The sequence below is a fragment of the Castanea sativa genome, chromosome 3 (assembly GCF_040712315.1).
Source record: "Castanea sativa cultivar Marrone di Chiusa Pesio chromosome 3, ASM4071231v1".
In the NCBI taxonomy this organism is placed as follows: Eukaryota; Viridiplantae; Streptophyta; class Magnoliopsida; order Fagales; family Fagaceae; genus Castanea; species Castanea sativa.
In genome coordinates, this window is record NC_134015.1 from 43,655,799 (window position 1) to 43,727,887 (window position 72,089).

At 36.6% G+C, this 72,089-nt stretch overlaps 4 protein-coding genes across 4 annotated transcripts; 3 read left to right on the forward strand and 1 right to left on the reverse strand.

Moving 5' to 3' along the window:
* The first annotated feature begins 14,951 nt into the window (after positions 1 to 14,951).
* LOC142629692 (very-long-chain 3-oxoacyl-CoA reductase-like protein At1g24470) lies at positions 14,952 to 20,283 on the forward strand. The gene is made up of 3 exons (XM_075803732.1): positions 14,952 to 15,723; positions 18,907 to 18,976; positions 19,875 to 20,283. The coding sequence occupies exons 1-3, from the start codon at positions 15,086 to 15,088 to the stop codon at positions 20,118 to 20,120; spliced, it is 954 nt and encodes a 317-aa protein (XP_075659847.1). The 5' UTR covers positions 14,952 to 15,085; the 3' UTR covers positions 20,121 to 20,283.
* Positions 20,284 to 35,976: 15,693 nt separating this feature from the next.
* On the forward strand, positions 35,977 to 40,059 carry LOC142630030 (very-long-chain 3-oxoacyl-CoA reductase 1-like). The gene is made up of 3 exons (XM_075804083.1): positions 35,977 to 37,036; positions 37,156 to 37,225; positions 39,550 to 40,059. The coding sequence occupies exons 1-3, from the start codon at positions 36,396 to 36,398 to the stop codon at positions 39,802 to 39,804; spliced, it is 966 nt and encodes a 321-aa protein (XP_075660198.1). The 5' UTR covers positions 35,977 to 36,395; the 3' UTR covers positions 39,805 to 40,059.
* A 3,680-nt stretch (positions 40,060 to 43,739) lies between these two features.
* On the forward strand, positions 43,740 to 52,049 carry LOC142630029 (uncharacterized). The gene is made up of 6 exons (XM_075804082.1): positions 43,740 to 44,052; positions 45,843 to 45,910; positions 46,002 to 47,475; positions 48,105 to 50,240; positions 51,171 to 51,225; positions 51,642 to 52,049. Exons 1-6 carry the CDS (start codon positions 43,920 to 43,922, stop codon positions 51,790 to 51,792), a joined length of 4,017 nt encoding a protein of 1,338 aa, XP_075660197.1. The 5' UTR covers positions 43,740 to 43,919; the 3' UTR covers positions 51,793 to 52,049.
* A 6,144-nt stretch (positions 52,050 to 58,193) lies between these two features.
* On the reverse strand, positions 58,194 to 59,044 carry LOC142630008 (uncharacterized). Its single transcript, XM_075804065.1, has one exon. The coding sequence runs from the start codon at positions 58,986 to 58,988 to the stop codon at positions 58,245 to 58,247; it is 744 nt and encodes a 247-aa protein (XP_075660180.1). The 5' UTR covers positions 58,989 to 59,044; the 3' UTR covers positions 58,194 to 58,244.
* Positions 59,045 to 72,089: the final 13,045 nt, after the last annotated feature.

The window sequence follows — 72,089 nt, forward strand, 5'->3', positions numbered from 1 at the left end:
AAATTTTGTAAAAATGTTGTAAAATAGTTTATGGCCATAACTTTAATAGTCACTGTTTATCTCTCTCTCTCTCTCTCTCTCTCTCTCTCTCTCATTGCTCTCCTCAGTTTTAGTGTGTAGTAAATTCTTGTGCACCAAAATAAAGAAAAATTTAAGACAATTAGAACTTAATTTTGTAATCTAATTGATCGAATTTCTTTGAGCTTTGGCTTTAAATATATACTAGCATGTAACTCATGCATACGCATGAATGCATTTAAAAATAAATACATTTTTTAATCATAAAAATATACATAATAGGTTGAATTATTAGAAAAAATAAACATAATTAGATGCATATTATAATTCCAGACTAAGTTTAATACTACTTATGATTATTTTTATTCTAATTTTTAATAAAATAGAAAGTGGTGATTTTTGTTGAGTAGATATATGATTGGTTAATATTTCATCAATATTGGGCTCTTAGTATTTTGCATTCATTAATTCACTTAGCACAAAGATTAAAAAACTTTAGTGAACGCATGGCACAAAATTAGCCCACAACTGAAATCTAATTTGTGATATATAAATTCATTTATATATATATATATATATATATTTATATATTGTAGGAGCACAATTTGTACCCGGACCCAAACGAGTGATGGGCTCAGGCCCAAAGAACCTTATACAATGAAATTTGTAGAGTATGAGTTTTAAACCTAAGTTAGGGATATTGGGGAATTGATAAACAAGCTATAAGGCTGCAATCCACGCAAATAAAAGATGAATATGATAAAAAAACTCTCCTCGGATGTAAGCTAAGGACCACTTGTATAACTTTTATTTCTCTAAGCAAAAGATTACAATTTTTTAGTTTCCAAAAGAGATCCCCCCCCCTTCTTTCCTCTCTTCTCCTCTTATATCCTTCTTCTTCTTCCTTATTTCATCCACGTGTAACACAGATTTTCCTCCTAGATACTTGTCTAATCCACCTCCTTCTTAATGTCTTCAAATAATAGCTGGAAGGCTGAATATTACTGTTCAGAGGTCATTTCTCCATTAATGCGGCCAGGGAGGTAGATGCAGGGTCTTTAATGCAGTGGTAGCAGCTTTTTCCTCAGATATTTCTCACACGTTCCTGCTTCTAATGGGTGCTTGGTTCACACCTTTATCCAATAGATTTTCTAAAATTCTGTCTCTAAACCCTTTAGTAAGTCTCATGGCCTTTATTGGGCCTGTCTAAGGAAATACTCCTCCTCGGACAACTCCTCTGCCCCTTGTAGCACGGACTGACTTGTGGACCCTGAAGACTCTGATTGAATAGACTTATACCAACTAAACAGGCCCAAGGCCCAAACGTGCATTTAAGCATTTTCACCCCCACAATAGCCCCTAAAAACTTCATTTTTTCCCCCCATCCGAGGAGAGAAATGGAGTTTTGAACCAACAGCGCATCCTCCGCGCACTTTGCAAACCGCCACATGTGTAGGGGTCCTTTCGTTCCTTCAAAACCGCCTCTGACGCTTCGAAACCCGGAACACTCGCATTAATGACTGCAAGTTACGTCTTGTTCCCCACGTTCAACGGTGAGATACTCATCCAACGGTCCAGGTTCGTTCTAAAAAATTGGGCGGGATAATTCTGATTCGAAACCGCCTCCCACATGCCAAATCGCCTAGGAAACCGTATCTCCATCCATCCTTTCAGAAATCAATCAAATCTAAGAGTTAATCACTATCTTTCCTCTCAAGAAGCTCGTGAAGAATCGCCTAATTATTTCCCGTAAGTTCTCAACTTCCTTTACTTATTTCTCCTCGGCTTCTGTCCTCGGCCTCCATCTAGACCCCTCTCCTTCTCTAAACTTTCATTCTCACTCCCACCAAATGGGTAGATTTAAGTGTTTAGTAGATACCGACACCGGTATGGAGGGTTTTCAGGCCAAATATCAAATTCCCCAAGACGTAGGCTTAAGAAATTGCCCAGTAGAAGCCATAGGTAACGCTAGGAGAGAGGGAGAAGTTATCATCCCCATCATCGCCTTCCTAGAAGGTGGGATGACCCTCCTTATGAAAAACGTAACCAGCGAATACCTACGCAACCATAGGTTATGCCCAGATTAGTGCACGCCAAATGTATTTAGAGTCTTAGGTTGTGTCGATGCTTTAAACGAGCAAATGGGTCTGAACCTCACATGGCACAACATTGTTTACATGTACGAGTGCCATAAGCTTAAAAGCGTAGGATACTACCTCAAATCTAGATCTAGCATTGTTAGGCTCATAGCCTGCCTTCCCAAATCTAACAAAGGCATGAAAGATGACTACCTTATCGCCTTGGGAAACTGGTCTGACGGCCCTCACTGCCCTGTCGAATAGAGAGACCCAAGTGTGACTCCATAGGAGTTAGATTCCCTAACCCGTGACTTAGTCCCATTATCTTTCCCTTTTTTTTGGTTACATTGCATATTATTACACCTTTCTTTGATATTTATTGCTGATTTAACCATGTTCATCTCTTCGGATGTTTTTCACAGATAAACAACACGAACGGCCGCGCCTAAGTCTTTGCAGCGTCGCAGACCTGAATCGCCTTCTCCAATCCGAAGTCTTTGTTAGCGAAGACCTACAAGTGAGAGTAACCCACCTGATATTAGGAAACGATCCTTTATCAGACGACTTCCAAGAGATTGACAACGCGATCACCGCAGGAGACAAACAACGCAAAAGGATAGACGTTTCATGACGAGGCTTCCTTTCTGACCACGAACTCCCAGACGACCCCTCCATCATTCTATACTCTCGCCCCATCGCAGCATTTCCTCTCTCGGCACATTCCCAAACAACAGCCGTCCGAGAAGAACCTGCGTCCTCGCAACAATCGTTGGATGAGGAGATTGACCATTTTCACCTTGAAGAAGCTGAGAGACCTCAAGAGGATCAACTCGTCATCCTCTCGGACGAAGATCACGTGCCCCCAGAAAATTCGGGCATAAAAGGTTTAATAATTGCACAGCCCGACTCTAGCTCCGAAGAATACGACATGTCCACTCTTAGGAAGCTAATGTCCAAGAAGGGCACGAAAGCCTCTAAAAAGGATGCGAGTGAGTCACAGATCCCTCCCCCTTTGCCACCACCCCCTCCTCCCTCTAATCCTAAGATTCCCATTCCGGAGCCTAAGAAGAAGAGGAAAAACGAGGCCGGGGAGGCGGAAATGGAGAGGCAGAAGAAACTAAAGCAGTAACAACAACAACTGAAAGTAAACAAAGGAAAGGGACGTGCCTCTTCGGTAGAGAGTGGGGATAATCGTGACCTGGCCGAGGTACACCGTACACAGGCCAACTGGACTCCCGAACTGAAGCTTGATGGGGCCCCCATCTCCTGTCAATCCAGCATCAGGGCGTTCCAGCAAGGACACGCTTACCACCTGGCTGAGGCTTTGGAACGGCCTCTTCTCCTACCAAAGGACATGGATGCCCTAGATAAGATGACCCAACCACATCTTTTTCACTCTCTCAAAAGGGACTTGGCTTTGGTGAGTGTCTCGTGTTTACCTCTACCTTACTGCTTTCACTACACTTTAACGAAAAAATCGTTCTTATGTACTTTGAATTTGCTTTAACAATAATGCATTTATTTTAATACTTTAACACAGGCCATTCAAGAAGTCTTTGCTGCCAAAAAGTGGGTGGAAGACTCTCGGAAGAAAGCTGCAACTGAACTTGAGGTTAGGCAGGAAACCGAGAAGTCTTTAGACCAAGCTCTTACGGAGAACGAGAACCTAACCAAGCAGCTGGCCAAGGAGAAGAGCGAGAGAGATGGTGCTGAGGCCAGCCTGAAAATGATGAGAACTCAGGTGGAGGGGTAACGCAAACTTCTGCGTCAGAAGAACGAGGACTTGTCCAAAGCCCAACAAGAAAACTCCGACCTGAAGAAGGAGCTTGCTCGAATGAGGGAAGAGGCTCGTACCCTCAAGGAAAGCACGAAGGCTGCGAAGAAGGCTGCTTACAAAGAAGGCGTTGAGGCGACAGAAAATCAACTGACAGAGGAGTTCACTGAGCTATACTGGGAGTACTGCCAACAAGTGTGGAAGGAAGCTCTAAATGTGGCAGGGATTCTCACAACTTCCGAGTTGAGGAAGCCTGAGAACATTTGGCTTCCTCAGGACATCCAAGTGCTCGAAGAGCTTCCTCCTGTCACACCTACCCCCGAGATAGCACCTTCAACGCACCCATCCATGATTCCATTGCCCATTCCAACTCCTAAAGAACCTACTGGTTCTAATAAAGAGAAGGAACAAGGCAACGAAGCTGAGAAGCCTCCGAGCAAGGACGCCGAGCCCAATGTTCCTCCACCTGTGGCCAAAGACAAAGGGAAACAAGTCCAGACCTCATTCGAAGTAGAGCTGAAACAAACAGAGGAGGACAGCAAAGCAAAAGGGGCCACCAGCATTTCCAAGCAGGACCCCCTACCAGGGCTTAAGGCTTAGGCCACTTAGGACCCCTTTTTTGTTTTGTGATGAGTTTTTTGTATTAGGACTTTCATTTTAACTTTTTTTTTTTCAAAATTTTATTTCCAATGTATCCATTGACAAAAATTAATGAGAAATTTGAAAGGTTTGATTTTCAACTGGCTTTCAACCTTCAGCACAACAATACTAATTCGCTTCTCCTTAGCGAAAAATTACATGAGTGGAACAATTAACTCCACCCCCTTAATACATAGTAAAGTCTTTACGACATTTCGATTAACAGTAACTTCAAATAAAAGTACATTTACTTAGTACATATATGTAAATTATGCCTCAAAACCATAATATGTGTAATATAGCAATACACAATCTAAAATTTAATTTTGGATTTAGTTTGGGGCATAAAGCAATCCGTCAAACTTACTGTGGCTCATCAACACATCAACACTCATGTGGTATGGTTTCTGCTAATTTTCTCAAAGTAGAGGGTCCGAAGACCCGACATAACTAAGGTTCTGTTTAACAATCAATAGCATATCAATTTCCACAAGGTATGTGGTCCGAGAACCATGCATGACCAAGTTACATTTAGCAATATCGAATTGAAATGTTAATTTTCCCAAAGTAGAAGGTCCGAGGACTCGACATAACTAAGGTTTTGTTTAACAATCAATAAGATATCAATTTCCACGAGGTATGTGGTCCGAGGACCATGCATGACCAAGTTTCTGTTTGATATTTATGAGTAGCGATTTGAAATGTTAATTTCCCCAAAGTAGAAGGTCCGAGGACCCGACATAACTAAGGTTCTGTTTAACAATCAATAAGACATCAATTTCCAAGAGGTATGTGGTCCGAGGACCATGCATGGCCAAGTTTCTGTTTGATATTTATGAGTAGCGATTTGAAATGATAATTTCCTCAAAGTAGAAGGTCCGAGAACCCGACATAACTAAGGTTCTGTTTAACAATCAATAAGACTTCAATTTCCACGAGGTATGTGGTCCAAGGACCATGCATGACCAAGTTTCTGTTTGATAATTTGAACAACGAACGACAAAAGTGCTTTTATTAATAATAATACCTTTGTAGGTTGTTTACATTCTAATGGCGTTGTACAATTTTTTCATCTAGATCAGCTAAGCGATATGACCTTATGCCTGCTACAAAAATGATCTGATATGGTCCTTCCCAATTTGGTGCTAGCTTTCCCCACGCTGGATTTTTGGAAGTACCCATGACTTTCCTCAACACCAAATCCCCAGGCGCTAGTGGCCTTAGCTTTACATGAGCATCATATCCTTGTTTGAGCTTCTGCTGATAATAAGCCATTTGGACCATGGCGGCCTCTCGCCGTTCCTCAACCAAATCCAGGCTTCTTTCCAAGAGGCCATCGTTATTTCTCGGGCTGAAAGAACTCGTCCTTAAGGTATTACTGCCTCGGCCCCGTAGGTCATGGAAAAGGGTGTTTCTCCCGTGGATCTTCGTGGCATAGTCCGATACGTCCACAAAACGTGTGGCAATTCTTCTACCCATCTACCCTTTGCGACATCTAGCCTCTTCTTAAGTCCACTGACTATAACTTTGTTAACGGCCTCGGCCTGCCCATTTCCCTGAGGATAAGCGGGAGTGGAGTATCTATTTGTAATGCCCAAGTCATTATAATATTTCCTGAAAGCTTTACTATCAAATTGCACGCCATTATCTGAAATAAGTGTGTAAGGTACCCCAAATCTAGTGATAATGTTTTTCCAGATAAATTTCTTGGAGTCCACATCCCTAATATTTGATAAAGGTTCAGCTTCAACCCACTTGGTGAAGTAATCAGTTCCTACGAGTAGCCACCTTTTGTTTACCACAGCTCTCGAAAAAGGCCCAACTATATCCAATCCCCATTGAGCGAATGGCCAAGGACTAGACAAAGGATTAAGGACACCACCAAGCTGATGAATATTGGGAGCAAACCTCTGGCATTGGTCACATTTTCTTGCGTAGTCCTAAGCCTCTCTCTGCATATTGGGTCACCAATATCCCTAAGTCAGAGCTCTATGGGCTAAGGATCTCCCTCCAGTATGGCTTCCACAAATTCCCTCGTGCAGTTCTTCCAAAAGTGCTTCCGTCACTTCAGGTTGTACACACAGCAGGTATGGTCTGGAAAAGGAGCGTTTATACAACTTCTGATTCTCGGACAACCAGAATCAAGGCGCCTTTTGACGAATTTTATCTGCTTCAGACTTCTCCTCGGGCAGAACATCAATTTTTAGAAAAGAAACCACGGGGTCCATCCAACTAGGTCCGGGCCTTATCAGATGTATATGGACTACACTTGTGGTGGTTAAAGTCGGTTTCAACAAATCTTCGACGAGGACAATCCGAGGCAAACACTAAGTCGAGGATGTCGCCAAAGTGGCCAACGAGTCTGCATGCGTGTTTCCACTTCTAGAAACGTGCGAAAGGATAAAAGAATCAAACTCGGATTGTAAACATTTAACCTGGGTCAAGTACTCTTGCATTCTTGGATCCCTAGCCTCCATGGTCCCCGTCACTTGGCCCACAACTAATTGAGAATCCGAGGACATATGAACTGCCTTTTCCCCCATTCTCCGTACCATATCCATACCGACTAAGACAGCTTCGTACTCAGCCTCGTTATTAGTGGCCGAGAATGCTAATCTCAATGATTTCTCAAAGGTAATTCCCTCAGGGGATACCAAAACAAGTCCAACGCTAGATCCCCTTTGGTTTGCTGCCCCATCAACATACGCTTTCCAAATCGGAGGTCCTTTGCCTGTGATCATGCCAACTGATTTTTCATCCATGTGTGATTCCTTCGCAGTTTCTTCTAACGATGGTTCGGCGAATTCTGCCACTAAATCAGCGAGAACCTGGCCTTTCACCGAGGTGCGCGGCATATATTTGATATCGAAAGCTCCTTAAATAGTTCCCCACTTGGCTACCCTCCCCGAGTAGTCAGCACTTCGTAATACTGACTTGAAAGGCAGTTGAGTCAAAACCACGACGATGTGGGATTGGAAGTAGTGAGGAAGCTTTCGTGTAGCATGGACTACGGCAAGAATTGCCTTCTCCAAAGGGAAATAACGCACCTCAGCTTCATTCAAAAATTTGCTGACATAATAAACCAGTCTTTGGACCCCACCGTTGTCCCTTATCAGAACTAGGCTGACTGCATGGATAGCTATAGCTAGGTATACAAACAGGATTTTATCGACCTCTAGCTTAGACATAATAGGTGGCCAGGCAAGATATTCCTTAAGTTGCTAAAAAGCTAAAGCGCACTCCTCGGACCATTGGAATCCTTTCCATTTATTTAACAATCGAAAAAAAGGTCTACATCTATCAGTGGACCGAGAGATAAATCTGCTGAGAGCAGCAATCATCCCGATCAATTTCTGAACTTCCTTCGGATTTCGAGGTGGTTGCAAGCCTTGAATGGCTCTGACCTGTGCCGGATTTACCTCTATTCCTCTATGAGTCATCATGTAGCCTAGGAACTTTCCAGAGCCCACCCTAAAAGAACACTTTGAGGCGTTAAGGCGCATCTTGTACTTCCTAAGTGTTTGAAATGTGTTGTCCAAATCTTTCACATGCATAGGTACTATCTTACTCTTCACTACCATATCATCCACATATACCTCAATAGTCTTCCCAAGCTGAGATTTGAACATCCTGATCATCATCCTTTGGTAAATAGCCCCTGCATTTTTCAAACCGAATGGCATCACTTTATAGTGATAATTCACCGTAGGAGTAATGAAGGCAGTCTTTTCCTGATCACCCAACGCCAAAGGTATTTGGTGATAACCTTGGAAGGCATCTAAAAAACTCATCCGAGAATGCCCAACCGTAGCATCCACTAGTTAATCGATGCGAGGCATCGGGAACGAGTCTTTTGGGCAAACTTTGTTCAGGTCTGTGAAGTCTACACATACTCTCCACTTTCCGCTTTTCTTTTTTACTACGACAGTGTGTGCCAACCATTCTGGGTAGAAAACTTCTTTAATAGCTCCAGCCCTTTTGAGCTTGAGCACTTCTTCCTTGATGGCCTTGGTATGTTCTCTCGAAGAACGCCAAGGCGATTGCCTCCTGGGAATAACGGCAGGGTTGACGTTCAAATGATGGCAAATGAAACTTGGGTCAACCCCCGGAGCCTCATAGGGATCCTAGGCAAAAATATTGATATTGTTTTTCAAAAACATCACCAATTCCATCTTCTCTTGGTGTAGTAACCGTATCCCAGCTTGAAAGAACCTTTCGGGGTCATCATTTATGAGAAATCTTTCCAAATCTTCACACGTAGCCTCCTCTGCTGTCACTGCACCGGGCGCATCCAGAGTTGTTAATTGCTATAAGTCTTCTACAGCCGAGGTTAAGGATTCTGATTTGGCTTGATGCAGCACCGCGGCCGATATACATTGCCTTGCTACTGATTGGCTACCAAGAATTTCTTCAATCAATCCACCCGAGGGAAATTTCACTTTAACATGTAAAGTTGAGGAGACAGCACCCAAAGCATGCAGCCAAGGCCTGGTGACGATAGCCGTGTATGGAGAATATGCGTCAACCACAATGAAATCTACATTGACCATTTCCGAGCCCGACTGTACAAGCAATCAAATTTGTCCCTTTGGTATGACAGCCTTCCCTTCAAAGCTTATCAACGGCGAATCATAGGGAGTGAGATCCTCCAGCTCTAACTTAAGCCCCTTAAATAAGTCAAGGTACATAATATCCGCACCGCAACCCTGATCGACCATCACCCTCTTGACGTCATAATTCCCTATCCTCAATGTGACCACCAGGGCATCATCATGTGGTTGAATAGTCCCAACTTTATCCTCATCAAAGAATCCCAAAATAGGCGTACTCCCTTTGATCCTTTTCGGCCTCGAGCCAGACTACTCGGCCTGGGAATGTGACACTGCCATCACCCTTGTAGGACAGGAACCGGTCCTGCCAGGTGCAGCGAAGATGACATTAATCGTTCCCAAGGGCGGCTGAGATGAGTTGTTCTTATAATTATTTTAACCTGAATGATTTCATTGTCCGTTGGGTTGATACATGTGCTGCTTCAATTTCCCCTCACTAACAAGCTGCTCTAAATGGTTCCAAAGGGTCTGACAATTCACGGTAATATAACCCACATCCTGATGATACTGGCAGAAAAGGTTCTGATTCCGTTTCGTAAGGTCCCCCGCCATCTTACTAGGCCATTTGAAGTAGGGTTCCTTACGGACTTTCACCAACAATTGGTGTACTGGTTCTCGGAATACGGTATTAACTACTTGAGGAGCGGCTGAACCAGATTTCCCAGAGAAATCTCTCATCGGCTTATTGTTATGGTACCTGTCTGACCTGAAATCTCTTCTCTCCTGGGGGATAACCTTCGCCTTACCCTTACCTTGTTGTTAATCTTCCTTAACCTTTTTGTACTCGTCGATGCGATCCATGAGGCGATGTACACTCCGCACGGGCTTTTTGGTCAGAGATTTCCTTAAATCATGATCAGTCAGGAGGCCCACTTTGAAAGTGTTAATCACCACTTCATCAAAATCTCCGTCGATTTCATTAAATATTTCCCAGTATCTGTCAGAATACGCTTTCAAAGTCTCACCCTCCCTCATGACCATAGATAACAATGAATCCAAAGGCATGTAATGAATCGAGATGCGAATGCCCTAGTGAGTTCCATGAAAGAATTGACAGACCTCGACTTTAATCCATTAAACCATCTCATAGCAACGGGTCCTAGGCTAGAGGGAAAGACTTTGCACATCAAGGTTTCGTTCTGAGAATGTACCGCCATCCTCTGATTAAAATGGCTCACGTGTTCGACTGGGTCTGTCCTGCCATTATAGATGGTGAAGGTGGGCTGAGTGAACCGCCGTGGGAGCATTCCCTTCTCGATCCTACGTGAAAAGGGTGACTTGGAGAGTTGGTACAATGCTTGACTCATAGCATCGTTTTCCAAGCCCTTAGAGGGAAACTTCTTATGCTTATGACTTGGAAGCTCATCCTCCTTGTAAGAGAAGGTTTCGCTAGGGGGAGTCTTGGATCTTGGACTGTAACTGCTTCCCTGGGACCCCCTAGAGGAAGGGTTGGACGGAGGTGAAGCCCGCCCTCGTCTGACGCGGCATAGCTTTTTCTTCAGGTGGTTAATTTTCCTCTGCATGGCCCTAGCATCATCATCATGGGTGGCCCTGCTCCCACCACGCGAATGGCTTGCATTAGGGTATACTGTATGCACGCTTCCCTCTCGATCCCTCCGACGCTCAAGACGCTCAAAATGATCTTCGCCCTGGGACCCCTGAGACTCTAAATGATGCGAACCTAAGCCTGCCATAATGTTCTAATTCCTTCAACACTAGATTTTCCACAGATGGCGCCAATTGTAGGAGCACAATTTGTACCCGGACCCAAACGAGTGATGGGCTCAAGCCCAAAGAGCCTTATACAATGAAATTTGTAGAGTATGGGTTTTAAACCTAGGTTAGGGATATTGGGGAACTGATAAACAGGCTAGAAGGCCGCAATCCACTCAAATAAAAGATGAATATGATAAAAAACTCTCCTCGGACGTAAACTGAGGACCACTTGTATAACCTTTCTTTTTCTAAGAAAAAGATTACAATTTTTTAGTTTCCAAAAGAGATCCCCCCCCTTCTTTCCTCTCTCGTCCTCTTATATCATTCTTCTTCTTCCCTGTTTCATCCACGTGTAACACAGATTTTCCTCCTAGATACTTGTCACATCCACCTCCTTCTTAAAGTCTTCAAATAATAGCTAGAAGGCTGAATATTACTGTTCAGAGGTCATTTCTTCATTAATGCGGTGGTAGCAGCTTTTTCCTCAGATATTTCTCATACGTTCCTACTTCTAATGGGTGCTTGGATCACGCCTTTACCCAACAGATCTTCCAGAATTCTGTTTCTAAACCATTTAGCAAGTCCCATGGCCTTTACTAGGCCCGTCCGATGAGATACTCCTCCTCGGACAACTCCTCTGCCCCTTGTAGCGCGGATTGACCTGTGGGCCCTGAAGACTCTAATTGAACAGACTTATACCAACTAACCAGGCTCAAGGCCCAAACGTGCATTTAAGCATTTTTACCCCCTATATATATATTAATAGGTAAATCTTCGAGAAAATTAAATTAGATTCTGTAATTAAAGTCTAATTTTGCGTTATGTGCCTTAAATTATTTATTTGTAGAAAGAATTTTATATCTTACTTTTGGAGTCAAATGTGGGATCATATTATAAATATCCACCCGAGTAAGTTATTACGTTCAAAAACCAAAGAGTCTAGAATTAATGAACTTAATTTTTTTTTTAAATGGACCATTTAAATTTTCTACCTAATAATATCCTTATAAGACTTTTTAAAGAGTTAGAAAAATATAGGAATAACTATCAATAATATTTAAATTTATATGTAAGAATTATACTATGCATCTTAATGTATATCTTTTAATTATATCCATACATATGTATGGAGTTACAAGCTAGTGTGTGTGTGTGTGTGTGTGTGTGTGTGTGTGTAAAGTTTAGAGAAAATTAAATTCGAATTTGAAATTCGAATCTAGTTTTGCGCCATGTGTCTAAATTTATGTGGGGACCACACCATAATTATCCACTTAAGTTTGTATCATGTGTTCACTTAAGTTTTTTTATCTTTGTGCCAAGTGAGTTAATGAATGCAAAATACTAAAAATCTAATATTAATTAATAAATTATATAAAAAAAATCAATCACATATTCACATATACTCAATAAAAATCACCACACAATAAAGATCATCCCACATTCTATCTTATTTAAAATTAGAAGAAGAAAAAAATAATCATAAGTTGTATTAAATTTAGGTAAAAATTTTAATATGTGACCAATTTCATGTAATCTTTTTAAAATAAGTTGACTAATTATTTATATTTTTATGATAAAAATTATATTTAATTTTATATGTATCTATACATATGCATGTGTTACATGCTATTTTTTTTTAATAATATGACTAATTATTTATATTTTTATAATAAAAATTGTGTTTAATTTTAAATGCATCCATGTGTTTGCATGGGTTATATGCTAATTTATATATATTGTATATAATAATTGGTGAAGTTAAGAGAAACTCAAATTAAAATTTTAAATTAAAATTCTAATTTTGCACCATGTGTTCTAAATTATTTATTCTTAAAGCGTTTTATTTCTTAATTTTAGAATCAAATGTGAAACCACATCATAAATATTCATCTAAGTGAGTTATTAAGTACAAAAACTAAAGAGTATCGAATAAATGAATTGTAAAAAAAAAAAAAAAAATATATTTCACAATAAAAAAATAGACAAATTACATTTTATACCTAATAATATTCTTACAAAATTTTTTAAAGAGTTAACAAAACATAAAAATGACTATCAATAATAATTAAATTATATATGTATGAATTATATTACGCACCTTATTGTATATCTTTAAGTGTATCCATGCATATGCATGAAGTTACAAGTTAGTCTATATATATAAAAATAGGTAAAGCTAAGAGAAACTCAAATTAGAATTCCAAATTAGAGTTCCAATTTTGTGCCATATGTCCTAAATTATTTATTCTTAAAGAGTTTTATTTCTTAATTTTAGAATCAAATGTGGGACCACATCATAAATATTCATCCAAGTGAGTCATTAAGTATAAAAATCAAAGAATCTAGAATAAATGAATCGTAAAAAAAAAAAGTGCTTCACAATAAATTTTTTTTTTTTTAAATGAACAATTTACATTTTATACCTAATAATATCCTTACAAATTTTTTTAAAGAGTTTACAAAATATAAAAATGACTATAAATAATATTTAAATTATATATATAGGAATTATATTGTGCATCTTATTGTATATTTTTAAGTATATCCATGCATGTGCATGGGGTTATAAGCTAATATATATTAATAAGTATAACTGAAAGAAAATTCAAATAGATTGCAAATTGGACTTTAATTCGAGTCTAATTTTGTATCATGTGTCTCATCTAATCTAAGTTTTAAATTTTTGTGCTAAGTGAGTTAATTTAGTGTAAAAATTGGATTTTAATTAGAATTTTATTTTACATCACGTGTCCCATTTAATTTTTTTAAAACTTTTTTGTGTCAAGTGAGTTAATTTAGTATTAAAAATGAGAAGTCCAATAGAAGTAAACCTAAGTAATATATATATAACAAACAAAGCTTTGAGAAAATTCTATTAGAATTAAAATTAGATTTTGCCTTGTTAGCTTTTCATACAAATTAAATTGTTTAGATTTTTGCTGTTATTTTTTTTCTAAACTAATGAGTGTATTTGTTTTTATTTATTTATTATTATTTCTATTTACATATTTTTTATGCGAAAATCTTGAATGTAACAAATTGTAATTGAGCTAAACGATCTAATGCACCTATCACCATTCAATTTAAGAGATACTATTAAACCAATTTATTCTTTTATTTTGTGTTGTATTTAGTAGAATTTCATGGACAGTGATGGTGAATTGATATTGTATACGTAGTGTCCAATAGTGATTTTCAAAATTATATACATAACAACAGTGTAATAAGAAACTTAACGTAACTAATACCATTAAAATTGCAAGGGAAAATCATTTTAGTACCTCCAATTGTCCTGATCGAACTAATGTCTTAGATATTTAATAACCTAAACTAACATCAATATTACCATTATAATTTATTATTCGTGTGCTTAAGCACGAGTTATATACTAGTTTGTTTTATAACTAGTACATTAAAATTTTCATTTTATCAATATTTTATTATAGTATTATATAATTGATATCAAAGATGTGATGCGATTAAAAATATATGTATGAAATTATTTGTAAGTTGAAGGAAAATTGTGTATAGAGAGAGATTCATGTGATTGTTTAGTATGGATTTCTGCAATTCATTAAAAAATAATAAAAAAGACGTATACAAATTCAAGTTAACAAGTGGCATTGTGAATAGACTTTAAGATTTACACGTGATCTTGTTTCCCTAGCATCATAGATGAAAAATTTTGTATGCGCCAGGCGCATGAGCCTTTCCCCTCAGATGGCCAAGCCCCACACTTGTGGGGTCCATCTGTCAGTGAGAGAGATATCTCATGCGCCAGGCGCATGAGATACTCTCTCCATCATAGAGTAATTATGAGTGCTTTCATTCTGCTCAACCATTCAGACTTCAAGCTTTTTTTTACTACCTTGGTTTGGTTTTTTAACAAAGAGTTAAATTAATGGGGTGCTGAGTCATCAATTTAAAATAGGAGAACATCAAAGGCATAGTTAGACTTAGACTGAGGGAGAGTAAGACCAAACTTAAGACAATTAGAGCTCTAATTGTCTCAATTGGATGGGAAGAGTTGGGAGGACCATCCTCCAGGAGGTTCTAGTAATTTCTCCCATGTCATTACTCCTTATATATAGCAACTCAACCAAACTCCAGAAAAAAAATCTAGCAATTAAATATGTAGTACTGGCAAATACCAGACCCAGCTACCAAAGTTCAAACCTCAAACAACACAAACACATCATTCTAACTCTAACCAAACATCTGGCTAGGCCATAGAAAAAGGAAAGGAGAAAATGATACCAGCATGCATTCATCACCTCACAACCCAACCAGCTTGGCTTCTATTTCTCTCATTCATAGGTTTTCTTTCCTTTCTCAAACACTCAATCTCTATTCTCAAATGGGTCTTCATCACATTTCTCAGACCCCCAAAAGACCTCAAGAAATATGGTTCATGGGCTCTTGTCACTGGAGCCACAGATGGTATTGGAAAAGCCTTTGCTTACCAACTTGCCAGGAAAGGCCTAAACCTAATACTAGTCAGCCGAAACTACAATAAGCTCAGAACTGTTTCAAAGGAAATTCAAGCTGATTTTCCATACACCCAGATAAAGATTATTCCTTTAGATTTCTCTGGCAACATCTCAGCTGGTGTTCGTCTAATAGAGGAAGAGATCAAAGGGTTGGACGTTGGCATTTTGATAAACAATGTGGGGATAACTTACCCTTCAGCGATGTATTTTCATGAGGTGGATGAGAAGGTGTGGATGAACATTGTTAAGGTGAATCTAGAAGGGACTACTAAGGTCACAAAGGCTGTCCTGCCAGGAATGATTCAAAGGAAGAGAGGAGCCATTGTGAATATTGGATCTGGAGCAGCCATTGTTGTGCCTTCCCATCCTCTTTTCACAATCTATGCTGCTACAAAAGCGTAAGCATATATCAAACTTTCTCTTTCTACTCTTTGTTTTTTTTAAAGCATGGCTGCCTCTTATTATACTATTTTACAAGTACAGACTGTACAGTATAAATCTTCTTTGTTTTTTTTTGTTTTTTGTTTTTTTTTTCAAATAATCCAGTAATTATAACGAGGTAGGATTTAAACTATTGAGATTTCTGTTAAAAACACGATATGTGATTTGAATTACAAGCCCCTAATAAATACTTAAAAATTAAATAGTAAATAATTTGTAAGATAATTATAGTAAACTTTTTTTCTATAATTATTGTAAAATTTATAATACTCGAATATCATGATTTAGCTAATTAGAGGAAATATTAATTGAAAAAATGAATACATTATGGTAGAGTAGACTGGTAGAGTAGTGTAGTAGGTTGTTTATTTGTTATTTGGTAGGTAAGGTGCATGACAAAATTTAATCTGAAAATTTAATGCAAACAGAATTGTCATTAAAACCACCGATCAGATCCACTTAAACCATTTTCATACTCTAGGTTTTTTTTTTATTTTATATATATATAAAAAACGATAGGATGATAGAAATTTTATTGTCATATTGAGATGAACTTGCCATCTCTTTGAAATAATTGATAAAATTTAAATTTTATACTTCTTGATTCAGTGGCGGCTTCAGTAGTTTTTTTTGGAGTGGTCATTAAAAAACTTAAATTATATAAAATCTAATAAAAAGTGAACTTTATACATTAACAAAAAAAAAAAACACACACACACACACGCAAATACATAAAATCTTACAATTTTTTTCTACAAAATTTGAAATTGTTATATGATAGTTTCACTATCAATGTTGCAAGATATATCTTTTCAAAAATGTAGTTAAATAAAAGTTTTCTTGGACTTTTTATTTTTATTTTTAAGGACCTAATATATTGTTAAGAGAACCAAAGTTTAAGAACAAAATTTGGCTACAAACTTAGTTGCAGTCACTTTCACTAAATGAAATAATATTGTTATATATTTTGAAAATCTAATTGATGAATTACATGTTCTCAATGTTCTTAAAAAATGTCAAAATTTCATATTAATCGGATGTTATTTACTATTTAATCCATAAAATTATTTTTTATGTATAATTTAGACTACAAAAACTCAAAATTTAAATATTTGATTAACGACATAACTATTGATCTTTTATCTTCTTGAAATTTTGCAAGTGTGGAAGATTTAAGAAGAAAATGTAATTAAACGGTGGATTTGTTAAAATTCACATTCAATAAAAAAAAAATCTTGCATAGAGTTGTAGCCTTAGTTTACAACCAAACTTATTACCAAATTTTGTCTAAAATTTAATTATGTTGGGCTTAAAAAAATTTAGGATGATCACAAAGTTCTTTCAAGGATAAAAAAAAGTCATAAATTTTTAAAATTTATACATAATAATTGTTTTTTTTCCCATGTCAAGGGCGGCTCTACATATATTCAATTTACAGAATACATTGCATTAATATTCAAAGCATATTTTTTCTAATATATATATTGTATCAACTATACTTTATTAGAAAATAATTAGAATATTTTAAGAAAAGTCTGAGACTAACACTCATAAGTCTCATCTACTATATATTTCCATTTTTCACTTAACCAAAGAACAAATTGTAAAAATTTTCCACGAAATGCACGGGTCTGTGACTAATTATAGTAGTTTGTAAGCCCTTGTAGATCTATTAGGTTAATTAATATTTCAGTACAAACTAGTGGAAAAAAAGATTTAAAAGGGTAATTTAGCAAATTAAATGGAGAAAGGGCAAAAATGAGAATTAACTTATATTTTTTTTAAGAAGAAACTAGAAATTTTATTCAGAAAAAGACAAATTTGCCTGATAAGTAGCAAATGTGTGAGATGAAACATCTTCTATCTACACTGAGAAACTAGTGACATGACATGTATGACTTACACGTGAGTATTAATTAATCTTAAGCTAACAGCCACTAAGAATATGGGGGTAAATATTTGATGCAATCATGCAATGGAGTAGTAATATTATAAATATTCATAATTTGAGATGCAAAGCCGTATCTTATAATATAGGGTGAATTTGTACAAAAATTTTATATATCGGCAAACAAACTTTGGTCAGTTGATTCTCAAAAAAAAAAAAAAAAAACCTTTGGTCACTTGCCACACGAGTCTCGCATGCCCCTGCCACAATAAATAAAGAGCCCATTCCTTTTGCCGCCTTAGCTACCCAATAGAAATTGCCACGATACCAGTGATACATCAAATTCAAAGAAATGTGAAAAGTGGATTATAAATATGAGAAATACTAATGGATGTCATCATGATAATAGTTAAAAATCTATTTTTAAAAAAATTATGGGAAAAGAAGAAAAAATAATTAATGTTATAACAATTTTTTTTTAATTTCTCATAAAAGTAGTGTCAAAACTTTTCTAAAATGGATTGTTAACTATTATTTTAAGAGCACTCGTTTGCATGACCCTATAAATGTCATATCTAATTAATGTCAACGGCAAAATATAACCTAACTAACAACAAGAGTCTATAGAGAACTTTTGTATACAAATCTTACCTTATGAAAATAGTATTCTTCTTCTTTATAAGAATAGTGTTAAGTGTGGAAAAAAGAAATTTATAGTTAGGGAGATGTCAACATATGATGGTGTTAGGTAATTAATTTAACTGATGATATTTTCATATATATTGTATAAAGAAGGTTTTATTTTTTTTAAAAAGAAAGAAAATGAAAAAAGACCTCAAACAATATATTCGATAGGCCTAATGTAGTGACCAAAAAGGTCAAGAGGTGCGGCCACGTGGACGGGTGTGGGTGCAATGAGGTGATGATTTGCAATCTATGGTACCGCATATTGCCTAGGTGTGGTAAAGGAGAAAATTTTATATGTGAGTTGAATATCCAAAATGTTAATAATAAATTTTCCCTTACTTGGTGCTACAGAAAAACAAATCCATGAAATGTATGAGCCATAAAGATGACAATATTGTTAATACGAAGATTAAGACATTACATATGGTATCAATCCCTTTCTTAGAGCTTGGGAGAAATAAAACTGTGAGTAGTATGAGTCCCAAATCGAACAATAGTTGAAATTAAACTTAAGAGTTATGTTTTCTATTACGGTATCCTTCTCTTGATTTTTTTTTAATGGCAGTTATATCGACAAGTTATCAAAATCTCTAGATGTGGAGTACAAGCATAATGGAATTGACGTGCAATGTCAGGTACCACATTCTCAATTTCTCATGGCCTTTCAAAAAAAAAAACTTTATTTTTTGAGTGAATGAAAAAATGAAGTGTTTAACAATCCACTAAAAAAGAGTTTTAAGAAGTCCTTAAAGTTGAAAATAGTTTTAAGGTTAAAGTTAATTTTAAAAAAATAAATAAATTTACAATTCATATATACTTTATTAATTTAGAATTTTATCATACTATTAAGTGTAATTAATTTGGCAAATACTCAAAACACTAAAAATCTTTTCAATTAAATTTTATATCAAAATAACTTTAATGAATGGTCTTATATCATAAGAATTCTATAAAGTAGGATCATAGGATCTTACATTCCATTATCTAGGATTGCCATTCCATTATCTAGGATTGCAATTCCATGCTGATCCTACCCTCATGAAATATTCTACATCGATCTTAATGGGTTTTTTTTTTTTTTTTTGGGATAGGATCGTTGGATTTTAAGATTCTAAGATCTAGGATCAGGATTTTGACAACCATGGTTTACATAATTCTAATTATTATTATTTTCAATTCATTATTTTTACTGGACCTTAGTCGCGTGTTGTATGGGTGTGTGTTGAGCCTCACATCAAGTAAATATCGAATAAATATGAGCTTTATTAACAACTACAAGGAGACTGAACTAAGACTCGTTCTTCTTGCTTTTTATTTTTGTAAATATTACATAAAATTTAGCATTTCAAAATTTCAAATGGCAGGTGAGGTGGTTGCGAAATCACAAGCAAAAATTGAGCCTAAAAAGATGACTTTAGAAAAGATTTTTTTTTTTTTTTTTTTTTTTTAAAGCTATAACACCACATAGGGCTGCTGTTTGTCATGGTAATTCATTTGACATGTCTAAGAAGGCTCATTGACTCATTGGCTCAGGTACCATTATATGTTGCCACAAAAATGGTGTCCAAAGTGGCTGCAATTGAGAGATCATCGTTGTTTATACCATTGGCAGATGATTATGCAGGAGCTGCAGTTCACCAAATTGGGTATGAAGCACGGTGTACTCCCTACTGGGCTCACTCACTACAATGGTGCTTTGCTCGCTTGCTTCCGGAGGCTCTTCTTGATTCTTGGCGTCTTTCTATTGGTATTCAGAGGAGGGGACAAGTCATTGCATGAAGGAATTTTCTGTCTTACTTTGTCAATGGCGTTGAACAATAACATGCAATTTCTTTTATTGGAAGAATATGCAAAAATATTATTGAAGTTTGTAGATGTTACAGATCGAAATATAGCATAATTACAAAGAACAATGACTATATTATATAGATTAATGTTAAAATGAAAATTAAATTCAGTAAGATTTTTTACTGATCGATAGAAATCATTTTCAACCATGATCATGCAAATGATGTCACAGAGACAAATGTTAAATTTGTTATTGTTTTATGCATTGTCAAAGGAGTACGTGCCATCATTAATTTTGTGTATCTATCATTTTTAAGAATTCAACTTTTATAATATACAAACAAAAATCTAACCCCAAACTTAAATTAAAAACAGTCCAACCAAAATTATAAAAGGAGAACCTTACCGATAGCAGCCCTCTAATCTCTCTATCTTCGCCTTATGGGATTTCTGTCTAGTGGTTTTGGTTGTTTGATGATGGTGGTAGGCTGGTGATATCTCTCTGGACTCACGGAATATTGAATCTTGTTTTTTTTTTTCTTGATTTGACTTAGTTTATTCCTATTATTGTGTTTTTTTTTTTTTTTAGTGAAATGATTTAAAACCAAATCGTAAACCATGTGTGTAATGGATGATATCATAATAGATTTTTCCATTAAAAAAAAATAATAATAAATTTGGGTTATAAAATCTTATGGCCTGTTTGGTATGTGTATTTAAACAACAATTTTCAATTTTTTTGAAAATAAGTGTGGGTAAAAAAGTGTGTAAAAATACATATAATATTGTTTAAAAACTGAAAATATGTGTTTAAGTTGATGTACCAAACAGACCTTAGCTTCAAACGAACTTGAAATGGCTTAGGCCTTGAAATTCTTTCCAAAGTTGTTGGTCTGAATTTTATTTTTTTCATTTCGTTCGGCCATTATATTCCTTTTCTCTGTGTGGTTGGTAGTTGTTAACCTAAATAGTAAGTGGCTCTTGTGGTCTAGCTAGAAACACATCTTAGTTTTCCGAAGATACCAATGTTTTGAGTTTTCGTACTTACAGACATTACGACAAAGCTATACACAATCGTAACACATCTTTGAACAATATCATGGATCTCTATCGATTATTACAGATAATGGCTGTGAATTCTTCAGTATTTTATGCCCCGGATTCCATCAATGGGCCCAAACCCAAGGGCAGAGTTTGGATTTTTATATTGGACTAGAAGGGCTGCGAGAGGCAGAGTATGTGCAAATACTCTTTAAATGGATTAGTAAACACAATTTGTAATTGGCCAGATAATTATAGTTTCAAAATCATACAATTTTCGTAACCCATAAAAAGCAAATCACATAATAGAAATAAATTATGTATTTCCTAGATAGTTTGCTTTTTTGTTTTTCTTTTTAATAGGAAAAGTTAGAACTAGATTAGATCACCTTGGGTAGAGGAAAATCCATTTCTGATCAAATTATTTGTGACTCAAGATGTTTTGTAATTATCTTCTTCTTAATAGAGTTAATAATAATTATAGCTTTAGAATGTCAAGTGAGTGAATTCTTACCTTACTTCATTACCATAATTTCTCCTCTAAAATTCCAAAAAACTCAACTATCAATATTCATTCTAGATATTTATACCGATGGAAGTGAAATCAACAAAGTGACACTATAAAGATGATTTGAAATTTTGATTTTTTGAACCCAATCAAATATAAGGAAAAAAATTATTACTGATGATGCTAGAATCATTAGTCAGGATGATCATCTAGAGAGAGAGTTGTCCAAGACTGCTAGAGATCCTGTGAGAGTGAGCGAGGGTTGAAAGGCATATGGGTCATCGGTGTGGTGCCTTCCACAAAGCCTTCGATGATAAAGTCAGATAACAAAGAGAAAGAAAAAAAAAAAGGCTTGATAGCAAGATGTGAGAGTATATTATGCAGAAAATCCGTACCTACTCAAGTCCTTGGGTGTGGAATATATACACTTGCTTCTCCTTCCTAGCCATTGGATGTGTTTTAATGTTGGTTTCAATGGGGTATTCGTAACGCCTTTGTGAGGTGTTAATGACAAGATTTTTGTCTCTCCAACGGGAAGGAAATTTATTATTGTTACATTTCTCCATTGATTGTTAGTGAACGGCCTTGTCTTCGTCTAATGGACATTATGTTGGATGGAGACTGAGGTTACCTTCGTCCACTAAATCTCCTTATGGACAAGGATATCGTTGGGCCTATCAACTGCCACCCTATTCCGAGGCCGTCCATTTTTTGGGACGACCATGGGAATATGAAGAGTTTATTTATTTATTTATTATTTTTTTATGGCAGTTATGGCGCTTGGGGTTCCACCCTTCCGCATTAATTACTTAGTGGCAACGTGCTATGCAACGTGGCCATGTGTTGTGTCGAGACTGGCTGAGGGGTCCCGTTTCTGATAAGACCTTTTAGTTTTCCAGCGTTTTTCGAGGCAACCGTTTTAAACGTTGTATTTCCCTTCTCATTTCTCCATTTTCCTTCTGCTTTTTGCTCTTTGTCTTCTCAGTTTCTCCCTTCTCTCAGGTACGCCCTTTTTTATGCCTTTTTTCCTTTTATTGCTTACCTTTCTTTGTGCTCCTGTTTCCTCTTAGAGTTGTGTTGCTCCCCTTAATGGTTGATTTTTCTGAAATTAGACTCACTTCTCCCTCTATTGCCTTCTTTTTTGCTCATTTAGGGATGCTTCTAGACTCCTCTAGTGACCAATTAGGTGCGCTCTTTGACTACTCTAGTGACCACTGCCTACGGATTGGGGATTTCGTTCTAGGTGCTAGTAGCCTTGGTCTGGTGTTGGGTAATTTGTACCCACTGTTGTGTCAATCTTTAGCTTGGTTTAGGTCTATGCATGAGGTTTTAAGGAGGGAGAATATGGGTTCTAAGGTTAGATCGAGTGACTTGAAGACAGGTTTGTCATCCAGTGCTAGCACGGCTGGGGCTGAGATGGACACAGCTACCTCTGTGCCTTCTTCCATACCTTCGTCCTCTCACCCCTCCGTTCTTGCCATACCCCAGGTATTTCATGCTTTTAAAGAAGAGTGTTCTTTGAAAGTAGATACCTTTAGTAGGTTCAAGGATAGGTTCCAGTTCCCTACGAAGACCAGGGTTCGTCTTCCTAGGAAGGGCAAAAAGTCTTGTGCCTTCGCTCATGGTGAGGTTTGTTTTTATGAGCTGCATTCTTGTGCGGCCTCAGATTTCCTGTCCACTCGTTCATAATGAAGCTTCTCCACCACTTGAACATAGCTATGGGGCAGCTTATGCCGAATTCTTGGAGAATCGTCATAAGCTGTATGGTGATTTGACCATACTTGACAGGGATATGATCATGCTTAATGAGTTCGTCCACCTTTACTGCTTAAAAGAGTCCAAAGAGTTTGGGTATTATGAGCTCGTGCCTTAGGATAGGAGGTCTCGTCTCATTGTCAATCTACCATCATCCTTCCGTTATTAGAAGTCTACGTATTTCTTCGTGTCGAGTGATGGTTGGGAAACCTTTTTTGACAACTTTTAGGGGGATGTCCCTAGGCTGCTGCATCGGTGGGAGACCCCTTAGCTTGGTGCGTTTGCCTCTAATGAGATGTTTTCTTTTTCAATCTTCTACTTGTATTGATCGTCCATTCTAACCTTATGTATTCTTCTACTTTGTAGTGAAAGAGCGTCTTGAACTCGAGAGCAGGTTCTAGAAGCGTGTTGAAGAGGCTGCTAAGTACGCTAGTACTATTGAAGATTTTGATGAGCTGGTTGATCCAAGAACTTTGACTCTCATTGTTTGGAACCAAAGCCTTCTCACTACGTCCTACGTGCAATTCGTTAGGAAAAGAAGAAGAGTAAGTTATCCTGATCATCTTGTCTTCCCTTTGTCTTCTTTTTCTAATTTTTACTTTGTTTTTTCTTTCCGCAAAGATGACGACTAAGTTTAACCAGGAGCTGTATGCCAAAATCAAGGCGAAGAAGAACGAGCCCCTCTCCAATATCGGTATGTGGAGATTGAGGGTTGTGGAGAAGGAGAAGGAAGTGACAGAGAAAGGTTCATCCACTCCTGCCCTGAACGAAGGGCACGCTGCTTCTCCTGGCGTCTACATCGAGGAGGTCATTCCCCGTGCCAAGAAGTGCAAGACTGGAGATAAAGGGAAAGAGAAAGTAGGGGCCAGCATCTGGGCGGATGCTAGTACGGCCGTGGCTTGGGCAAACGAGGTCGTGACGCTCGAGGAGCTAAAGGAGATCTCTGGCATGCACTCCCACGAGATGGTGAACCATCATGTGCATAAGCTTGTCCAGGTAGCTTTTCATTTTTCTTCTTATTTCTTCTTTCTTTCATCCTTAAGCGTAGACTATTTCAGCCAATCTTGACTTTGTGTGTGATTATGATTTCCAGGTGTTAGGGGAGACGATGCACATTACTTCCCAGTACTTAATGAACGACGAGGAAGCTGTGGTGGCTACTTCCAAGGTAGAGGCGTTGGAGGTTGAAGCTTCTGGCCTAAGGAAGGATTTGGTAGTGGCCATGGATGCCAACAACACTTCTAAAGAAAAGATCCAGGCTTTGACCAAGCAACTGAATGCCAAGAAGCTGCTGGTGAAGCAAAAGGACGAGTAGATTGCCATGGCCAACTAGAAAATGAAGAGTGTTATTGCCAAGGCCATCCATGCCTTTCAACTCACGGACGAGTATAATGCAGTTTTGTTTGGCTGGTATTTTTAAAGGTTTCGAGCTATTGAGGAAATACTTAGTGAAGCACGGCCCCGAGACAGATCTTGAGGACTTGGATTTTGAGGCCATAGATAAGGAGATTGAAGCAGACAAGGTGGTGCAGGTTGCTCGGGCTGCTGCTGGTGAAGATCCTTTAGCATCTGAAAAAGGAAATGACTCTCCTCCAGCCTAGCTTTACTACTTGCTTCCTCTTTTTTCTTTTTTTCTTTTGGGTGCCCTGCATGTTTTAGGGCTATTGAACAATTTACACCTTTTGGATGCCCTGTATGTTTTGGGGCTATTGAACAATTTACAATATTTTCTTATATATGTGTGTGTGTGTGTGTGTGTGTGTGTGTGTGTGTGTGTGTGTGTGTGTGTGTTTACTTTCTTCGTATGATTTGTGAATGTTTATATTTCTTGTCTTTGCTTTGCTTTGCTAGGGCATGTCCTTCGTCCCTCTTAGGACTTAGAAAAAAATTTCTATTGGGGCATTCTCTTAGTTCCTCTTACGACTTAGAAATTTTTTGCCCAATTTCACTTCATCGTTCTACTACCTTGGTCTTCTTCACCTATTCAAGGTCTTGACTTCTTTGAGATTTCTTAGTGAGAAAGATGTACATCCGTTCAAGGAACCTTTTAGTCATTGAATGGTGTGGTCGACGTTTGTCCATTTAAGGAATCTTGTAGTTTTTGCTAGGTGTGGACAATGTACATCCATTTAAGGAATCTTATCATCTTTTCTGGTTAAAATGATTTACATCCTTTTGAGGAATCTCATCATTTTAACTTGGTTTGGGACGATTTACATCAATTTAAGGAATCTTATTGTCTTATATTTGTGTGGACGATGTACATCCATTTAAGAAATCTTATCATCTTTTCTGTGTGAACGATGTACATCCATTTAAGGAATCTTATCGTCTTTTCTTGTTAAAATGATTTACATCCTTCTTGAGGAATCTTATCATTTTAACTTGGTAGGTAATTTTTTGTATCCCGTTGGCAATTTAGTTCAAACATGAGGGGAAAAGTTGAGCAGAATGTGTTAAACAATGGATAATGAATTTATTGATCTTCTTGGAAAAAGAAATATTAGGTATCACTGATTGCTTACAAATGAGCTATAGTTTCTACTTGTAATACCTTTTCAGATGTTCAACATTCCATGGACGAGACAATTTGTTCCCATCCAGATCTTCTAGGTGATAGCTTCCATGTCAAGAGTAGTGGATGACTTTATATGGTCCTTCCCATGTTGCCCTAATTTGCCTTGTGCTAGATCCTTCATTGCAGGTGTCACTTTTTGCAAGACAAGGTCTCCAATGTTGAACCTTTTGAGCTTTATCTCTGGTTGTAGTATTTAGCCATCTTTTACTGGTACTTGGCCATTCTTTGAGAGACTTGGTCTCTGACTTCATCCAGACAATCCAGGTTTAGCTTCAATTGGTTGTCGTTGCCGTGTTCGTCAAAGAACTCCCTCCTGAGGCTAGTAAGCCCTATTTCAATGGGGATGACTACCTCCGTGCCGTATGTCGGGATGAAAGGTGTCTCTCCTGTTAGGGTTCTTGATATGGTTCTATATGCCCATAAAACGCTTGGTAACTCCTCAATTTATGCTCCTTTTGCCCTCACTAATCGAGCCTTGATGATTTTTAGCAATGTCTAATTCGTTACTTCGGTATGCCCATTGGCCTGGGGATGTCCTAGGGATGAGTATTTGTTCTTGATGCCAAGACTTGAGCAGAACGATCTGAATCCTGGACTGTCGAATTGACGACCATTATTCGAGACGATCGCCTATGGGATCCCGAATCTACACACAATGTTTCTCTATGTAAAACTTCATACCTTTGCTTCTATGATCATGGCAAGTGGTACCTCTACCTCCACCCACTTCGTGAAGTAGTCAATATCGATAAGCAAAAATTTTGCTTGCTTCTTTCCTTGTGGTAGGGGCCCTATGATGTCAATTCCCCATTGTGCAAATAGCCATGGCTAGAGATGGTAGTCATCTTTTTCCCTGGAACCCTTTGGACATTCCCATACCTTTGGCAGCTGTCACATTTCTTGATGAAATCTGTGGCGTCTTGTTGCATTGTTGGCCAGAAATAGCCCGTTCTCATAATCTTCTTTACAAAAGACTTTGCCCCCATGTGGTTGCCACAGATGCCTTCGTGAACTTCCTTCAAGATGTACTTGGCTTTTTCTTCCTCCACACATTTTAGGTAAGGCTGCGAGAAACCCCTTTTGTACAGTTCGTCGTTGAGCACGGTGAATCTGGTCGCTCGCTTCCTGACCTTTCTGGCTTCCTCTGGATCGGATGGTAACCATCCATCTATGAGGTAAGACAGGATGGGATTTGTCCAACTTTTACTGGTGTGCACCGAGAATGTTTGAAATTCCTCAATGTTGGGGGACTTCTGTTTCTCTAACTTCCAATCAATTGTCTTTATCTGGTCATCTGACAACGCATTCCTAGCCACTTTGTCAGCTTCAACATTTTGATCCCGTGGGATTTGAACAAATTTTACCTGATCAAACCTACCAATCAACTGTTTTTTCAACTTTAGGTATTTCTGCATCCTTGATTCCTTTGCTTCAAATTCTCCATTGACCTACCCTATGACGAGCTGTGAATCGCTTTTTAGTAAAGCGGTTCTTGCTCCTAGTGTCTGGGTAATCTTTAGCCCTGTCAATATGGCCTTGTATTCTACTTCATTGTTGGTTACAGGGAAGTTAAGTTGAACCCCATATTTCAACGTGTCCCCTTTAGGGTAGGTGATGACGACGCCTACTCCCCTTCTCTTCTGAGTGGACGACCCATCTGTATGTATCGTCCAGAGATCTGATTCGTCCTAGATGTCTTCGTGTTCGGGGGAGGTAAACTCGGCTAAGAATTCTGCCAGTGCATGGGCTTTTATGGCCGTTCAGGGTCGATACTCTATATCGAATTGACTAAGTTCAATGGCCCACTGTACCATTCATCCAACTACCTCAGGTTTGTTCATTGCTTTCTTAATGGGTTGGTCTGTCATCACTATGATCGGGTTAGCTTGAAAGTATTGGCGAAGCTTTCTGAAGGCCACTATCAAAGCGAAAGTGGTCTTCTCAATTTGTGGGTATCGAGCTTCAGCTCCTTGGAAGGCCTGGTTGATGTAATACACTGGGTGTTGTATCCTATTTTCCTCCTTGATTAAGGCTGCGCTCACCGCAGTCGCAAACACAACTAAGTACAGGAACATGTCTTCTCTTTCTTTGGACGGACTTAGGAGTGGGGGGTTGCTCAGGTAACGCTTTAGCTCCTGGAATGCTGCTTCACACTCGTCCGTCCAAGGAAAAGCCTGCTTTAAGGTCTTGAAGAAAGGAAGGCATTTGTCTATTACCTTGGAGACGAACCTGTTGAGGGTTGCCACCCTTCCCGTGAGGGACTGTACTTCTTTGATCATCTTTGGGGAGGACATCTCGAGGATGGCTCTCACCTTTTCTGGATTCGCTTCTATTCCTTTCTGCAACACCATGAAGCCGAGGATTTTCCAGAGGAAACCCCAAAGGCGCATTTGGCTGGGTTTAGCTTCATATTGTATTACCTAAGTGTGTTGAATGTCTCCTTGAGATCGTCTAGATGATCCTCTTCTTCCTTGCTTTTTACGAGCATGTCGTCCACATATAATTCTACATTCCTCCCAATCTGCTTGCTGAACATCTGGTTTACCAGTCTTTGGTATGTGGCTCCCGCGTTCTTCAAATTGAAAGGCATGACCTTGTAGTAATAGAGCCCCTGGCTAGTGGCGAAGGTGGTCTTCTCTTGATCCTCCTCTATTATCTGTATATGGTTATATTTGGAGAAAGCCTCCATACAGGTAAGAAGCTTGTGCCCGGCCGTCGAATCCACAAGTTAGTCGATCCTGGGCAGAGGGAAGTTGTCCTTCGAGAAAGCACTATTCAAATCCGTGAAATTAACGCACATTCTCCATTTCCCGTTTGCTTTTTTTAGCATGACGACGTTGGCCAGCCACTCTGGATAGTAGACTTCTCGAATGAAATTAGCATCAAGCAGCTTGTTCACCTCGTCCATGACTGCTTTGTTCTGCTCAAGAGCGAAAACTCTTCTTCTTTATTAAACGGGTTTCTTCTCAAGATCCACATTCAAGCAGTGTTGAATGATATTCGCCGGTATGCCAAGCATATCTTCATGACTCTAGGCAAATACGTCCAGGTTATCCTTTAAAAAGCTAATGATTTCTTTCTTCGTCTGGAGGTTCAGACTCGTCCCTACTTGGGTCATCTTTGTGGGATCTCCTTTGAAAAACTCAACCATCTCCAATTTTTCCGCAATTTATGGAGTCTTTTCTTCTATTATCCACGTGTGATTTTCTTTGGACGCCAAGATTGCTTGGTAGCATTCTCGCGCTAGCACCTGGTCTCCTCTTATCTCTCCAATTCCTAGTTCTGTTGGAAACTTCACCTTTAGGCAGTACATGGAGGTGACTGCTTTCCAACGATTGAGGGTAGGCCTTCCTATGATCACATTGTAGGACGAAGGTGAGTCCACTACTAGGAAGTTGTGTCGATTGGTTACCTGGAGGGGGTATGAGCTAGCTGTGACTGTTAACGTCACTATTCCCCGTGGGTACACCTTGTCTCCACTGAAACTGACGAGGGGAGATTCGAATGGACGAAGTCTTTTTGGATCTACTTTTAACTGCTAGAAGGCAGAGAGATAAATTATATCGGCCGAGCTCCCGTTGTCTACCAAAACCCTCTTGGTATTAAATCCCTCGATCATGAGCATCATAACTGATGGGTCATCATGAGGCTGTTTTACTCCTCTGACATCTTCTTTCGAGAATAGAATATCCTAGTCTATCTGCCTATGCTTCAAAGGTGGCATCCTATGAACGTTGTTCACTTGCCTCTTGTATGACTTCTTGAGGGACTTGAACGATCCCCCTATGGACAGCCCCCTTGTGATTGTCTTTATCTCTCCTTTAGCACTTTGTGGATGAACCGGTATGGTCTTCGTTGTTCTGAAGAGCTTCGTGTTGACTTTTGTTATCGTCCCAAGATCTGTTAGAATCTCCCTTTTTTACAAATTTTTGCAACCTTCCTTTTCGTATGAGCTCTTCTATTTGTTCCTTCAAGTCTCTGCATTCTTCTGTGTAATGTCCATGATCCTTATGGAAACGACAGTATTTTCTCTTATCACGTACGTTGGGCGACGAGTGCAACGACCTAGGTCATTTGAGGTAGTGCTCATCTTTAATTTGTGCCAAAATTTGGTCGACGGGCATAATTAAAGGAGTGAACTTTACCGTCCAAGGGTTTTTGTCATCTCTTCGTCTGTTCCGTTCAGTGTCTGAACGATTTGTCTGTTCCCTTCTTCGTCCTCTTTGGTCATCCTCCTTCTCTTTCCTCTTAACCTTTGGCTTCTCGATCCTTTCTATTTTTGCTAGGGTGTCCTCAGCATTCATGTACTTCTGCACTTTCAAGAGCATCTCTGCCATTGTCTTAGGAGGATTCTTCACAAGAGAAACCACGAACTCCCTGGACTTCAATCCAGCTTTGAAGGTTGTCAGCTGCACTTTGTCATCTGCTTCGTCCACCTCCAAAGTTTCTCGAGTGAAATGGGTTACATACAACCTCAGGGTCTCTTTTTGCCCTTGCCTGATGGTAAGCAAATGGTCTACTGGCCTTTTCGAGCGCTGTCTGCTGACAAAGTGATGGAGGAAAGAATTGCCTAGCTGCTCGAAGTTATCAATGGACGACGTTGATAGCTTGGTGAACCACTCTTTTGCTACTCCTTTGAGAGTGGTAGGGAATGAGTGACATAGTATCTCGTCAGAGGGCTATTGGAGACCCGAAGTCGTCTTAAAGGTGTTGAGGTGATCCAATAAACCCTTCAGTCTGTCAAATGGCTCCAATTGAGGTATATGAAACTTTGAAGTTACCGGGCATTCCAGGATTGCCGTAGTGAAGGGTGAATCTGTCTTCCTAACCATTTGGTCTAAGCTCTGATCAATTTTTTCTTTAATTGCGTTCCTCAGCTAGTCCATCTCTTTTCTCATTTATCAGAGAAGGTCCGAGCTCGCTCCTTCTGGAATAGCTGATTGTCTATGATTGTCCCTCCTTTGGCTGTCCCCGTTGTTGTCCTAGTTGGTCTCGGCACGATAGTCCTCTTGCTGTAACTGCAGCCTCATTTCCTGGTTTTGTTTGGTAAGCTTCTCCATGCTGGCTATGAGTGTCTGGATTTGCAAGGCTAATGCTGCAGGATCTTGGGGAACGATGGACTCCATCTAAACTTTATGAGTTGAATGGAACTGCACTTTTGGAACTAAATGCGAAAATGCGTTCCCCACCGACGACGCCAAACTGATGATGCTGAAATCGTCAGTCAAAATGATCGTCCAGAGAGAGAGAGTCGTCCAAGACTGCCAGAGATCCTGCAAGAGCGTACGAGGGTTGAAAGGTATATGGGTAACCGGTGTGGTGCTTGCCACAAAGTCTCCGATGATAAAGTTAGATAACAAAGAGAGAGAAAAAAAGGCTTGATAGGAAGATGTGAGAGTATATTATGTAGAAAATCCGTACCTCTTCAGGTCCTGGTGTGTGGAATATATACAGTTGCTTCTCCTTCCTAGCCGTTGGAGGTGTTTTGATGTTGGTTTCAATGGGGTACTCATAACGCCTTTATGAGGTGTTAATAACAAGATTTTTGTCTCTCCAACGGGAAGGAGATTTATTACTGTTACGTTTCTCCATTAATTGTTAGTGAACGGCCTTGTCTTCGTTTGATGGACATTATGTTGGACGGAGACTGAGGTACTAAATCTCCTTATGGACGAGCCTATCAATTAGTTTATATTGTACTATCAATATAAAATTTACATTGTAGACTAAACAAATATGTACAATCTTATACACTTTTTGCAATGTAAATTTATATTGACAGTATAATATAAACCAATAATTGTCCTAAATATGATTGAATTTAAAATTCGAACTGAAAATCTCTTATTTTATTTGGTCAATATAAAATTAACTCTATGCCATCTTACCATGTCATAAGATTAAAATAAAAACAAACAATTTGGTACCGTTGTGTAAAAATAAAAAGGGGAGTCTAACTATATAAGCTTCTTACACACACTTGCACATATAGCACGCAATACTTGACTTTTGTGACTTCACTTCAAAACTGACTTGATGTTCCAGAGAAAGTGTACTATGTATACATGATTAAACACAATAAACTCTCAGTAATGCTAGTGGCACATGTTTTGGAAGGAGAGTGTATTATGTAAACATGAGCAAGGTTGTCAAAATCGGGATCCTACTTAGGATCGTTGAAGGTACGTGAGATCGTAGATCATAAGATTGAATCGTGAATCGTAAGATCCTATATATTTTCAGATTTAAAGCAAAAAACACGTTGATATTGACTTTTTATATTAAATAATCACGTAAATTATAAATTCATCCATAAAAAAAACTTAGATTTGCATCATATGATGTAATTTGCATGTCATACATCGCTAAGTCTATACTAACGAAACAAATAGATTTAAGTTTTGACCCAATGTATCTAAAAAGTTTAATAGATATTTAAATAGCAACCAAATACCAAAATATTTATAAAAAATTATGGACATATTTTCCAAGTTCAAAGTTCCAAGTTTGAAATCCAAAATAAGTTAGTAAATGGAAACTAACTAACTACAATATGAAATCCAAAAGCAAGATGAATATTAAGGTGAAGTGAACATTTAATTATTCTCATTCTAAGGTTCTTATAACCACTGTCCTAAATTTCTAATTATCATAATCTATTTCATCATCTATGTAGACATCATATATTTGTATACTAGAGATGCAAAAGACATTAAGATACAATTTCACACTCCATTATTTAAGTTATATCACTCAATCAATCAATATACGAATACAAGTATAGCTGATAAAATTATATATAAAAAAATATTTTAGTAATATTAGAACACGAATTAGTATATTGACTAAACAAATTTAACAACATTATAACTTAAAAGGCAGTAAAGCCAACATCAAAATTTTCATTTAGAAATGATGAAACATTCCCTCATTATGATTACAAGTGAACTAGAAACTAGAAAACATTTGCTTAAGTTAATATAATTTTATAAAATAAAAATAAAAAGGCATACCATCACGACATAAAAAAATAAAAACCCTTAAAGCTTCATCAAAAAAAAAAAAAAATTATCCCATATAAAAAAACCAAAAATTTTATTTTTTTGGTAGGATTAGTAGGATTCCATATGATTCTATGATTCCATACGATCCTATACGATCCTACATACGATCATACCATTTTTACGATCCTAACGAGATCTTACATATTTTGATTAGGTGGGATCATAAAATTGTGCGATCTTACAATCTAGATCGCGATTTTGACAACCATGTACGTGATGGTATACATGATTAAGCACATTAAACTGTCAGTAATGCTAGCGACACATGTTTTGGAGGGAGATTGTATTATGTATTATGTATACGTTAGAGTTGCAATTTGTGTTCGAGTATGGGGTTCGTGTCGTATCAACTCATGAGTATCCGATTATATAACTCAACACTAATCCAACATGTTTATTAAACGGGTTAAGATTCCTCAACCCTAACACAACTCATTTATTAAACAAGTCAGTCGTGTCGATCTATTTATCAGAATTTATCAAATGAAAAAAAATTTATGAAAAAACAAACAAATAAATATTTTTAATATAAAATTCAGAACTATAACTGCATCACAAATAATCATTCAAAACTAAATCGTACCCCAATATCACACATAATCAATCACAATATGTCAAAGAAAATAAACCACAACAACTAATAAGTTTATATACCTAGAGCTTGAAGAGTATATTGGTAAAATGTCATTTAACCAAATGAGTCAAACGGGTTCTATATGTTGAACACTAGCCTAACCCATTTATTAAACGGGCCAATCGTGTCAACCCGAATATAATACAAACCCATTAAGCCTTAACCCATAACATGCTAATTTTGTGTTGAGTCATGTTGGGTTCATGGGTCGTGTCCAATTTTGCCACCCTTACCGTATACATTAAACTTAGAGTAATGCTCACGACACATAAAATGACACAACTTTTGTCATAACTCGCTATGCGGTAAGTTGAGAGTAATAGAAGTATGATTGTATGTTCGTGTGGGGACATCTTTAGCACTCATAACTCTTCATGTGATAAATTGTGGTAAAAATTGTGTCATTTTATATGTTTTTACCATTACTAGGTAGGGTGGCACGTGCAAGGCACGTGCTACCTCTTAAATGAGAAAATTAAAATAAATATATTTTTTTGAGAGAGAGTTTCAACTTATGGTGTCTGCTCCTGATAATAGCTTTTTATCATCAAACCAAGACACAAATAAGTTTTTTGGTCTAGGCAGGGATTGAAACTATATACATAAAAAATTTATGTCATACAAAGTTAATTTTATTTGTATGAGAATTTTAATAGTTAATCACACACAAAGTTAGGGTAGCTGTTTAACATATGAATATATAAATATATATATATATATATATATATATATATATATATATATATTACTATAGTTTCTTGGTACTTATTTACTAAAGGCAATATTCACCCACTAAAAACTTTTAAGAATGATAATGAATACCACGATATTTCAACAATAAGCAATTAAGTTTTGTTAAGACATTGTCACAATTTTTAAATTTTCGTAATGAACAATATCATATGCTACAATTGAAATTTTTTATCAAATATCTTCAACCATACACAATGAAAATTTTTTCATTCATATTTTCTTCTTTATCATTCTATGAGTCTAGGTTCAATATTTAGCTTACTTAGTTTTTAATGAACACTCATTTTAGGCAAAAAAAAAAAAAGATAACATAAGGCATGTGTCATTGAATTTCCCATTAGATAAATTATAAGTTTCAAAGATTTAAATCTAGAAAAATCAATGTTATTTAGGTAATAAATAAAACACCTTATATCACAATTCCAACTTCTAAGCATTACTACCATCTAAAACTCAAAATACATGAAAATTTTTTTGGAATGTTAAAATTTCGTGGGAGTATTTTAGACAATACACAATGTAATATTTTAAGAATCATTAGCTTTCATTAGGGTTTAACTGAGAGAATAACAATATGACATATCTGCTTTTTTCCCAAAATATTAAAAGGAAAATTGCTTGATTTTAAAGTTTAAAGAAGAATTGTGAACTACCCTAAACATAAAGGATGAAAAGTGTTTTTATCCAAAGTTATTAATTTTTAATTTTTTGTATGTGTAAAACTATGTGTTTTTACTTAAAATGGTGCATAAAGATAAAAATACATTAAAAAATATACAAAGTCAACCCAAGAAAACTGTATGTAAAATAGTGAATTTTGGTTCAGCAAATTGGACTAAACCAAAAAAAAAAAACTAGAAACACAACATAATGGTATAACATTTTCGTATTACCTGTATAATTTTATATATTATTTTAACTTGTAAACAATTGACACTTTAGTAGTTGTGAAAATATTATGATGACAATAAAATGTCTTAATATTTTCACAAAAGAAATGCTATGTCCACAACATTTACACAATAAATCATTAAATAGTAAGTTGTTATGAGTTGCTATTGGTACGAAAAAAAAAAGCAATTTCAATGATAAGTTTAAATTAAAACCAATAATAATTTACCACTTATGATTTGTTATGAAAATATTATGAAAAATGATGTGGATGTCGGATTTTTTTTCACAATACATTTATTTTTAATTGTGGTTGGTTCTAGTATGATATATACATATATATTTTTATTTTAACTTATATAAAATTAACGCCTCTAAAATTGTGAAAATATTGTCACAATTTGTTGCGATAATATTTTAACAGCTGAGATGGAGATAAAAAAAAAAAGTAAAAAAAGCCTGTTCAAGCGATATTTTCCAAAAAAAAAAAAAAAAAAAAACGAGTGAAGCAGTTTGGTTGAATAAACCAAAATTACTGTAGCCAAAGCACTCTAGAAAGTGTCATTGACACTTTTTATATAGTTTTTTTTGGTAGAAACTTTTGATATAGTTAGTAGATGAGTAGATATTCTACATTGTAGATTTTCCCAACATAAAACAGTGCCACCTAGTCCAGCAAAATACAGTGGCAGCTCCACGTTCTCTCATGTGCGTCGTTGTTTGATTGTTTAATTACGGTGGTTTTCCGCTCATCTACTTCACCCAACTATTTCCTCTCTCTCTCCCTGACTCTGTTGCCTGCATAAATTGAATGCCTTCTGATCTGCTAACTGTCCTATCCTAATGTCTATATATCCAATCATCTGTTAGCATTGAACACGACCCATTTGGTCTTTACTTCCTCCAACCCGTCCTGTCCTCTTCTAAATCAACCCCCAGCTAACCTTGTTAATCTCAAACCTACTCTTCTCTCTCTCTCCCTACAAAACCCCCCATTTAGCCATTTCTCAGATCCAAACTAAACGCATACTCTGTTCCAATCATGCATACCTGTGTTCTAGACAAGCTCAAGACTCAACCTTTCTGGGTTCTAGTGCTTTTCACTTTAGGTTCTCTCTCGGCTCTAAAACTTTCTCTCACTTTCCTCAACTGGGTCTACGTCAATTTTCTCAGACCACCCAAAAATCTCAAAAAGCACTACGGCTCATGGGCACTCGTAACTGGACCCACTGATGGTATTGGCAAAGGTTTCGCCTTTCAATTGGCTCGGGCGGGGCTTAATCTTGTCTTGGTGGGTCGGAATCCAGAGAAGCTCAAAGATGTCTCGGATTCGATTCAAGCCAAGTACAGCAAAACCCAGATCAAGAATGTTGTTGTGGATTTCTCTGGTGATTTGTCTGAGGGGATTAAGAGGATTAGTGAAACTATTGAGGGTTTAGATGTTGGGGTTTTGGTCAACAACGTTGGGGTATCGTACCCTTATGCCAGGTTTTTTCATGAAGTGGATGAGGAGCTTTTGAAGAATTTGATTCAAATCAATGTTGTTGGCACTACTAAGGTTACTCAGGCTGTTTTGCCTGGGATGCTCAAGAGGAAGAGAGGTGCAATTGTTAACATTGGCTCTGGAGCTGCCATTGTGATTCCTTCTGATCCTCTTTATGCTGTTTACGCAGCCACTAAAGCGTAAGCATAGTCTTGCAGCAAGTTCTTTCTTTCTTTGTTGAATTTGAGATAGCTTGAAAATTTTTGGTTCATTTCATAATTTTATGAGCTGAAAGGAGGTTACTTGTGTTTTTGATCAGGTATATTGATCAATTCTCGAGGTGTCTCTATGTTGAATACAAGAAAAGTGGAATCGATGTTCAGTGTCAGGTATTGAGCTTATGTCTTAGATAATCTTGTTTTGTTTTGGTTAAGTTTTATTTATGTTCAAATGATTAGTTAATATCATTTTTCTTTAAATCCCATTTCCTGTTATTTTTGTATATTTCTTAGATTTGTTTTGGTGATACAATAGTTGTCTTGAGAAGGACAACATAGGATGGAAGTTTGAAATTTAGATTTGTGCCATTAATATTGAACAAAAACTACTTCACACTTTAAGCCTTGTCCTTGTTGAGGGTATTGTAGAAGAAGCCAACTTTTGGTGGGCTTTTGAAGCCAAATTAATAGCCTATTCAACTTGAAGCTGTTTGACCTTCACATGGGATTGTCAGCCGCCTAATTTAGTGGTATATGGCAGCCCTCTGTCCCATGCTAGAGGCAAGTAGCTGTGATTGGTGAATTATATTAGGGTGGCCTATTGTCATCTAACATAAAGTTTTTAATGCAATGGGGAAACTCAATCTATTCACAACCTAATTTGCTTCCTAGAATTATAGGTAAAGTTATCTTTTCTTGTTTATCAATTTCAGATTGACAGTTTATGTTTTAGACAACGTTGCTTGTCTTAATTTGGTTATTAGACTCATTAGGTAAAGCTTGTCTTTCATTGATTTCCTTTTCATATTAATTTATCCTTTTAAATGTGACGTGAAGGATTAATAGATTGTTTAGCTTAGCTATGGACTGTGGGGAAACAGAAGAAAAAGAATGCCTATGTAGACATAAAAATGTAGTCTCTTTATTTTTTTTAGGACAATGATAAATAGGCTATAGATTAAGGGGTGGGCCTTAATCAAATATCTTTTATTATTTTTAGAAAGTAACAAGAGGTCGGGCTTTGGTGGGATGGCAAGGGCCTCCACCAAAAAGCAATAGGCCATGGGTTTGAGTCCTGGAATCAGCCTCTCCAAAAATAAAATTGGAGGTAAGGTTGTCTATCAATCAACTCTCCCAGATGCTGCAAAAGTGCGATTTTTTTTTGTACTGGCCTACTGGGTTTGACACCCCCCCCCCCCCTTTTTGTTTTAGAAATTTACTGTTAGGGTGTTAGGTAGCATCATATATTATTGAATCACAATATTGATAAATATAAGGGGTTGTTGTCTAGTGCAATGATAAAAGGCTTGGGCTGTCAAAGGCAAATGCAAAGATTTAAGCATTAATAGCAGTCAATTTCATGCCAAAAAAGCTAGAAGGTAGGACCAAATCCAAGCCATCCCTCCCAGCCCCCTTCATTTTGATTATAGGTTAAAACTCTATCTACTGAATCTACTGATCATAATAACAACTTACAATATTCTATGCAAAGACGTTGGATGAGTTAAAGGTTTTATACTAACGCAGTCTATTGGAGTGGTCTCGTTCTTGGGGTTTTACTAATTGCTCTGAGTTTATGTCTTCCCTTAGCTTAGTTTCCTGACTACCCTCTTTTTGTTGTGCTGTTTGTTCTATTTTTTCTTGTTGTTCATCATCATGAACATCTTGTACTTTTCATTTTTTTTTTCTCTTTAATATTAGATTTCTGATTACCTATAAAAAAAAAAAAAATAAAAAAAAACAATATTCTATGCAAATCATATTTTGTCCTTCAATAGGTCATGGATTTTACATGACACCTTCTACATGGTCAGACTTTGGACATTCCATGCCCCTGCCCCTCCTCCCCCCAACCTTTTCCCAGTTCAAGTTTGTTTTTAAGTTGGACTGCTCATTCTGTGTTGGTATCATGAGGACTTTCTTTTATATGCTTAAATATGGGATGTTGGATGAGTGGATAACGCAGATCAAAATTGGGTTCATTTATGATGAGTTCAAGGCAGCTTCGAATAAGTGCAAGATAAGGAAATATCAATGGGATGGTTATATTCAGTGACCAATTGATGTCACCTGTAATTAGGAATGATAGACTACTAAACAAAAGATCAAATAGAAGTAACTCTAGAGGACATTAGTTTAGGCAATGAAAAAATGGGTAAGTAATGATATGGTCTCACATATAGAGTGAAGCAATTTGCTTAGTGAAATGCAATGCTTTGCATAGTTAAGATATATATATATATTTTTTTAAATTGTTAAGTGACATACACACCGATGGGTCTAGAACCCATGCTATTACCTCCATCCCATTATTGTGGAAGGAGGAAATGTCATTTGAACTAAGCAGATAGATGCTTTTCTTTTGTGTGACTATTTTATGTCAAAAGCATTTAGCTTATAGACATGCAAAAAAAAACTGTGTTGTGAGCTTTTGTTCGCTTATCACCCTTTGTATTGCATTGGTTAATGTTCACTGATCAATCCGCTGGATGCAGGTTCCGCTATATGTGGCAACCAAGATGGCATCAATCAAGAGGTCCTCCTTCCTTGTTCCATCAACAGATGGATATGCCCGAGCAGCTTTGCGTCACATAGGCTACGAGCCTCGTTGCACACCTTACTGGCCACACACCCTCCTCTGGGCTTTGGCCTACTCCTTGCCAGAGTTTGTTGTTGATGCATGGCGGCTGAGGTTTTGCCTTGGAATTCGAAAGAGGGGACAACTCAAGGACTCAAGGAAGAAGGAATAAGCCAGCGTCTTGCTCTAACTTTTATCAGGGATGGCTTCTTAGTCAAGTACATTGGTGGATTAAAATTAAGAATGCTAATTGTATGGTTGGAGTTCACCTTGCAATTTCATTAGCATTATGAGAGTTTGGTTTCAATATAGACTGTTCTTCATTTTTCCTCGTCTCTTAAAGTTTGATTTTACGAATGTTATAAATGTGGTCCCCCTGATCAAAAAAAAAATGTGGTCCCCAGAGGGTGGTTTTATTTTCTTTCAATTTATTTTTTAATGTCAACCCTCGGTTCTAGTTTGGCGCTACATTTATTGGGTTAGTTGAATATGTCGGCAGAGTTGGTTACTAAAGATTTTTCATGACGATTTCGTTCACGCAAAAGAAGCAGATCAAGCACCCGCTGAACTCGTGTTTTTAAGCTTTCCAAAAGTACAGATACGGTTGCAACGACTACTACCCCTGCACTAATGATAAAAACAAGCAACCTAACACACAAATATGACCAACTCAGAAAGTCATGTAAAAAATGTAGTTTTTATTCTGGCATGGTTTTACTGGTTTGGATTGGAGTACCACATCATCTATGTTTTTTTAGGTGGATTGACAATACAGTTCAGAAGAGGATTTACCAAAGATTTTATACAAACATAACTGATAACATAAATTCACAATTATTTGGGCCCATGCTTATAGCGTAATATTATGTTTCTGGAGCAGGATTTCATTCGTATCAGCTAGAACTTTCTTTTTTTTTTTTTTTTGGTTAAGAATGGCAATTTCATTAACTAATCAGAAGCAGAAAAAGAACAGGTTGAGCAGGCTCGCTCATACAAGAACAGGTTGAGCAGGCTCGCTCATACACAGTGCTAGCAGAATCTAAGCTAAGCAACAGAGCTACATCAGAAGGAGGAAAAGAAAAAGATAAAAAAATCTTGTGACAGTAAAGCTCCTCTTCTTGCTAGTGTGTCGGCGCACTTGTTGGCTTCTCTAAAGCAATGTTAGATAATAGTTCTTGGGATTTTCTTCAGGCTCTCCTTGCAATCTGCCACAATCACGTCATTCCCATTTAAACTCCCACCTGGTTTCTTTAATAGGTCCACAATCAGATTTGCATCCAACTCTATAACCACAGCTGGAAGATTTAACTCAATGCACATATTTAAACCATCCCGTAGCGCCCAAAGTTCAGCTGCAGCGCTGGTAGTGGTTCCAATAGCACGAGCATAACCTCCCACCCATTCAACATTAGCATTTCGAATAATGCCCCGTCCCCCAGCCCGGCTAGGATTCCCAAGAGAAGATCAATCCATATTCAGCTTGTGCCAATTTTGTGGGGTGGCTCCCACTTGATAAAAATTGTTCCCAAGTTCCTTTTCTTCCTCTCGTTAACACCAAGAAAGGCATATTCAGCTACCTTAGCAAAAATATCAGATTTGGAGATCTTGTTAGGAGCTTCATTATTAAAAACAACTGTATTCCGGTGTAACCATAGGTTCCACACTCCAATGGGAAAAATGATCCCCCACAGGATACCATAGGTTCAGTTAGAACTAGAACCATACTTAAATGTAGTTAATGCCCAATTATTCTAGAGGACCACACTAAGTAAAACCCATTTATTTTGGGCCTACTATATTTATTTTTAGCTTTTTATTTTTTCACATGGCCTAAGTTCATTTAAAATTAATGGAGAAATTAAAGGAGTGTGGTATGCAGGGTAAAGAGTGGGTCTATTTTGGGTCTATCCATAATCCCAGGAGGTAAATTTTGCCAAGTGAGCTTGTAACACTTGCAAAATCCATGAGCAAGCCTCGTGCAAACCACAAATACAAGAAAAAAAAAACACACACAAAATTGATCTGCTGCATTTGCCATAAATCTAGGACTAAATGTCTCCACCATGAAAAATCGATTTTTCTTCATTTAATATTGACTGGCCAAATCCCTTAAATTTAGTAGATTCTTTGGGGGATGCACCCCTCAAAATAGTCCAGAAAAATTGGTTTAGTTAGTCGATTGTCTTAAATTGTTATAAAAAGCAAGTGATTGTAATATCCAAATAAGATCAAACTCCAAGGTAGCCATTCTTTTAAGAATCCAGAAATCAAGAAACTCAAACCTTTAGGTAAAAATGGCCAAATGGCACATTTTTATTTATTTATTTATTTATAATATTTTGGAATCTACCGCTGTTTGCAAAATAATTAGTAATCTATCACTTTTTTGAAACTTGATTTTGTGGAAATTGAGTTTTCCCTAGTACTCGAGTTTTGTGAACTCGAGTACCATGAAAAAATTTTGAAATTTTTTGATGTAACTCGAGCTCAAGGAACTCGAGTTCCATGAAATCCAGTTACTTCAAAAACTTATAAAAAAATTTCATGGTACTCAAGTTTCGTGAACTTGATAATCATGGAAAACTCGATTTCCACAAAATTGAGTTTCAAAAAAGTGGTAAATTGTTAAATATTTCGCAAACAGTGGTAGATTCATACATATTTTCTCTAACAGTGGTATACGGCCATTTTGATCCAAACCTTTATGTAAAGTTGGAAATCGTACACCATTTAGTTCAATTATAAAGCTTAGCTTCAAGAGTTACACTTTGGAGAGGAAGTAATAGATTCCAAATTGTGCTTTTCTGTGGGTGTGGTAGCATAAATAAACCTTCTCTCTCTCTCTCTCTCTCTCTCTCTCTCTCATCTTGTTGTATTATGATCATATAAAGTTTAAGAGTAATTACTTTGATGATCTCTCATTTTGTGGGGTGGTATCTTTGAGCATTTTCTTCACTATACATCATTAGCCTCTAATCTTTATAAGAGTGAGTAGTAGACATGAATCATTCCATCAGGAACCAGGGTTGGTAAGTCCAAACCCACTTGAACCCGTCATTCAAAAAACCTTCCTAACAAATGTCTTATTTTTTATTAAAAATTTAAAACTGACGGGGAATCTGCATTTTTGTTTATGTTTATGTTTTTTGAATGGCATAAATAATTTCAAATTATAAGAACAAGGAAAATTTAGATTAATTACTGAATTGAAAGCTTATGAAGCCCATATCCTGCGTAATAAAGAGGACAACTTTTTTCATTGTTTAAACTCTAATGCCATTATACAAAATACTCATCATTGTCATCAATATGAAATTTCCCATACAAAAACAAACAACTTTATCAACTAAATTAACTCGGATCCACAAATCACATGTTATTAAGCTCAAAACAATGCCCTCAATGATATATCATTATATTTGTACACTCCTAAAATTAGCATACAAGGCTACTTTTCACCTTTGTTTTTTTTTTTCCTCCTTAACAATAAGCCTAATTACATATCAAATTTTTTAAAAATTGACACTATTGTGTTGGTAGCAAGTTGTGATGAGGGCACAATAAAAATGATGTAAGTGGTAGTCTCAGATGAAAGTTATATTATACTCAATTACTAATTAAAATTTGCCACCTTAACAAGATGTAAAATACTAAAACTTGTTTGGTCCATTGCATTGTTTTTTACTTAATATGTGTTTGGGTTGGGATTTTAAGCTGATGGTTTACTTATTTATCCACTGTTTGTAAGTATCACGTTGGTCTTACAAGAAAAAAGCTTATTTCTATCATTGTTAGATACTGCTTGCAAGTATCACTTTATACTTTCTGCTCAATGAGGGCCCCGTTTTTTTTTTTTTTTGTTTTGCTATAGGACTTTCCGAAAAAGGAAAAAAAAAATCAACTTATTTTATTTAACTTTATTTGTTATCTAAGGAAATTTTAAGTTTTTTCTTACTTCATCCCTTTGGGTCTAGTGCTTACAAAAACAAGTTGAGCCCATCATCAAGGGAAAAACACACATAACAAATAACAATGGGCTTTCCTTCCTAGACCCAAGTGAAGAAAAACACTAGAATATGTATGTACTGTTCTTAAAGCGGTGCGCGCATTGCGCTTCTGTGTCTCTTTGAAATACCAAAAACCCAAAACAAAACAAAAACCAAAACCTTGTGGAACTTCCAGACTTCTTCTACTACATACATGTATATGCCGCCATACAACAATAACCTTTGTGTCCACTTTCACCCTCATCAGCTCAACCTCTAAAACTACTCACTACCTCAATTCATGGCGAAACCGGGTTCTGGGTCCTGTTCCGATTCTAATATAGCCTCTCAGAATGTTGTGTTTATAGACACCAGCCTTGACACCCACTTGGCCTTGTTTGTCTCCGATTCCGACACCGTTTCCGACCTCAAAAGTAATCTCTTTCTTCCATCACCTGAAACTTTTTTTCTTTTTTCCTTTTTGGGTTTTGTGTTTTTGTTTTATTGAGAGGTTTTTTTGCTTGGTTGGTTGGCATTTTGGAGTGTTTGTTTGGAGAAATGAATTTTCTTTTTTCTTTTTTTTGGGACCAAGCAGTGTATATAAGCCTGTTAAATTAGATTACTTAATAATGTTTTATAGCTAATGCTAGGAAAGTTTAAGTATTTTGATCAATTGATATTGCCCAATTTATGGGGTTTTTTTTTTTGGTGCGAGTGTGTAAAATAATTTGAGAATAATTCATAAGTCTTGGGTCTTGCACTGAAAGAAATTCAAGAATACAATTGTTGAGCTACATGTTCTGAATATGATGTATGATTGGTTGCACTTTTTCTCTAGGCGTTTTGACATTGAAATGCTAATACTAGGTGAGATTGAGCTGTGTCTTCAATTTGTAGAATGGTTCTAGCTATAAAATTATGTTAGCACTGGATCCTTGACATTGTTTATTGTTAAGAAAGATGTTAGTTATGCATTGAGTTTATATATGGCAAAATACAATCCTCACATGCGCAAGCGTCCAATCTTAATCATTAAATTAAAACATTGAAGTAAATTTTTTTTTTGAGGGAGTAATACTTCAACATAATTTGATCGTAGCGATTAGCTATTTTGAGGGTTAGTCCTCCCATAAGAATGGGGGTGATGGCTAAGGTGTTGAGTTCAGTACTCTCTAAGAGCATGTCTAACTTAATAATATAAAAGGAGGGAGGGGGAGAGGAATCTATCCCTAGGAAACATTGCAAAAAAAAAAAACTGAGATAAATGGATGAATTAGAAATTCAAGGGTTTTAGAAGCCGACTTCCAATGACTCAATGAGACAAATTTTTATTATATCATCTTTTGTTAACTGGCAATATACCTATGCAGTTTATTTATTAATTAATAAAATGAATGTATACTTAAAAGAGGGATAAAATAAATGATATCTTATATTGTTTAACATTTCTAAATGTGAGTTTGCATCAAGATGGATAACACTTTTGATATGGCGAAAAGAAAGACATGATTTTGGTATAATTATAATTTTTAGTAGTTAAGTTTCAAATAAAATAAAGTAATTAGCATTCCAAATATTTAGAACTTTTTATTTTTTTATTTTTTTCAAATTTTTTTTTTAAGTTCCTAATTATTTAGACTTGTAAAAAATGAAGAAGAATTATTTAGAACTTTTGCTGATGAAGTTCCAGTTGAAGCAAGATGGCTGATAACTTATATGTTGAATTTTGTTAATGGAGTTCGATAGGAGAAAATTGGTTGTAAATTTTTTGGTTTTTTTTATTTATTTATTTAACTAATCAATGCTTATAAATAACTGATTATTAAGTTTTGGGGCTAAAGCTTTGTTATTTTTGTTGTTGTTTTAATCAAATCTTAAAAAACAAAAAGAAAAGCAAAAGAAAGAGAAAAGAGGAAAAAACAACTGTCTCATTGTGAAAGGATTGCTTGTAATATCTACATTGAGTCACGTGGAATAAACACAATGTATAAGACTCAACCTTTATTATATCATGGAACATATGATATCTTATCATTATAAGTAATTTGGTGATGTATAGATGTGCACCTTATGGTTCTTCACCGTTATGATCTATGCAACTCCTAGATTAATGCCAGGGAAAAAAAAAAAATTCTAATTTCCCACCAACTAGTGCTTAAAATGTCTCTAGTTATACCTTTTCACTTTCCATTCCTAATGACCTATACATATTGTCAACTTGCAGAGAAAATTCTTTATGAGCACCCACTGTGCTTTCCTAACACTGGGAAGATACAAATTCATGCTCTAAAGGTATGCTGCTTGAACACACAGAAAAAACTTTTTGACATCTTGCTTTTTGAACATATTTCATTCAGTTGATAGAGTCTTTTAACTTTGGCAGGTAAAGCGCAAAGGATACTTTTACCACTTATCAGATTCCATGTTTGTGAAAAGTGCTTTTGATGGAATCAAGAAGAATTGGTTTCTTTGTGTTGATGCCTCTCATTCAATGGAGCATGGTGAAAATCAACAGTCCCATATTCCCGGTTCTAACAACATATTAGCCTGTTTTGGCACCAATAATAGTACTTCATTTGATAGGATTGATCTTCCTCATGATGGTTCTCTCATAAGGCCATCCAATATTAATGGTTCACCACTGGTGCCGGTTGGGAGCAACCAGAATGTGAAAGAGAATGTTTGTATAGGTGACCGGTATGGTTCAAGTGATTTTGGTGTAAAAGCTTTAAAAGAAAAAAACGTTTCAGTTCATGGATTTGGCAAAGATGCGTCACAACAAGATATTGCAGTCCCAGAATACTCTTTAGATAATGCAGGTAGAGAAGTTTCATTTGATATGAGGATGGGAAACAAAAGTATTCCTGATGAACCTTGCAGGAGTTCATCTTCTAATATTAGTAAGAGGTCAGTTTCTACAATAGAGAGGAAGAATTATCTGAGCAAGGAAACTGAAGTTACAGAAAAACATGGTGGCATGATTGAAAAATTTAAGAATGATGTGGATGTGCAAGGCAACAAGTCATTGGAAGAAGCTTCACAATCTAGGTCTCATAAAAAGAGAAAGCGTAACATTGAAAAGAAAATTGGAGATGATGATTCTTTGAAGGAAAAGAGAGTTTTGACTTGTGATTCTACTAAAGAGATCTCCAAGGCAAATACCATCTTAGGCAGTATATCTTCTGAACCAGTGGAGGATTCCCATTTATTAGAAACTGGTTCAAGCAGTGGGAAGCATAAGAAGAGGAGAAAGAAAACTTCAAAAACTCTCAATCAGGTAGTTTCTGCAGTTCCTTCTTCTGGAAAAGATGTCAGAGAAGAGAACTCTCAGGTCACGGTGGGACCTAATCACAAGGATTCAGGTGGAGAACCTGGTGCAGCATCTGTTCCTGGACAAGATGTCCAGCTTGCAACTGTAACAGCTTCTGAACTCTCTGGAATTTCCTTGAAGGAAAAGCAGGGTGATTCTGTTCATGAAATGGGGGAAAATAATGAATTACCCTCTTCACTAGTGGACAAACAGAAGACAAATGTGACCGTCGACAGTTTAGCCACTGAACCTTTGGAAAATGTACATTTTCTGGAAACTGATTCAAGCAGGGTAAAGAAGAAGAGGAAAAAGAAATCTGATTCCCTTAATCAAGTAGTCACTGCTGTTCCTTCTGCCAAAGATACTAAGGAAGAAAATTCTAGGGTCACTGTGGAAATTAACCAGAAGGATTCAACATCTGTAACTGGAGAGTGTGTTCAGGGTGCAATGACTTCTGGACTTTGTGAAATCTCTGAGAAGGAGAAGGAGAAGGAGAAGCAGTATGACTTTGCAGTGGGGCAACATGACAAAGTACCCTCTTCACGAGGTGATTCCCATCCGTTTTATTCATATGTGATTTAATATAATCTTGCTTTTGTTTAATTTTAGTTCAAGTTTGTTGAAGACGTCTGTTTAATTTGTACAACACTTGTGAAAATTGGCATGTCAGAAATTATTTCTTAAATTATAAAAGAAAACACCTCTATTAACCTCAAAAAATGTGCATTGTTATAAGGGTGCTGTCATTAATGGCAAGAAACTCATACATTTTTATTGTTTTTATGATACTTTCAGTTTTCTATATTTATGTTTTTAATGCATGCAAACCCTGTATATGTTTACTGTGATATGTTCACTAAGATATATACATATATAGCCGCATTACCTGTGCTACATCTCTCATACTTGCCATTTCTGCACCCCCTGCCTTTGCTGATACATGACACTTGTGTTGGTTTTCAGAAATCATAGCATCTTTTTGCTGATTATACTGCTCCCTGTATATGTTTATTGAGATAAATTCACTAGAATATATAGATACATAGCCACGTCCCTAATGCTACATTTTTCATAAATTCACATCCAACAGCCCTTTTCCTTTGATGATACATGACACTCATGTTGGTTTTCAGAAATCAGTATCTTTTGCTGATTATACTGCCGGTTCTTTTGTAGATCTTGACATGTGTGACACTGATGCTGGCAATGTGAAAAGCAAAAGTGATGCAACTGAAGGAGCTGCTGCTGTTGGAGTAGGGAGAAATATAAAAGACAGTTGTGTTATTGACTTTGAAGGCCATCCCTCTGTCATCAAAGAGCTGAATAATCTCCCTATTCTTTCCAGGCCTGAGAATAGCATCCTTAATGACAATGCCAATTGTGAAACTGATCAGACTGACAGAGTTGAAGAGAAAAGAGAATCATCACATGACGGAGATCCTAAAGGGATGCTGTCAGGAAAGGACAAACCATCTAGTCGGGGTGAAACAGACATGAATGCTAAAGAAGTGATTGTCACTTCTAAATTGTCAGATGGAACTGGAATTGTTGAGCATAGTATATCTGGTAAGAAAAAAAGGAAGAAGAGAAAAGCTGAGGATTCAGTCGGGGGGACACCAATTAAATTAGGTACAGAGCTTGTTAAAGGTTCTGAACATGAAATATCTTCGGCAGAGCCTGATAAAGCTGTAAATAGTGATAATTCCACTAACAACACTAAGAAAGAAGAAAGAAATTTCTCTCAATCTCAGGAGAAGGAAGTATCAAAAGTAAAAACATTGAGTACATCCCTTTTGGCTTCTGGTGGAGAAACTGGTGATGTCAATGGAGATGACGTGGAATCCTCAAAGCAAATCAGCAACACTCAAGCAGATGCAGAGAAGGATGAGAAAATGAGTAAGAAATCTAAAAGGAAACAAAATGCCACTGCAAAGAACCTCCTGGATTTACAAACAAAAGATCAAGATGTTGTCCATAAGGATCCAAAACCTTCCACTGACGATCAAAAGGAAGTGCAAGCTTCTGGTGGGGAAACTGGTGATGTCAATGGAGACGAGGTGGAACATTTAAAGAAAATCAGCAAAACTCAAGCAAATGCAGAGAATGTGGATGAGAAAATGAGTAAGAAATCTAAGAAGAAAAAAAAGGCTACTCCAAAGATCCTCCTGGATTTGAAAACAAAAGATCAAGATGCTGGTGATAAGGATCCAACACCTTCAGCTGATAATCAAATGGAGGTGCAAGCTTCTGGCGGGGAAACTGGTGATGTCAATGGAGATGACATGGACTCCTCAAAGCAAATCAGCAAAACTCAAGCAATTGCAGAGAATATGGATAGGAAAATGAGTAAGAAATCTAAGAAGAAACAAAGTGCTACTGCAGAGAACCTCCTGGATTTGCAAACAAAAGACCAAGATGTTGGTCATAAGGATCTAACACATTCAGCTGATAATCAAAGGGAGGTGCAAGCTTCATCCAAATCGACAAAGAAAACTAAGTCAACAAAAACAAGTACCAAGAATAAAAGTAATGAATCAAATTTGAAGCACGAGAGAGATTCAGTGGTTGAAATTGATCCTCTTCATGCTCAAACGAATTGTGTGACTGACAAGTCTTCTCAAGTTCCATTACATACAACTGAAGGCAATTCTAAGGGAAGGCCAGTTGAAGATGAAAATTCTGAGCAAATTCTTCCTCCTGAAGAGAAGGTTCCAAAAGCTTCTAGAAGTGACTCTGGAACTGGCAAGTCTTCCCAAGTTCCATTACATACAACTGAAAGCAACTATAAGGAAAGGCCAGTTAAAGATAAAGGCGCCGAGCGCATGCTTCACCCTGAAAAGAAGCTTCCGAAAGCTTCTAGAAGTGGCAAAACAGCTCCTCAATCTAGTATGTCTGATACGTTCACTTCCATTCCTAAAGAAGTAACAAGGCCTGGCACTCTCAATGCTTCTGAGACCAGAATTAATTCGGAGAGAAAAAGTGAAGCTTTAGCTGTATCAAAGTCTAACTTGGGAAATTCTAAGAATCTAGTTCACCAAAATAAATTGTTTAATGAGAACAAATCAGGTGCAGGCCAGGGTGTTAGAAAAGCTTTTGTTAATGAAACTGGGGAAGTCGTAAATAGCTCACAACATGATAAGAGCTTGCTAACTAAATTGGGAGCAATCTTCAAAGATGATAGTAGTGGGTCCTCTGAAGACGAAGATGGAGTTGACAATTCAAATGCCAGCACCAGAACACCGTCAGATAATTCATTTTCATCTGACTTCTCAGATGGGGAAAGCAACGCAAAACTCAACTCACCACGAAATGGTAATTCAATTTCTGTCTGAAATTTTAGCACCCAACATTGTTAATTGTATCAGGATTTAGGAAATTATTTTTCCTTGTACATTGCATTCTATTTTCTCTTGCATCTTTTTGAGATAAGTGGACAAGTCAGATTCATTGTTTTTGTTCTTTTCAAATGTTAAATATTTTAAATGTGTTTGGCTGTAACTTTGATTGTCTCATGGCAAGAAAACTTGAATGATCCATGTTGACCTGATTCAGATATCATCTAGGTGGACAGCATATGAGAAGGTATAATTACAGTGTTTAGGCCTTGAGGCAAACATATTACTTATCTTTTATAAACTAGATGGCAATTACCTTAAGAAATGCTTGAAAGTTGAAACCTCCTATGTGTGTTCAGCACTGACGGGGTGTTTGGTTTGCCGTAATGTTACATTACGCCATAATATTACATTATTGTAATCTTACATTAATGTAATATCAATACAATAATACAACATTTCTTTGTTTAGAAAGGTGATGAGATTCAGATGACGTGATATATTTTGTATTTTAAATTATGGTAATGTTAGAAAAATTAAAGTAAACCAAAAGCTTTAATGTGACATCATCATAATGTGCATCACATCAAGAGCACATTACAACGAACCCAACACCCTTGATTATAATATATATATATATATATATATATATATTTTTTTTTACGAGGTAACATATCTCTTACTTTAAGTATTAATGTCATCCACAAGTTGAAGTATTAATGTCATCCACAAGTTGCAGTATCTCTTATTTTTTTTCTTTTAGTATAAACTGGATGGCAATTTCCTTAAGGATCTATAACATAATCATGAATGGCATCATCCTCATTTTCTCTGTTACTTTCTTTCTGACAACTTTGGTCTGAGCTTATTGGAGCTAATTTTTCTATTTGAATCAAAATTGCCTTAGGATCTAATGACTCGAAAAGAAATAACAGTGGTGGAAGAAGCATCATGAATTCATGGTAAGCTCTCTCTCTCCCTCTCTCATATGTGTGTGTGTGTGTGTGTGTGTGTGTGTGTGTGTGTGTGGGGGGGGGGGGGGGGGGGGAAGGTGGTTCCTTGCGTGCACCACATAAGGTTTTCCAATCAATTCAAACACATAGCTGTATTGAATTTAATTGTCATTGTAATGCTGGTTGTGTTTTATTAGTCAATGCAACCATGTGCTTGAATTTAATTAAGGAACCTGATATACTGCACCTAAGGAGCTGTACGGAAATTGTTCCATGTGTGTGTTTACTGTCAGCTAGCTTTTTTGACATTTAGAATTTGTCAATTTAAAGGCTACATCCTCATAAACATTATTTCTTTGTTATGTATATTTTGTTCCCATCATTATCTCAAAAAATCTTTAATATATTTGTGATCCATGGGGCAGCTCTTCAGTTGCAAAAGATATGGACCTTGGTACAATCTTTAGAAGTTCGCGCAGCTTCAAGAAGGCTAAACTAACAGCATCGCAGTTGCAACTGGAAGACACTGAAAGCCAGCCTGTTGATTTTGTTCCGGACAGTCTGGCTGACCCGTAATTGCTCTCTTGTTTGAATGTTTTTTTTTTGTGTGTCCAGGAGCTAAAATTTTGGTCCTTATTCACTGTAGGCTGCGCATGTCTCTATGTACTGTTGAGAAGCAGAGGCATTAAGCATATCTGCCGGTTTTTTGTTTAATAATCAATTTCAAAAATTTTGAGTTTGTGTTCAGTGATTGGATTTTGATAAGAATTTTGACTGATAATATGATACAATACATAATGGAAGGAATTGAAAATTTGAAAGGATTGAATTTATTTTCTTCTTCTTCATCATCTTTTTTCCCCATAATAACTATTTTTCTATCCCTTGCATGTCATTCAATTTAAGCCAATAAGAGAATTTAGCATGCCCACATTGAAACAAAAGCTATATAAACCCCATCCAAATGTCATCACACAGGCATTCTCTCCAAGTTCATTTTCCATGAACTAAATGGAGCCACAGCTTCAACATCCATCACGAATGAATAAGCAATTTGGTCATTGATAAATTTTTAGAGGGTAAAAAATTTTAGTTTCTATGTTATACTTGTTATGCGATGCCTGAAGTAAAATTATATCTATTTGTAATGAAGTTTTAGTATAATCAAAATTATTTTAAGTGTGCATTTGGGTTAGGATTAAAAATTAAGATTATTTCATTATTCAGCTTATTTTTGCTACTATTCATGGGTTTTACTGTACTTTTTTGCACTATTTATGGGCCTTTCTGTACTATTTCAACTAACTTTGACCTTTATCTACAGTGCTTTCAGCAACAATTTTTCAATTTTAGCAAAATAGACGATATTCAAATACACTCAAAGTATGAAGGTAGGGTGGATATGGAATACCAAATTTAGTACCCTTTGCCTGAAATGTAAAGAGAAATAGTTGAATATGAATACCATGGCAAAATGGTCAAAATAACACCATTTATCAAAATACGAGGCTAAAGTTGGGGTTCAAGTCTCCAGAGGGGTTTCACATACATATACATTTAGATTAGGCTAAAGTAAAATTCTATCTTGTATAAAAAAAATAAGGCAATATACCACTGTTCGCAAAATATTTAAGAGAATACTACTGTTTTAAAACTCGAGTTTCGTAAAAAATGCGCCATGGTGGTGCCCGGTTATCTGAAATTTAGAATTAAAAATGTCACATGAAATTTGATTTATAGAACTTGAGTTCCATTGAGCCATAGAGTCAAGTGCTGCATTTGGCTGAAGTGTTAAAAACAAATTAGGATTAGGGAGAAAAAGAAGGCAGGGGGAGACCAAGTCAAAGACAAAACTGAGATTTTGAAAAACACAAAAAGTACTGTTTGAAGAAGAGAGAGGCAGTGAGCTAGTGAGATTTGTACAGAGTTGTTGAGATCTTCCTTGAGACATAGGAAAGCAGACCGTGAGTTCGTATGAAAAAAGAAAAAAGAAAAAAGAAAAAAAAGAGGATGATTGCAAGGACGGGAGGAGATGGTTATTTTAACTATTAGAGCATTCACATCAGCTCTTTCATTTTACACATCTACTTTTATACTAAAAATTCACTTTTTCTATTTTACACATTAAATTTTACAAAACACCCACATCAGTTCATCTATCCTACCACCATTTTTAATTAAATAATCAATTTTCTTTAATATTTTATTATTTTCCCAACTACCTCTTAAATTACTGCGCTCTCTCTCTCCCAACTCATTTCTGACTTTTGCTCTCTCTCTCTCTCTCTCTCTATACCCATCTCTCAAACTCTCCCTCTCCCTCTGCCACTCGATCAACTCTCCCTCTCCCTCTCGATCAACTCCCTCTACCTCTCGATCAACTCTCCCTCTCCCTCTCGATCAACTCCTTCTTCGATCACGAGCTCAGATCACCATCCGCGAGTCCGATCACGATCTGCGAGCTCCGATCGCAATTCGCGAGCTCCGATCGGCGATTTGCGAGCTCCGATCGGCGATCCGCGAGCTCCGATCACAATCCGCGATCTGCGAGCTCCGATTGGCGATCCGTGAGCTTCGATCGGCGATCCGCAAGCTCCAATCCAGCGTCCGCGAGCTCCGATCCATAGCAAGACCCACGAGCTCCGACCAGTCAAGCACCGATCTGTGTTTGTTTGTGTATGTCTGTGTTTTTTTTTTTGAGCAAAGTATATCTCTGTATATATTCTGTGTTGAGAAAAAGATGAGAGAATGGAGTCTGTTGAGCACGGATCAGAGAGAGAAAAAAAGGAGCGAAGGAGAAATGATAAAATATTGTATAAACGAGCTACAGTAGCTGTGTAAATATACACGGTACTGTAGCTCGTGGATGGTTTTACACGATTTTACCTAATTTTAGCTCCACTGATGTAGGGGATTTTTTGCTCAAAATGTGTAAAATTGAGAAATTTTTGCATTATACATGATTATCCACCAACTAATGTGGATGCTCTTATACGAATCAGAGGTCTGGTTTGTGGCTTTGGTTTTTCTCTCAACTCATGCCACAGATATTTGCTTTCTCTAAATTTCTCTTTTTTATGGTTTGCTTGAGATTTCTTCTTTTCATATTTTTTTTTCGTTGATTAACTCCCGAAATATAAGATGAAGAAAGACGTACATCAAGTTTAATAAGCAACTAACCAGCTTGGCTTCTTTTGGTTCATTAAGTTTAACAAGAAACAAGGAACTCAATTTATGTGAACTCGAGTTAGATGCATAACTTGAGTTTTATCATTATGGACTTGAGTTTTAAAATAGTGGTAATCTCTTAAAAATTTCGCAAACAATGGTATTTTCCAAAATATTTGGCCAAACTGTGTTATTTGGCCATTTTTGTTGAAAATACCACAACAAACCCCACAAACTTTGTTACAATTTGTCAACGTGGCGAGTTATGAGCAATAGAGTTTAGTATAATCAAAATTACTATAAGTATGAAGACAAGGTTAGGGTGGATATGTAATATTAAATGGCGTAAATGCACTTTTAGTCTCTACATTTTGGCATTTTTCCATTTTAGTCCTTACATTTTAATTTTACCACTTTTAGTCCTTAATTCAATTAATGCGTTCCATTTTAGTTATTTCCGTCAGTCAACCGACGAAAATAGCTGATGTGGTTGCCGGAAGAATTAAAATATTATAAAAATGCCACATCACCATGACACATCAGCATATAAATTTAAAAAATTAATTCTAACTAAATAATAAAAATAAAAACAGAATTAAAGACTAAAATTCAAAATTATTCTTCATGTTCTCCGGTTCTTCATTTTACAACTTGTTATTCATATTCTTCCCAAATCAAACATAGCAACCAAGAACTCAAACCCATCCTAAGAACACAAACCCAGCAACCCAAGAACTCAAACCTAGATCACTAGGACATAAATGAAAACAGAAAGAAAAAACCCAACACAATCAACACGAATTCTCAGCAAATCAAACCCATAAATCCAGTTAACAAACCAACCTAGATTAAACCCAGATCAAGAAACCAATCACAACAAACTCAAATCAACACAATCAAACCCAAACCAACACAATCAAACCCAAATCCCACCACCAATGACCGACACAATCAAGTCACCACCACCTCGCCAATCAAAAACATTTCTTCATAACATGAACTTCAGCTCAAAAACCCACAAAAATTCCAGAACGTGACCACCACTACCACCGAAAAAGTCACCAAACCCACCGATCAGTCAAGAAACCCACACCAAGACGGTGGCCGAGATTGGCAAGCTCCATTGTGGCCAAGATCGGGATGAAGGCCGAGATCAACGAGCTCCATTGTGGCCGAGACGGTGGCTGAGACGGAGGCCAAGATCAAGTTCCATTCTCTAGATCTGCTCCCACCGTCGGCCCCCTTCCTCTAGATTTGCTCCAAACCGATTTACAAGGACCCAACCACGCTCAGCCCACGGACCCACCAGCACCCACTTCCACGGACCCACCACAATGCTCAACCATTGCCGATCTAGCTCAGCCCACGGACCCACCACCATCGACCTCCACGGACCACCACAATGCTCAGCCACCGCCGATCTACACATACAATGCTCACCTACTCATTCTCTCCCTCTCTCTCTCTCTCTCTCTCTCCCTAAACTCATTTTATTTTATTTTATTTTATTTTTTACGGTAGAGCTCTCTCTAAAATCAGATCATGATTTTAGAGAGAGCTCACTTAAGGAAAAGTAAGTACACTATTTGAAAGGTTTTTTTTTTGGTAGAGCTCAGTAATGATAAATTTTGTTTGGGTTGGTTGAGATGAGAGAATAGAGTTTGAGTTTGAGATTATTTTTTAAATTCTGTTTTATTTCTGTAAATTTTAGTTTTTAATTCTATTTTTATTTTTATTATTTAGTTAAAATTAATAAATTATTTTTTAAAATTTATATGCTGATGTGTCATGGTGACATGACATTTTTTATAATATTTTAAGTCTTCCGGTATCCACCTCAGCTATTTCCGTCGGTTGATTGACGGAAAGGACCAAAATGGAACGCGTTAATTGAATTAGGAACTAAAAGTGGTAAAAATAAAATGTAGGGGCTAAAATGAAAAAAACATCAAAATGTAGGGACTAAAAGTACATTTACGCCATATTAAATTTAGTACCCTCCCCTTAAATGAGAAATAGTTGACTATGGAATAATGCTTGTATCACAACAAAACTCACAACTTTTGTCCTAACTTGCCCATATTCAACTATGAGTTATAAGTTGTGGGTGTATTATTCTATATTCAACTATTTCTCTTTAACATATAATTGGGTATTGGCTTTGTGGTTATAGAGTCAGCAATGGGGTCGGTTCCTATTGCTTGAAAATTAATCTCTGGTAAGCGCAAGGATACTGAATTGAACCTGCACGGTTTAGCATATTCCATCTTGGTTCCAGGCATCAACATGTACAAGAAAATTCTGGATTCTGGTATAAGTAAAAAGAGGTTTACAATCATGATAGATAATCAAATTATTCTTTGGTCAAATCGGCAATCTTTCTCCCTAGATCGTTTGCCTTTTTTATACGCTTTAGTATATTGATGCTTGATGATAGTATCACGAGGTTTCTTTTTGTCCCATAAAGTCTTAATCAGTTGATTTTATGGGTTTGAGAGTATCCTTCATTCCTCTTTATCTTTACGTATATTTCACCTAACGTATACTCTCATTATTATCTTATTAATTATTATTATTATAGTATCATGATTCATGCATTGGGCCACATTTAAAATGATCCCAGCTTACTCTTTCCTTTGATAGGTCACAATTAATTGCATCTTTTGTATATAATATAGTTAATGTATGAATTAAAATTAGAAGAAAGCCAAGGATTGCGATGCTATTGTTGGACACAGCTCACCAACATTATTAATCATTAATCATTCTCATCCTGCATTATAGGATATTAGTTGGGGTATTCTTCAAGAATTAATGGATAAAGCCTACTCTTGAACAAGTATAAATGTTTGTAGGGTGTAACAAGTATAAATGTTTGTAGGGTGTGGGGGGCAAGGGTTGAGATTCAAGTCTCTAGAAGAGAGTTTCACACACATATATACTTAAATTGGGCTAGAGTAGAAATTCTATCTTGTATAAAAAAAAAAAAAAAGATATAAGTATCTTAGAGAGCGATACTAGAAAAACCTCTCACAGTAATAATTATATTTATATCATGTATTGGATATCTGCAATTTTTCTCTCACAATAGTATGTAAGAATGCATATATCCATTACATGAAAAATATTCTCCTCTTTCAATATATATATATAAATTCAAACACTTGTGAGCCCACACCACATGTTGTGAGTGGCAAAGTGCATGCATAGCTCCTACATAAAATAGTTTTCTCTTAAATAGACATTAATTCAAATTTTGGATTTGAGAGGTAAATGAATCTAAAATTTAAATGTTTTAGAAAAATCAAATAAGCAACAGCAATAACAATAAAAACTTGATTAATAATTAATATATTTATTTTTTCTCCTAGTGAAGAATATACCTTCCATCATTTACCATCACAATTTTGGTGATCATACATGAGATTTTATCACAATTTTGGTTGTCCTACACGAGATTTTATTAAAGGTGTGCAAAGGGTTTTGTACCTTAATTGGTATAGTGTTCCTAGTAATAAAGTCATCCAAATAAAAAAATAAAAAAAAAATTCTCTTGTATTGTTGTAGCCATCGAATTATTATTTTTAAGTCTTTTAAAAGAAATAATTTCTTAAAGAAAAAAAATATTTTATACAAAAAAATACACAAAACTTATGAATTATCTTCTTAAAAAATTATAATGTTTCAAGATATAATCAACTAAGAATGTAATTACTAATGTCAAATAATAATTATCTTACTCATCGATTTATATATCTTTTCTCTCATAATATGTAAAAGTGATTGTAATCAAGTGACGGTCACATATTGTACAAAAGAAGTAATGTCTTGTACGTATATCAAATACATGAGATGTATTTTCACGATGAGGATGGTTTGATAATTTTCTTTTTTTGAAACACGACCTCTGTATCCAACCCGAACCCATCTACTTTCCGAATATGAACAAGCTTGGACCCCTTGAACATCTCCATCAATGGTTTCACACTAAAAAGATCATTGGCAGAGTACTTATCCGGCCGCCCAGACAACGCCACGTGTAACACACACACCCCATCAGGCTTTAACGTCCGTTCGATCTCGGCCACGAACTTTTGCGGGTACAGCGCGTGATCAAACACGTTTGAGAACTCAAAGTCGAAGGTGTCATTGTCGAAAGGCTGGTTGTGAAAGTCTCCTTTGATCACAAGCGGAGGACACGGCACCAAGTCGATCCCCACAGAGTCAGACACGCCGACACGTCTCAAGGCTTCAACCTCCTGGCCGACACGGGCCCCAATAGAAAGCGCTTTGGAATGGTTATGGAGGAGTTGCCGTTGCTTTAAAAGTTGGAAGAATTTCGCAAAGACTCGAACTTTTCGTTCCCAATCACTGGTTGTCCATATTTTTCTGAGTTTGGGGTTAAGGGTCTTGTTGAGTTGGTGTTGTATGTAGAATTCGTAGGAGCCGTATCCAGGTCGGATTTTGAGGTCCCCGGAGCTATAAGTCGGGTTTTTCGGCGTTGGTGGATTGGTAACGGTGTTGGGTTGGAGAGAGAAGACAAGGAAGAAGATAATCAGAGTGAGAGGGAGAGGAAGAAGAAGAAAGTAATTGGATATTTTCATGTTGTTTGCATGAGGCTTCAAAGTTCAACTTCTGTGTGTTTATGGTTTTGGGTTTGGAGCCATGGACGTGAAGAAAGACTAAGATAAGGATTATTAGGGCGTGAAAGAGAAATTTTTTACATCAATATAATATTAGTGGTAGTAAAACCTAAATAGAGTTCTTTAAGTGGTGTTGTTTAAGTCTTTTAATTTAATTCAAACACATTGATTTATTAAATTTAATTATCCTTTAAAGTATGAATTATGTGTTTAAATTTAATTACAAAACTTTAATTATAACAACTAAACAACTGTAACTAGAGTTTTCTCATAAGTTTGATAGGTATAGGATTTACAAGGTACACAAATAATGAACAATTAAATTAATTAGCTCACCTGTCCAGACATAGCAGACCAATATGACGTAAGGAGTGAAGCATTGGGACTATGACAGAATAAATGAATAAAATAGAGATATATGGGATGGACTCAAGATACCTATGGTGTAATTTTAAATAATGTTACATTATTTAATATTTTTTTAATTGAATACGAATTTTAATAAATTCATTATTGAATTATATTATCTTCATGCATTCTCTATATTTGCAAAATTTCAAGATGATTAAATATCAATAGTTATGTCATCAATCGATTGTTTAAAATTCAAGTTTTTGTAGTTTAAAATAATTAATAAAAGATAATTTAGGAGTTGAATGGTAAATAACAACTGATTGGCATGAATATTGATATACATGTTAAGAACGTATAGAATATATAATCTAACGGGAGAATTTTTAAAATATGAATCTAATAACAAATTATTGTGTGGTGTAATTATATATAAGACATTGATATGTTCAAAATATTATCACAACACTTTTATAAAAAATTTAAAATGGTAAGTTATTATTAGTTTTAATTTAAAATTATTATGATGTGGCTAGCTTTGATTTCCAACCGGTGGTTAACAAGGGTCGAGCTTCTTCTAGATTTATAACATTTTTTTTCTTTTATATATATATATATATATACACTCATGTGTCTATATATATAAAGTTGACTTGTTGTTCATCAAAAAAAAAAAGTTGACTTGTTTTATTTATCGTTTGGGAATTGGATATGCACAAGTTGACTTTTTGTATGCGAATTTGTGAAGTTGAGGTTAAAACCTACTCCTTGGTTTGAGGTGGTAGAAGAAGAGTACCTCTTGTGATATGATATGTTTGTGCACATGGCAAATTGTGCATTGGTACAGCTCAGACTGCACTCTTGAAGTTGGCCAAGGGTTCAAGTAAAGGCACAGTTTGACCCACTAAACCCCAAACAGGAAATGAGCTCGTTTAGATCTAGAAGAAGCTCGATCCCTGTTAACCACCAGTTGGAAATCCAAGCTAGCCACATCATAATATTACTTTATTTTTAAAATACAATATATAACCATCATGGGTGGCTAGCCATACCTATGCATGGTATATGCAGATACTTTGCCTTGAACACCCTATAAAATAGAGACTCGTATCACGAATCAACCGTCAAACCTATTTTGCCAACATAGCTTCATTGAACTTGCAAAGATCTTTGAAGCCTAAACCACCTTCCATTGGCACAAAACCTCTCATTTATTCCAATGAATTTTTCTCCTATCACCCCTTTAGTCCCACCAAAACTTATGAATAAGCATTTCGATATCTTGACAAAGACCAATAGGTAACTGGAAATAACTCATGGCAAAGGTGAGAATTGCTTGAACCACTGCCTTTAATAAAACTTCTTTACTTGCTTGAGAAAGCATTTTTTTTCCTTCCATCCTTGCAACTTCCCCCCAACTATATCCTTAATATAATTTAGACTCGCCTTTTTATTCCTTCCAACCACTGCTGGTAAGCCCAAATATTTCTCATACTCTTTGATTTTCGGGAGGACCCCCAACAAATTTTTTATAGTCTCCTTAGCTGATCCGAGAACATTCTGACTCAAAAAAAGAGTGGTCTTGTTAGAATTTATTTTTTGACCCGAAGCTCATTCATATTTGCCCAAGACCTCCTGAATTTTCCTGACATCTTCTACACGTGCACGGCAAATTAAGTAATAACAAGCTATCATCTGCACACAAAAAAAAAGGTGAGATATTTTTGGGCCATTTCTACAAAGAGCAACACCCTCAATATCATTACCTACCACTGTTTTCTCAATCAGCCCATTCAACCCTTCTGAGCATAGAAGAAATAAGTAGGGGGAGAAGGGGTCTCCCTGACGAATCCCTCTCATTGGGACTATGTGTCCTTTAGGCTCTCCATTAACCAAAATGGAATAAAAAAACTGATCGAATGCATTGCATAATCCAACCCACCCATGTAGGATGAAAGCCCATTTTCTCCATAATCTGTTGGAGAAAAATCCACTCCAATTTGTCATAGGCCTTGTTCATGTCCAATTTCAGGACCATAGGCCCCACCTTCCCTATTTTCTTCATTTTCATATGGTGGAGAGTCTCGAAAGCCACAAAGATATTGTCTGATATTACTTTATCCGACTAGAAGGCGCTTTAAGACTCACAACCTATTTGCTAACACTTTTGACACACTTATATAAAATATTACAAAGAGCAATAGGGCGGAATTCAAAGACAAGTTCAAGACTCTTAACTTTTGGAATAAAACTAACGAAAGTGTGATTCAAACTTGGAACAAGTTTATTGGAATTTAGGCAGAAAAGAACAGCAGTAGCTACATCATCTCCTATGCTTTCCCAATAATGTTGGAAAAAAATGGGAGGCATGCCGTCGAGTCCGGGGGTTTTCAAAGGAGCCATCTGTTTGAGAGCTATCGTTACCTCATCCTTTGAAAAATTCCCAATCAGATTTGTGTTCATTTCATCTGTCACAACCCTCTTTGTAAATTACACAACTTCTTCAATATTACATGGCTCAAAGGTAGTAAAAAGTTTTGAATGATACTCCACCACCATGGAAGAAACATTACTATCCCCTGACACTAACACCCCATATGAATTCCAAAGCTCAGAAATCTTGTTTTTACGGAACCGCTGTGTTACCCAATGGTTAAAAAACTTAGAGTTACTGTCCCCCGAAAGCATCCAGTGATCATGGCTTCTCTGCTGCCACAACTTCTCTTCCAACCAAAGCAAATCATGTATTTCAAATTTTAACTTAAGAAAAGCATCAACATCCTTACCCCTTGCAGCTGCTGTTTCAGCCTACTTCAACAGATTTTTCTTCTCAGCCAAGGTCTTATTTTTTGTCTACTCGCAATAGCTAATAACAACCAATCATTTGAAATTTGTTATAAAAATAATATATAAACACACACTATGCATAGATATGACTAGTCACCCATAATCATTATATATTATATTGTAAAAAGAAAGTAATATTATGATGTGGCAAGCTTTGATTTCCAACTGGTGGTTAACAGAGATCGAGCTTCTTCTAGATCTATAACATTTTTTTTCCTTATATATATATTTTTTTGCTAAACATTTTTTTTTCTTATATATATATATATATACTCATCAGTATAAAGTTGACTTGTTTTATTTATCGTTTGGGAATTGGATATGCACAAGTTGACTTTTTGTATGCGAATTTGTGAAGTCGAGGTTAAAACCTACTCCTTGGTTTGAGGTGGTGGAAGAAGCATACGTCTTGTGATATGATATGTTTGTGCACATGGCAAATTGTGCATTGGTACAACTTAGACCGCACTCTTGAAGTTGGCCAAGGTTTCGAGTAAAGGCACAGTTTGACCCACCAAATCCCAAACAGGAAATAAGCTCTTTTAGATCTAGAAGAAGCTCAATCCCTGTTAACCACCAGTTGGAAATCAAAGCTACCCACATCATAATATTACTTTCTTTTTACAATATAATATATAACTATCATGGGTGGCTAGCCATACCTATGCATAGTATATGCAGATACTTGAAAGTTGAGACTGTAAGAATACATTATTTCTCGTTTTTAATCGAAATACACAAAACTTAAGTATCAAGGAAAAACATATATTACTGGCCAGAAAATTATGATTCAACAACAATTTCCCTTTTTAAATGAACATCAACAATCATTCTTATGTAAAAAGGGGTGGCAATTCGGTGCTGCGTGAGTCACGTCTTAAAGTATTCAATTAGGATCCAAGACCTTATGGTCAAATTCTTCATTGTTTTTTGTTTATGCCTATATAAACTTCACAAATCATCCCTTCACATAACACACACAATCCTTAAGCCCCACAACCAAATCTTACGGTTAGTGGCAAAGTCATGAAATTTTTTCTAGGGATTAAGTTCAATATATCCAAAATATATATATATATATATATATATATATATATATATATATATATATATATATATATATATATATATTAATGCACACACACACACTAGTATTATGCCCATGTGATGCACGATTTAATAAAAAATTATGTGTAAATTAATAAAAATAAAAAAATTATTTTTATATTAATTAAAATTACATAGATAATAAAACTAAAGTAATCTTTTACTATATATTTTTTTTAAACGAAGTAACTTTAAGTTATATAATGAATACATATTGTGTAAGATTAAGTTTTTATAATTAAAAAATCATATATAAGTCCAAAATTAATTGAATGGAATATGGTACATGTTTATGCAACTAATATAAAAGGAGACGCCTTAAAAATATAAAAGGAATTTGCATAATTAAAACTCAAGTGCATATTTAAATGAAAAACCTTGAATTCAATAATTAAAAAAAATAATTGAAAGCATATTTGAGCGGTAACCTCAATGTAATAGTTAAGTATTATGAGCAACCCAAATTACTAAACATTAAAAAATAAAAGTAGATAAACTTAGGTAAGAATTGAATTTTTATCTTTGAAAGTGAGGGGGGGAGGCACCAAATTTCACCCTATCAAAACAAAATTTGTAAATATAAACTTCAAGAATTTTTTTTGAGAAAAACTTTTGATCAAGTGCTTCAGAACCTCAATGAAACTCCCTGAAAAAAAAATAAAAAACAACAAGAATAATAATAAAACTCACTAAATAATAATAATAATAATAATAATAATAATAATAATAATTGGGAAGTTTTTTTTTTGAAGTGAAGAGGGACTGAATTTGAGAGAAAAACCAATAACAAATAACCCTAAAAAATGATAGATACTTGGATGTTCAAAATATTAATGAAATAAACTATGAATCTGGCTTTATTATTTATAGTGACCTAAAAATCTAAAGATGAGAGTCATGATATAATAAAACTGTTATCCATAATTATTCCTATACTTATCCAACAAACAAAATTTCAACCATGGTAAACTTCAACCCAAAAAAAAAATTGTTAAGATGTTGTTTCTATTTAAAATAATAATTTTAAGTTGTGAAGAAGTTGTTATAAGCAAAAAAAAAAAAGAGAATAAATTTATTTAAAATCAAATACCATAAAAATCAAGTTGTTAATGTTAATTACAATTTTTTTCTTAATATCAAGTTGTTAACGTTATTAGGTTTTTTTTTTTGGTTATCCAAAAATTTGATATTTATCCAAAAAAAAAATAAATAAAAATAATATATATTTGAAAAAAAGTAGATAACTAATTTATTATTAACTCCTCCCGTGTGTATATCCTCCCAAAGAATTTTATTTTATTTTTAATTCATGGGATTAGCTATACTTCTAAGTACACAACTACACATTTTAATATTTTATGGTTTGAATTTTTTTTTCTTTCAATCCTATTATTTTAGGCTTTATTGATAATGTAAGGACACAATTCGAGCCCGGATCTACAATTAGAAAGGAATGGGCCTGAAAAGCCTTTTTACAATAAAATTTGTAAAGAGTGGGCTTAGAATCTAGGTTCTAATGATGTTTAAATAACAAAGAATGATGGGCTTTGGTCACAATGGTACTGACAAGGAGTCGTTTATGTGGAAACGAATGAAAACTGCTCCTCGGACACAATCTGAGGATAATTTATATTACTGCTTCTCAAGATAGATTACAATTGTGGATAGTTAGGTTTACAATGTACTTTTTCTTTTCTTCTTCCAAAAAATCTCTCCCTTCTAACGAAGGTCCCTTCTCTCTTTTATACTCCCTCCTTCTTCCCTTTTTCAACCTCCACCTCATGGTGTTGGACCGTTGGTTTAGATACTTGTCCCATCTATATTCCCTGAAGTCTCTAGAGATAGGGGCCAAGTTTCAAACCTGATGTTCAGGTCTCACTTCTCCATTTATGCGGCCAGAATATCAATTGCAGAGCATTCAATGCGAAAGCGGTGGTAACAGCTTTATCTTAGATATTTCACCGCCCTTCTTCTTATCCTCCACGTGTACTGTGTCTTCCCTAACCTATAGGAATCTCTAGAACATAGCTTGTGGATATCAAACAACCCTTCTCCTACCTCGGCTTCACCTAGCCGAGGACATAATCTTCCTCGGACATAATCTTCCTCGGACATATTTATTTAGACATTATCACTTCTTTACCTAGTGTTTTCTTATGAGTTAACATTCATACACCCTCGGACCATTTGATGTCCTCGAATTGGGTCTTTAGCTTAAAAGATATTCTTGGGCCATCCTACATAAATTCTTGGGCCCAATGACCCTACAGATAATATTTAGATAGACACAATTGTAGGTTATAGTTGTATGACACCAACAAACTAAATTTACTTCTCAAAGAAGAAAGCCAACTAAATTTAATCTCCTTTTAAAATTTTATGTTTTGTTGAATGTAGGTTGCATGTTATGTTAAAACACTTATTTTTGAACGTAAGTTGCATGTTTTGTTAAAACTGCTTTTTTTATAATACAGCACGCAAAAATAAGGATTAAATGTATGAGATGAAGAATTTGGATTGTAATCAAATTAAGAATTTTATCAACTTAGAAATAATAGGAGAAGAAAAATTATATATATTTTTAAAATCTAAAAATCTAAAAAAAATCTGCAATTTGGTAAAAGTCCGGTGCGTTGCATGGTTTTAGTCATTAATTTGTTCTATATTTTTTTTTAAAGAAACTATAACTAAATGAATCATTTTTTTATGTGAACTGAATGAATCATTATTACACCATTTCATAATTTTTATCTAACATAACTATATATATATATATATATATATATATATATATATATATATATATATATATATATATATATATATATAATCTAACACCTTAAATTATATAACTTTAGTAATGTCTTTAGTTGTGTACCTGTATTGTGCTTTAAAAACTATCGAAATATATAAGCATTAACAAATATTTAAAACATTTTTAGAAGAAAAAGATAATAAAAATTGAAGGCAAAAAGCACAACACACACACATGAAAAAAAATTAATTTAATAATTACAAACAACCAAAAAAAAAATTAAATAGAAATATCAATTCCTTAATTAAGAACAAAACATATTTTTAAGGAAAAAGGATATTCCAAATTTCTAAACATTAAATATATGAAAAACAAATTTAAGTTAAGCAAAGAGAGACTTACATTGGAATTGGACTGATGGATCTAATTTATTGAATTTTTTTTTTCTATTATCCAATTTTAAATTGGCAGCAAATTTTGCTTTTAGAAAAGCTGGACTATACATAAGAAAGTATCAAGCAAAAATTGCAACTAACTAAATCCACAATATTGATGTCAATAACATATAAAATAAAAATAAATGATACAGCTAGCATAATCATGCATATAGAAATTTTAACCTATCTATAAAATGAATAAATTCAATAAATAAAATAAAATAAAAAGCGAACAAAAGAAACAATCTCCTACCGTATCGTGGGCCGAGTGTTCTAGATAGGAGAGTTAGGACTAGTCCAGTTGTGGCCCACCCTGAACAGACTTGTGCGCAAACACTATGCCTCGTCTGCTGAAACTTCAATCACGTGCCCACGGCAAATGCAGTTGCTACAAAGGAGCCACGGTAGACAAATATGATAAAATAATAAAGGAAAATATGAGTTACTGTTAAGGCAAGACAAGCGAAAAAATCCTTAGTCAGAACAGAGAAAGAAAACACATTTTTGAGTGAGGTTACAGAGACGAGATGAAGAGTAACGACAATAAGTGAGAAATATTGAAGAATGAAAGATCAGTTTGCCTTGTTTAATTATGCTATGGGGTGAGGCCAATGAGAGAAATCACTTCCTCAACATGAGTAACTTCACAGGATGATCCTACTGTGCAAATTACCCATTCTGAGGGAATGGACCTGAATGGCTTGTGCCCAATATGAATTCTCTTTTCTCCTTACAGAGGGTAAGCCTTTAGAGGGAGAGAAGGGATTAGCCTTATTAAGGACATATTTTATGTAGTTGGCTAATTCTTTGAGAAAACGCACTTTACTTGTATTTGGGTAGATCTAGGATGTGCTTAATACTTCAAAGAACATGTTGTTCAAGTCTAGTTTTAAAGCTATGAAGATTGGACCAAGAAACAAGTGAAGAAAATGTGTTTACTAAAGCTGGACACCTGCTGGACAGCTGCTCGACAGATAGCTATCTATCGAGCTTTAATGAGGCTCGACACCTGCTATCTATCGAGGTATCTATCGAGGTTACGGAAATCAGAATTTTCAGATCTGATTTTTGGGCCAGGCTTTTGTATTTGTGTAGGGTTTATTTTCTCACAACCCTAGACATATATAAGGCTTATTTTAGAAGCCGTCACAGAAGAGAATACAAGGAGAACATATGCAAAAGCTGACCGAAACCTTATTCTCTCTGAAAGAAGCTACTGTGTCTTTGCGCCTTAGGGTTTTGTAACCAAGTGCTTCTTGATCTTCATTGTTGATGAAGTAAAGAACTTTGCAGCCAATATTCTTCTTCCTCAAGTTGGTGAGTGAGTCATGTACTGGGATTCATACAAAGGAGTGAGTCACGTACTAGGTTCTGTGCATCAAAGGGTGGCATTCATATATTGAAGAGTTCAGAGGTTCTGAAGCAGTAAAAGGTTTCTGCTGTGAGTTCATCTACGGGGATTGTAGAGTCAAGGGACAAAGGTTTTGTACTAGATCTGAAACTTCTCTTCGCTATAGTGGATTGATTTTCGGGAAGGTTTCCCCCCAGGTTTTTTATTGTGAAACTGGTTGGTTTCATTGGTTTTCTTGGGTCATCATATCTTATCTTATTTATTTTTTCCGCTGCATTTAGTTTTGACATGATATTGATGTTTTTTTTTTAACAAGTTTTATGCATAATAAATCTAATTAACAACTTGGATTTATAACTTGTTAATTCTATCAACCGGGGTCTAAATTTCCCAACAAGCCTATTGATGCATGCCTGCTATTTTATGCTCTCTGTTTTATCTGTTTTTCCTTATTTCTAATTTCCTTTTCTCCTCTTTTCCTTTTCTCAGTGCTTACTCATCTAAAAATGTTGTGATTCTCTCCTAGTGGTTGCTATTACCGTCCTACCTACTGTGCACGGCAAGGATCCTTTATATATTGCCTGTCGTGACTAGCTTTTACCATTTTAGCCTTTAACTACTTTTGTCTGGTCTAGGTGTCCTTGCTGACCACCATTGGTTTGTTAGCTGCCCAGCCACCACCACTTATCTGTGCTGGTTGCGCCACTCCCCACCACCAGACAAAGAAGATTATTTTGTTTGCTTGCTCACTGTGGCATTCTTATCTGCCAGTGTAGGTGTTCTCTCTTCCTATTCCTCTTGGCATGCACTTAGTGGTTCCAACTCACTTTTGCTTCTTTTAGATGGTATGTCATCCCAGCAGGACATTTCTCCCAAAAGAACCTAAGCAGGAACCCCAGAATAGGGTCTCCCCTCTCCCCACCACAAGACCATACCTTCTCTTACCTCTGACCTATGAACCATCACTCCTGTATTGGTTGGGTACAGGCTGGTGGTGTCTTGGATTTGCGCGTGCTCTACTTTTGTCCAAAATTTGTCCACTACTCATGCGTTTGCCATGGTCTGGAGGCTCATCCATGCATTCTGCCACTCATCATTGACCTCTTATGGCGTGAACTATCTTCTGACTTCCCATTCTTTATGACCTGCTCCCCTCAGGGACTAGGCCTTGCTTGATGGTGGGCTTTTCCTCTCTCGGCCTACTCTTTTGCTCCTTCCGTAGTCTTACTACCATTTTCTGCCATACCACTTTGTTGTCCCTAACGTGGTGTTATTTGACTCGTGCCTGCTGGGCCTCTTTGGGCCTGCTGCCTATTCTTCTCCCAATGACTCTGTACGGTCATTGGTTTTATACTCATGCTACTTTGGGCTTTTCTTGACCCGTTTCTTTACTTGTGGGCTCTCTTGTCCCATTTCTCTCTTCTTGAGCATCCTTGACCCATTTGCTTTCCTTGGGCATCCTTGGCCTATTTTCTAATTTTGCATACCCATGGGCTCTTACCAACTCCCTTTTGCCTCTTTGGCCCAATTACCTTATTCCTCATCCTTAGGGCTCATGTGCTTCTCATAAGCCCTTTACTTTCTTACTTCATTACTTCAGGCCTACCATGGCCCACTCTTACTTTGCTATGTCACATAATGCCCATGGGTTTTCTACTTCTCTTTCTCAGCTCCTTTAGGCCCATTTGCTTTCCTCAAGGCCCATTTATGTATTTTATGGGCTTATGAACCACTGCTCCTGCCATCGAGGCTTAATGGTTCTTTTAACCATCCACTAACTCTTCCCTGCCCATATTGTTGGGCTTCTTCCTGCTATTGAGTCTCAAAATGGTCATCAACATTTAGCCCCCTGAGCATATGAAGCGTTCATGTGGTTCATATGCGAATAAAAGACTATCTTGTCCTTTCTGTCTTTCCTTTTTTCTTTCTCTTCGCGGGCTTTTTCGAACATTGGACCCCAACTTATATGTTTTTCTTTTCTTGTCGTGAACAGTGTCGTCTCTTCGAATTTCCCAGTTTAGCAGTTATTCTGAAACTAAGCCTCTGCTTCATTAATTCCATTCCTTATCCGATGGCTGTCTCGTCGCATCCTTTCGCGTCAGCTTTAATGACGTTGGTACTTAAGAGAGATTCTCTTCACATTCCAAACACAAATACTTTCTCCTTTTCCCTCTCTTCACTATGTTCTCTCTTTCAAACACTACCATCCATTTATTTCGATCAACCGCTACACCATGACGCCGACGAAAGGCCAAGGTTCTTCCCACCGTAAGGGAAAAGAGGTTGTCTCCGATGATCCTGCTGCGCGAGATGTAGGCGAAAAGGCCGTCTATTCCGAATCGGATCATTTTGATAAGGAGGAGGCACGATGCAATCCCGATAGTGAGTGCACTCCTCTTATAGACCCTTGGTATGATACCCATGCCCATTTCCCAATAGTCCCCGGTGATTACACATTGCCACTGTCGGGCCGTGTGTGGCTTGCCCTTTTCTGTCGCAACACGGACATATTTTGGGTTCTGCTAGCTTCTTCGATTCTCGATCTTGTTATCTGCCAAGGTATTTAGCTCCCCATAACCATTCTCTTTGAATTTGGATCGGGTACTGCTTTAGGTTGGAAAGAATGGGTGGACAACGAGTTGTCCGATATGGGCTTTATGGATGCGCTACGGCAGGCTGGTATACTGAAGGCCATTGTTTCATTCCGCTGCTTGTCTAACTATAGGGACCTCTTCAACCTTCGCCATTTGGTCCACCGATGGTCTACTGTGACTCACACCTTCTTTCTCTCCTGCGATGAGATTACCAAGACTTTGGAAGACGTGGCAAACCAGTTGCTCTTGCATATTCTTGGTGATGTTGACCCTGGAACTTTAAAGCTCTCTTCGGAAGAAGAGGTCGTGGAGACCGAATTGAGGAAAGGGATGAGTGGCAACACAGAGTTATCGCATTGGGTCGATTCTTTCTCTAAGGCCTCCATCGCTGCTCGTCGTGCGGTCCTTGTCACGTTTTGGCTTTGTAAGTTCATTTTTTGCTCTCATCCTCATTATGCTGTGAAGCCTTTGTTTTTTCGGTTAGCCATTAAGATATTTGTTGGGGTGAGTCTACTGTTGGCGCTATGTTCTTGGGACATTTGTATGTTCAGTTGGATATCCTATGGAGTGATGAGGATCAAGCGAGTTCATACCATATAGTTACCTCCTTTGTACACAGTACTATTCTACACCATTTGTTGTATAAGCACTATGCTAGGCATTTGGCAAAGTGTAGGCCTGTCCGCTTTGCCAATGAGAGATACCAGTCATGTCCGAGGGTCATCATTGATTTCTGAGGCCGGTTTGAGTCTAATTTTCCCTTGGCTTTTTGTTGGGTCGGTTTGAAGCCAATTGGACATCCTGTTGTTGAGTTTTTTGATAAAGAAGTTGGGTTTTCTTGGAGAGCATATAGGAACTTAGGCACGGGTTATACATGTGCTGATTCTGTGATGGGTCCATTTGGTTATACTGCTGGGACCACTACCCCGTTGACTGGCTTTAAGGAGAGGGGTATTACTTATTTGGCTACCAGTAACGCTCGGTGGTTGCCTTATCTAGCTGACGAGGGTGTTAGGTTTGTGCACTATCCTACTAATAGGATGAGGAGACAGTTTAGGCCGGATCAGGATATATTTGATGACCTTTCTTCCCTTATGGAGTCCCCTACCTCTGTTCGGCCATTCCTGCGGCACACTGCCTTTGAGTTTTGGAGTAAGCGTTTTACTACAGTCACTATTCCAGGTTCACAAAGAGAGGGTATTTGTACTGCTGCCATGCACGGATACTGGCAGGTTGTGATGACCTCATTTGAAAAGGAGTTGATGGGCAACCGCGGGTTTTCCTTTATTCCTCCTGATGGACTTGGTGCAACTATTTCTGCCAACCCTTGGCTGCTTCTACCCTTTAAGTCCATGTTGGCATACGCTAGGAAGCAGAGTCGATCTGCCATTTTTGAGTGGGTTGAGGAGGATAAAAGGTGGTTTTGGCATGCTGGTGACTGTCCCACGGGTTGGGAGTAGAAAGTAAAGGTGACAAATGTTCCTACATCCATTAAGAAGAGTTTTGCCAAGTCTAAGTCTGCCAAGAAAGGTGACGATTCTTCTGAGGCTTGTTTAGACATTGTACCTGTTGGGCGTGACCTTCCTCCCATAGGTAACATAGTTTTAGAGAGCTCTCCTC

What these genes read in the sequence shown, in the direction of transcription:
- LOC142629692 (XM_075803732.1), top strand. Translation starts at nt 15,086, where the DNA reads ATGATACCAGCATGCATTCATCACCTCACAACCCAACCAGCTTGGCTT. An exon ending in ATCTATGCTGCTACAAAAGC is followed by an intron (nt 15,724 to 18,906) that starts GTAAGCATATAT and finishes TTTTAATGGCAG; the next exon opens with TTATATCGACAAGTTATCAA. An exon ending in GAATTGACGTGCAATGTCAG is followed by an intron (nt 18,977 to 19,874) that starts GTACCACATTCT and finishes TCATTGGCTCAG; the next exon opens with GTACCATTATATGTTGCCAC.
- LOC142630030 (XM_075804083.1), top strand. Translation starts at nt 36,396, where the DNA reads ATGCATACCTGTGTTCTAGACAAGCTCAAGACTCAACCTTTCTGGGTT. An exon ending in GTTTACGCAGCCACTAAAGC is followed by an intron (nt 37,037 to 37,155) that starts GTAAGCATAGTC and finishes GTTTTTGATCAG; the next exon opens with GTATATTGATCAATTCTCGA. An exon ending in GAATCGATGTTCAGTGTCAG is followed by an intron (nt 37,226 to 39,549) that starts GTATTGAGCTTA and finishes CGCTGGATGCAG; the next exon opens with GTTCCGCTATATGTGGCAAC.
- LOC142630029 (XM_075804082.1), top strand. Translation starts at nt 43,920, where the DNA reads ATGGCGAAACCGGGTTCTGGGTCCTGTTCCGATTCTAATATAGCCTCT. An exon ending in TACAAATTCATGCTCTAAAG is followed by an intron (nt 45,911 to 46,001) that starts GTATGCTGCTTG and finishes TAACTTTGGCAG; the next exon opens with GTAAAGCGCAAAGGATACTT. An exon ending in AGAAGCATCATGAATTCATG is followed by an intron (nt 51,226 to 51,641) that starts GTAAGCTCTCTC and finishes TCCATGGGGCAG; the next exon opens with CTCTTCAGTTGCAAAAGATA.
- LOC142630008 (XM_075804065.1), bottom strand. Translation starts at nt 58,988, where the DNA reads ATGAAAATATCCAATTACTTTCTTCTTCTTCCTCTCCCTCTCACTCTG.